This window comes from Eptesicus fuscus, chromosome 20, assembly GCF_027574615.1.
Source record: "Eptesicus fuscus isolate TK198812 chromosome 20, DD_ASM_mEF_20220401, whole genome shotgun sequence".
Lineage (NCBI taxonomy): Eukaryota > Metazoa > Chordata > Mammalia > Chiroptera > Vespertilionidae > Eptesicus > Eptesicus fuscus.
The window spans coordinates 205,507-274,291 of NC_072492.1; the positions used below are offsets into that span (position 1 = coordinate 205,507).

The following is a 68,785-nucleotide window of genomic DNA, read 5'->3' on the forward strand; positions in this document are numbered from 1 at the left end:
CTTTATCAATAAAGAAATTTTAAAAAAAGATTAAGTCAAAGTAGCCCACCTTTCCCGCGGGCGAAGCTTCCTCCCAGGCCCTGCAGGCGGGCAGGTGACAGCACCACCAAGCCGGGGAGCTCTGTGGCTGCGGCTCCCTGGTCCCTTCTCCTCCGGAACCAGGCCTCCGGGCTGCCTGCTCACGCGGTCCAGGATGAGTTACTGGAGTCAGAGGCCATCGCGGGGTGAAGGGTGGCACCCCGGGCGGCACATGATGACGGCTGAGTGGTAAGCAGCCATCAGAAGGGGATTATCGGGAGAACGCCTCAGGCTTAATGCTGTGACCCAGGCATGTCTGTGTGTCTGACATGATGCCAGTTTTGCAAACTTGTGAGAAATGAATGGGACTCGGTTATCAGCCTCATGTGACACCCATTAATATTTTAAATTAAAATGCCTAGACCCCTTCCAGGGAAATCTGGCTTTCTGGAAGCTTCCCTGGAAATCCTCCGGAGGCTGATGGTCCCCCAGGCCTCGGGCTGTCTGTCCTTCGCAACCGCCGCGGCCTCGCTGGCTCCGTGGCCCGGCCCTTCTCCTCCAGGTGGGACACCTCCGGGCCGGCCGGCGGCTGAGGGCCTCACTGGGCTGCGGACCGGAGGAGGCTGGGGTGTGTGGCCAGGGCCTCCCCCCTGCAGGCGGCTCCTCCGGGACCGGGGCCGGGACGGGACCCGGACGCCGCCCGCTCTCCCTCCGGCGCCTGCTTCTCCGGGGCCGCGGGGAGCCCGCCCGGCACCCCCAGCACAGCTTCTTCCACGAGGACCGTCCCGAAAGGAGGCTCCGCTCCGGCCGAAAGGAATGCCTGTCCCGCTGCTTCGGGGCCGGGTCCCTGTCCCCATCCTCAGCCCCGGCGGCGCCCGGCTGCTGCCCGCTCCCTCCCCGCAGGGGCGGCGGGAGGGGCGGGCGGGCTGCGGGACCTCGGGGGTCGGCGCTGGGGCAGCGGGTCCCCGCACTCGGGCCGGGCTCGCTGAGCGGCAGGGCGGGAGCGCCCGGACTCCGGGGAGCTGGGGCGGGAGGGCGGGGCGGCCGGGCCCTTTGCTGCGCCTCCCGGGGCCGGAGCCCGGCGCTCAGCCCTCCCGGCGGGTTCTCCGGGCGCCGCCTCCCGGGCTTCGCCGCCGGCGCGGGGAGAGGGTTGGACAGCGAGCGCTCCCGAGTCCCCGGGACCGCGGGGCGGGGCGGAGGCGAGAGACCGAGCGCCCGAGTGTGCTGTCCACGGGCGTCCCGGAGCCGGAGCCCGCCGCTGGGGAGCCCGCAGCCCGGCCGCGGGCCCGGGGACGCCCGGGGGGGGCGGGGGCGAGGGTCCGGGCGGCAGCGTCGGCCGCGGGCGGCGCCTCTACCCCCAGCGGCGGGCTCCGGGCCACAGGCCCCCCGCTCCTGGCCGCTCTCCTCCCGGCGAGTCTGAACCCGCACCCGCCAGCGCTTCGAGCCCGGAGTGCGTCCTTCCTGTCACCCTCGTCCGGATCGGGGTTTCCCGGGGCTGCCGAGCGCCTGGGCCACCTCGCTCCCAGCCGGGCCGGCGACCGCCGAACCACCGGCGACCCACCCGAACACCCCGGGAGGTGCGGCCGGAACCCTCGGCCGGGAGCGCGGGGCCGCCCGGCAGGAGGGGGCGCTCGGCAGGTGCCGCAGCCGAGGCCCCAGGCCCCTCGATTGGCAGCTCCCTCCCCGGAGCGTGGGTCTCACCCAGCGCAGGGCCCGCACCCAGCGCAGCAGAGACGCGAAGAGGAGCCGAGTGCACGGGCGGCCGTGGGGCCTGTGGGCGCAGAGCCCGGGACCGAACCTCCTAGGAAAACGCCCCTCGGGCGGCAGCTCCCCCGCAGACAGCTCTGCACGGGGCCTGCGGGGCGCACCCGCAGGGGGTTGAGGGGCCCTCTGCTCTCTGGAACGGCTTTGGGCAGAGACTCAGGCAGGGACTACGGAACAGCCTCTCCGCCTCCAGACACAGTGCTCACCCCTCCCCGACCTGTGGGGCTGCCTGGTCGCCCCCTCCTGGGGGCTCAGAGGCTCAGAGGGATGGCAAGGGGCTGGGCTCAGAGAGGTTGGAGGCCGTGCAGGGCTAACTGGGGTTGGGGTGCAGGGAGGCTGGGAGCCTCGCCCAGCTGAGATCTTGGGACCGTGTCTCCCTAGGAGGCTGTCCAGGAGCCAGACGGGCGCATGCTGGGCTCTGGTGGCATTGCGAGAAGCGGGTCCATGCTCCCTGCGAGTTCAGAGTTCAGCCCGCGCCGCCCCCAGGCAGGAGAGGAAGTGCCCACCCCTCCTCCACAGGTTGCTGGCCCCACCCCCACCCAACCAAGGGTGCGCTGCAGAGCTGAACCCAAAGAACCACTGAAGCAGCACAACCAAAGGGGTCCCGGCGGCGCCAGGCACTGCTGGGAGCAAGCCCACTTTGGGGGGCAGCCCCTGCACAGCACCTCATACCTGGTGATCAAGGTTCACCCTAGAGTCACCGAGTCACCGCACCCACAAAAAGGCCAATGGCAATCAATCTCAACTACCACAGGGGGTGCATATAGCCCACAAGAGGCATTCCTGGAGCACGGAGCTCAGGTCCAGAGGTTGTGCATGGACCCAGCAAGACACCACGAGCTGCACCACACCAGCCTGCGTGCCGGGCCTGGGCTGAGCTCACGTCAGCCAGCAGGAGGGCCAATCACCCCACGGATGGGACCTCAATGATTCTCTCTCATCACGCATGTTTCTGTCTCTCTCCCTCTCCCTTTCTCTCTGAAATTAATAAAAATATTTTTTAAAAATAGCTGGGATAGCAAAATAGACTTCAAAACAAAGGCCATAAAAGAGACAAAGAAGGCCACTACATAACACTAAAAGGAACCATCCAACAAGAAGATATAACCCTTGTAAGCATATATACACCCAACATAGAAGTACCTGGATATATAAAAATATATAAAGTACCTGGATATATAAAAATACCTCTTGAAGGACTTTAAGGGAGAGATCAATGGCCATACAGTCATAGTAGGGGACTGTAACACCCCACTGTCATCATTGGATAGATCTCCACCCCCCCCCCCCCCCCGCAAAAAAAAAAATCAACAAGGAAATAGAGACCTTAAAAGACACACTAGGTCAGATTGATTTAACTGATATTTACAGAACATTTCATCCCAAAGCAGCAGATATACATTTTTTTCAAGTGCATATAGAACATTCTCAAAGATAGAGCACATGTCAGGACATGAAATAACTCTTAACTAATTCAAGATTAAAATCATATCAAGCATCTTCTTGGATAATGATAGATCCTACCTTCCCCCAACTGATGGACGGAATATGATGTAAACTCCACCTGCAGCCAGACATTCCTGAACACCTTATATGGACTGTACATTGAACCACCAATCAGCACCTGCCAAATACCCTAAGCCCCTGATTCCTAAGTCCCTAGGTGCCTAATCAAGTGACTTACATGAAACCACCAATCAGCGTGTGCTGAGTGCCCTAAGCCCCGTCCCCTCCTTTCCTCCCCTCAAAAGGCACTTACACCCTGGCACGCCCTCTCTCTTTCCCCTCTGGAAGGCGGCCGGCAGGGTCTTCTCTCCAATAAAGCCTGTATCCTGGTATCGCATGGTCTCCGGCCCTCTGTTTCATCTTTCATATTGGTGCCGACCCTGGGTGAGCTTGGACTATCCTTGAACCTAACTCCGAGCTTCTGACTCCTGCTCTGGCTCTGCTCGGTGGCATGGTTCTGAGTTGATTGGCCTGCTCAGAACACTCCTCAAACCCTGCCGTACCAGGACACCTGGGAATCTTGTCGCTTCCTTCTAACCAGTAGGCTTCAGGGACCTTCCCGACCCCCCGGACCCCTGGTTCTCTTGACCTGGAAGGGCCTCAGAGTTTTCCCGACTACTCGGCTACATGTTCTACATTCTACGAAAGCCCAGGTACCTGGCCGGGAAAACTCTGTTCTACTCCACGGAAAGGTCTCAGGGTGACGACCTTGCAACCTTCTCCTGTCCTTTTTTCTACAGGTTGGCAGAGGGAAAAGAAGGACGCTTCTTATTCCTTCCCCAACTTCTCGGTGGCCCTTTCCATCCAGTCAAGGGAACCCCTCAATCCAAACCCTCTCCTAACCTCAAAGAAGCTCTACCTGGCCACAATATAAACTCGACAATGTCTCTCTGTGGCCTGAAAATTCCAATACCCTCTGAGATCTAGATAATTTTGCCACCGGATTGGGAAGCATTCGAGATTCCTATGAACAGGCTTCCCGCCCCCCCCCCCCCCCTGCCCTCCCTCTCCCGCTCTTGCCCCTCGCCACTCAACTCATCAGATCCTCCGCACAAAGTCCTATTTGCCCTCTCAAACCCATTTCTCTGTCTTCTGACTGCTCTTTTGACCCAGCGGATCATTCCTCTCCACGTGTCTCACTCCCACCACCTCCTTACAACCCTGAACCTGTCCCTCCCTAACTAAACACTCTTTTCCCCAGGTCAACGCTGGAGAGCAGGATGACTCTCCTTTCACAGCCCTTGGCAGGACTCCGGGAGTAGCTTTAACAGTTTAACCATTTTTTTTTCTCCTTCACACACACTGGCCCCGCCCACTGACCGGCGGTGGGCGGCGGCCCCTGCACCTGCGTGCTTTCCCCCAAATCTCCACCCCCGTGACTGCCAGATGAAAACGCCCCAGTGGAAGCACCTCCTTCGCCACCTGAGACCCGCGCCATACTCCCTGCCTCTGCGCAGCCGGTGTCCATCGCCTCCAGGGGTTGTTTTGAGTAGCTGGAGGTGATGAGGAGAGAAATTCCCTTGTGACCCTCTGCGCCCCAATGAGATCCAAGAACCCCCAGTGACTCCTTGGACACTTTTCACTGTGTTCTGTTATGGGGGCTTAAAGGCATGTTCTGTTAGGGAGCTTAAAGGCGCAGCTAGAAATTCCCCCATTCCCCTTTTCAGGCTTATCGGAGACTGAGATCTTTATCTCTTAGAAAGAATGTGGCATTTTGAATTTCAAGCGGCTGGAGGCCTGGGAACAGGGTGCTAGGCCTGCTCCCTCCTCCCTCTGCCTTTTCTAAATATTTTAAAATAAATCACTTTCTGATCTTACTGAGAGCCCAAATCCTGAGAACCTGAGCTCTAAAACAGCCTTTCCATCTAACACTCATTCTCAGGCCCAAAGACTGCCTTCCTTAACAGCTTCTTCTATTCTCGTGTCCATTCTACCCCTGAGGGAGGCAGCAGGAACTGAGGGCATAGTCTATGTAGCCATAGAGGTTTCTTTTTCCACTGACCTGACCACCTTTACTCCCCGACATACGCCGCAACTTCAGGTCCACAAACCCCTCAAAAAGACCTCGTTAACCTGACCTTTAAGGTCTTTAATAATAAAGACAAGGAGACCCAAATCCAAAATCAAGCTAGATCAGGCCAAGGCTGAGGCCCAGTAGGGAGTCTTCCAGCTCCTAGCCACCGCTTTCAAACCCCAAACACAGTGCCAGTCCTCCAACCGTAGGTAAGTCAAGGGCTAAGCCTACTCCGGCCCATGCTTCAAATGCAGCAAGGAAGGACACTGAGCCAAGTCCTGCTCAAACCCGAGACCCCCACCTGGGCCCTGCCCAAGGTGCTGAAGGGAAGGCCACTGGAACTCAGACTGTAGTCTGGCTCCTCCGGGTCTGGCCTCAGCCAGTCCAGCATGGCCGCCCTCTGGATCCGGTTTGAAGCTCCCAGACCTCCTGGGACTGGCCACTGAAGAAGCTGCCCAGACCCTGACAGGGCCCCACAGACTTCCATCACCAGGACAGAGCCTCGGGGAATGACTGTGGTGGCAGGTAAGCCGATCTCCTTTTTAATTGACACTGGGGCCACTTATTCTGCCCTCTCTGAATTCGCTGGGACCCTTGTCCCCTCCTCAGTCTCTATTATGGGGGTTGACAGATCAGTCTCACAGCCATTAGCCACCTCACGTCTACACTGCATCTTACTAAATTCCCCATTCACTCTTTTCTCATTCTACCTTGGTGCCCGGCCAGGGCTACCATGCATCCCCTCATAAAACCCAGTTGTCCCAAACCACAGTCACCTACCTCAGTTTCACTCTCTTACCCCACAAGGCCGAGCCATTCCTGGGACTGTAAACGCCTTATCTCCTTATCTCCTCTATGATCATTATCTGTAGGAAGAATGTGGCCATTTGGGATTCAAGCCGATAGAGGCCTGGCTAGCCTGGGAACTGGCTGCAGAGCCTGCTCCCTCCCCCGCCCCCTGCCTTTTAGAAATACTTAATAGAAGGTCTGAGGCATGGTTATGCATTTTTGAAGGACATAAAAAGAAGGTTTGAAGGCTAATTTGAAATTGTGAAGGTTTTTGTGAACGTTGTGCATGTGATGAGATGGAACAGAGAAAGAAAGAAAGAAAAAGAAGAAAGAAAAAGAAAGAAAGAAAGAAAGAAAGAAAGAAAGAAAGAAAGAAAGAAAGGAAGGAAGGAAGGAAGGAAGGAAGGAGAAGGAAGGAAAGAAGGAAGGAAGGGAAAGAAAGAAAGAAAGAAAGAAAGAAAGAAAGAAAGAAAGAAAGAAAGAAAGAAGAGAGAGAGAAAGAAAGAGAGAGAGAGAGAGAAAGAAAGAAAGAAGAAAGAAAGAAAGGAAGAAAGAAAGAAAGAAAGAAAGAAAGAAAGAAAGAAAGGGAAAAGAAGTTACTCTGATTAAGAAAGTGAGGCTTCAGTCTCCAAGCCTGGCAGGACAAGGTTGCTGGATTCTTCTTAAGCTAAACCAGAATATTCAGTGTCTAACCTCTTATCCAACCATCCGGGTCCCTGGCTTCCACTACTCCTTTCCTTCCCTTTCCCTCCCACTTTCACTGAAATACAATCTCAATCACTCATCTATCACCACTTATTGGTAGCTCCATGGTGACCACCCTCTCAGCTTGGAGTGTGGAACTAGAAAAAGGAATCTCATACTCTTTAGCCCACCTCTTCTCCCTACACCTTTCAGCTTGTCTCCATGATCAGGGATTTTTCTTCCTCTGTGGGGAAAACACATACATCTGTCTCCCCATCAGCTGGACAGGAACCTGTACTCTCATCTGTCTCTCACCCAATGTAGATGCAGCCCCAATAATCAGTCTTTACCTGTCCCGTAACCCATCATATCTGACACAAAAGGGCAGTCCAGATCATCCCTCTCCTCCTAACCTCAGCATCACAGCAGGAGTCGGAACTGCCACAGGGAGCTTAACCACTGCTCATCCTATTTTGAAACCCTGTCTCAGGACCTACAGGAAACATGTGGATGCCCAGCAAGGGGCAAAACTGGGAAAGCAAGAACCTCACCCCCAGGATAACCTACTCTTTTCCCCCCTAAAAATAACATCTAGGTCTCAGCTGTCTTTCAGCTCCAGGCCCAGAAAAGCGGCAAAACCAGACAAGTGACGCTGTGGCAGCCTCAGGACCAGCTTTTACCTCCCAAGTGACTCAACAAGACTTCGCTCTCAAGACTTCACCAACCAGTCTCTTGGGGAAATCAAGCGGCTGCACTCCTCGTCCAGCCTCCCATCATTAGGCCAACTGGTGTCTATTCCTTTAATTTTGCTCTTTAGCCCCCTTTCTCATGCGCTGTTTTCTAGTCTTTTGCAGAACAGAATGCAGGCGTTCGCCAACCAGAAGGTGGGAGAGATCTATCTGGCACTGAATTCAGAACCTAACACCAGAATCCTTGAGACCCCGGGTAGACGCCCCTAACGACGCCCCCTCTCAGCTGGAAGCAGTTATGGAAGATAGACAGACCTTCACCCCCTGACCTTGCCCGGACTCTCAATTTTTTTTAATATTAACAAAAGCCTGGAATGATAGATCCTCCCTTCCCCCAACTGATGGACGGAGTATGACGTAAACTCCACCTGCAGCCGGACATTCCTGAGCACCTTATATGGACTGTACATTGAACCACCAATCAGCACCTGCCAAATACCCTAAGCCCCTGATTCCTAAGTCCCTAGGTGCCTAATCAAGTGCCTTACATGAAACCACCAATCAGCGTGTGCTGAGTGCCCTAAGCCCCGTCCCCTCCCTTCCTCCCCTCAAAAGGCACTCTCACCCAGGCACGCCCTCTCTTTCCCCTCTGGAAGGCGGCCGGCAGGGTGATCTCCAATAAAGCCTGTGTCCTGGTATCCCATGGTCTCCGGCCCTCTGTTTCATCTTTCAGATAAAAATGGCATGAAACTATAAATTAAAGACAATTAAAAAGTCAAGCCCTGGCCAGTATGGTTTAGTGGTTAGAACAATGGCCCATAAACTGCAGGTTCAATTCCCAGTCAAGGGCACATACCTGGGTTGCAGGTTCAGTCCCTGGTCCTCGTCAGGGCACATGCGAAAGGCAACCAATCATTGTGTCAGATGCCCAGGCCCCCTCCTCCCCCACCTCCACCCTCCTCAGAGCCCGAACGTTCTGTCCACGTGCTGGGCCCTGAGATTGAGCCGGGAAACCTTTCACTTCTGTTGCTTGCGACCAAGAATTCTGAGGGAATTCCTAGCAGAAAGGCCAGAATGAACACGAGATTGTGAAGAACATAAATGGAAGCACTGCGAAATGGAGGGGAGCTGCCAGGCAGAGGAGCGGCCTGCCCCCCGGTGCTCAGACCTCGGAAGGTGAAGCACGCAGCAGACCCTTCTTTGGACTGACTGGGCCCAAGAACCTTGTTTCCCCAAACTGGGAAGACAACAGGAAAGCAGCTCTGACTACTGGGCTGATGACTGCCCGACTGGCTTCACGTGCCGGGTGATCTGCACGGGCAGCCGCCTTCCTCCGTGGGGCAGCCCCCCTCTTACCAACACCTGCCTTGCGTCCTCCTCAGAGCGTACCGGGGCTTCCTCCTAACCAGAGCCTCCCCAGAAGCTGTTCTGATCTCAAACAAGTGCTTGTCGCCTCTCACTTTGAACAAATGCCCTTTATTTTCACGTTTGCAAGGTGGAAGGGAGGGCTGTCCCGGTGACCCTGGCCCTGGTCCCTCCCCCCTCACCCAAGTTGTTCTCCTGAAGACTCACTGGGGTGAGTCTCAGAGGTGGCCTGGGGGCTGGGAGGCCGGGGGCCTGGGGGCCTGGTGTGCCATTTCACAGCCAACAGGACTGGGGCCTGGAAGAAACAGGGACTTACTCAAGGTCCCGATGACAGAGGGGCCTCATGGGTCCAGCAGAGGGCCGGAGGGCTCTGCTCCTGGCACCACCTGCACAGCCGCAGGGGCACGTCGGCCCAGGAAGACACCGACGCCAGGGCTTCTGAGGCCCCGGGGAGTGAGGTTTTGGCTTCAAGGCACCTGAGTGAGGAAGAAAGCACTCGGAGCCTGGCGCCCACCCTGCTCCCTGCGCTGGGCCCTGAGCAGGTGCCGGAGGACAGGGGCCGGAGAGGTGGGTTCACCAGCTGCGCACCCGCTGTGTGCTGGGCCTGCGATGGGCCTTGGTGCCCGGGTTTGACTGGAACCACCTGTTACCCTGTAAGGTCCGAGGTAGCGCCTTCGATTTGCAGATGAGGAAACGGCCTCGGAGACGTGCTGGGACACTGTCACGGGGGACAGAGTCCAGTCCAGGCTGTCGGACTCCCGAGCCGGAGGGCAGTGGGGCGGCAGGCGGGGCTCTCATGGAGAGGCCGGGAGGGTCCTGCTGTTATTGTTTTATCAGGTCGCATCTCTCCCGGTTTCAATCCCTCCAGTGACTCCCTTGTGCGCTGAAGAGAAAGTCTAGACTCTAGAGCAGGCGTCCTCAAACTACGGCCCGCGGGCCACATGCGGGTGTTTTTGCCATTTTGTTTTTTAACTTCAAAATAAGATATGTGCAGTGTGCATAGGAATTTGTTCATCGTTTTTTTTAAACTATAGTCCGGCCCTCCAACGGTCTGAGGGACAGGGAACTGGCCCCTGTTTAAAAAGTTTGAGGACCCCTGCTCTAGAGGCTTCGCCCCGACCTGCAGCCCGTGTGGCCTGCCCCCCAGTAGCACCAAGCCCCCCACGCTCTGAGAGGCTGTCCCCCTGCTCTCTCCTCTCCTCCGCCCCGCCCCGTCCTCTGAAGCTGCGGCCTCTCCAGCGGGGCCAGGCCCAGGGGGGTCCCACGCTGCCGCCCTTTCCTGGACGCCAAGCAGCGCCCATCTGCCAGAAGGAGAGGCTCCTGGAGGAGAGCGCGTTCCTCCGCAGTGTGCTGCTCATAAGGAGGAATTAAATGTAAATCATTATAATCAAGTTCAAGGAGTGTGAAATTGAATTGACTTATTTAATCCGGTGTTTCTCCTGGGGGAGCTGCAGTTTAAACAGTAGGACCTGCCCAGGCCGGTCTCAGTCCCGCAGCAGCTCCAGCTCTAGAATGCGTGGGCACAGGCCGGCGCCAAATCACCTCCAGGGCCGAGCCTGCGGGGCGACCGACACGGCTCTGCTGTGGGCCGCTCGGGTCCCCGCCCCCGGGCCTGGGAGGCTCTGCAGCCGGAGGGCGGAGCTGCCGGCGCCTCCCCCCCAGAGGGGCGTGGCCAGCGGCAGGGGGCGGGCAGGACTCCTGGGGTTCTGGGCGCCCCGGCTCTGCCTCACGGTCTGGGGCCTCGGGTAGGGCTGGAGCCTGGTTGAGCCTTTGCAACCGCTACAGGACACTGCCGTCCGCAGCCTGGCACTGCGGGGCCAACTCAGAGACAGGGCTGGATCCCTCAGAGCGGTTACCCCAATCCTGCCGCAGCCTGGGGAGCGGGCGGTCTCCCCGGGAGTCCTGCTCGGACCCCCCCCCCAGCTGGCTGGTAACATAGGGAAGAGGGAAGATGGCTACGTAGGGTCTGAGGTCGGCCTTCAGGGGCTCAGTCCCCTCAAGGGGGCTCATCTGTGATGTGACAGCTCAGCCGCGCCGGGCGGAGAATGGGCAGCGGCCCTGAGAGACGCTCCGGAGGGGGTCAGGGTCTGGCACAGCCCCCACGTCCAAGCGTGCCTGCCCTTGGTCTGCTCTCAACATGCACTTCCTTCCCGAGTCCTGGACCCAGCGAGGCCTCTCCTCCGAGCCAGCCTTCCCCCACCAGGGCCTGGTCTGTGGGACCCTCTCTCTGCAGTGCGGGGGGGCGGGGGGGGCATCACGACGCGCGGCCCTGCTCCCGCCCGGCCTTCCCCTCGCGCTCTGAGGGCACAGGTGGAGCAGAAGTCAGGCGGCCGTTGTGTGTGGGGAAAATAACACAGGAATCTAATCTAATAATAGACAAATATGCAAATTGACCGCACCTTCACTACACCTAAGCCATGCCCACCAGCCAAGCCACACCCACCAACCAATCAGGACGAGTATGCAAATTACCCCAACAAAGATGGCGGCTAATTTGCATATCAAGACAGCATCGAAAGAAGCCAAGAGCTGCAGAAGGGAGTAAAGCTTCGAAGAAGCAAGCAATCCGGGGCGGGGAGGAGAAGGGAGGAGCGAAGTCAGGGCCGGGGGCGAAGGGAAAAGCAGGTGGGCTGGTGGAGAAGGCGGGGTGGGTGACAAGGGCGGAGCAGAGGCGGGGCCGGAGAGAAGGGAAAAGCCGGCGGGCTGTCGGAGAAGGCAGGGCGGGCGACAAGGGAGGATCGGAGGCGGGGTAGAGTGCAGCAGGAAATCCTATTGCAGGATTTTTCCTGCAACGGGAACACTAGTTAATAAATAACAGCACACGGATACCCTTGGCCCCGCCCTGTTAGACCCTCCCACCGGAGCTAGTCCCCCGCCTCACAGCGGCTGAACCCTGACAGGGTCCCCGGTCAATGGGAAGGAGCGCCCGCCCCAGAGAGGTGCAAGCGGAGGACAGGACATGGCCGGCGGGCGGGAAGGGAGTCCTGCTAGACGGAGGCTTAGCGGGTGCGCCCCGTCAATGCTGGGGAGGAGCTGACACAGGGCCGCCCAGTCCCCTCCCCGACGGAGACCAGGTGGTGGCTCCCCCCCACACACACACACACCACCAGGTACCAGACAGGCTTATCTCAGCTCCCGGACTTGGAGTCAGAGCAGCGGGAGCCCTGCCCGCGGCCGGGAGCCCCGTGCCTGGACTGTGGGTCAGGCCCCAGAACCGGGCTGCTGGCTGTGCTGCCCTCCGCCCAGTCAGTCAGCGCGGCTTTGCCCTGCTCCTGGGTGCCCTCCCGCCTGGCACCCCTGACCTGGTTCTGGGCTCCACATTGGGGCCCGAGGGCACCTCCCCTGCGCTGGCCCTTCGTGCCAGACGGAGCAAGACAGATTCATCCAGCCCCAGGAGAGCCCCAATCCCAGACGAGGGGGAGCTGGCCAGCAGACAGGAACCTAAAATAACAAGCCGGTCAGAGTGGGAAGCAGCATTTATTGGGATCAATGAGAAGAGCTGTTGGAGGTCTGATTCAGGCTGAATCCGTGACGTTCTGGTGAGGGCAGAGGCGGGATGAGGGCGGGCACTGCCCACGGGAGGAAGGCGTCAGTCGGTGCAGACCACACAGCACACTGATGCCAAGTCTAAACCATGTTCTCACTTTCAGTCGGGCAGTCATCAGCCCAGTAGTCAGAACTGCTTTCTTATTATCTTTGCAGTTTTTTAAAATAATACACTTTTATTGATTTCAGAGGGCAAGGGAGGAGAGATAGAAACATCAATGAGAATCACTGGCTGCCTCCTGCTCCCCACACGGGATCGAGCCCGCCACCCAGCATGTGCCTGACCAGAACCGAACCGCGACCTCCTGGTTCCTAGGTCGATGCTCAGCCCTGAGCCGCGGCGGCCGGGCTTCTTTGCAGTCCTTTGGGAAACAACGTAGGTTAGGCCCAGCCCAAAGGTTATTCTGTGGTTCTGAACCCCTGAGGCCCTCTGGCCTGGCAGCTCCGCCCCCTGCACAGCGGCTATTAACACGATTGCTTACCAAGTGAGTGTGACGAACACACAGCAAGGCGAGGGAACCGAGCGAGGGGTGAGCGGGCTCAGGGGCCTCGTGCAGAGGCAGCACCTGAGCAGGACATCTCAGGGGGAGCATCCTGGGCACCAAGGACAGGAGTGCAAAGGCCCTGGGGCAGGCCGGGCTGGCGGAGCCTGAGCACCGAGGCCGAGGCTCAGGGCGAGTGGAGTGTGGTGGGCGGGGTGGTCGCTGAGGCCCAGCTGGAATGAGCATTTTGGGGGACCCTCAGACTGGTGGGGGGGTAGCCACAGAGGGTCTGCGAGAGGAGAGGCTGAGCTGCCTTTTAACCAGGCTGCAAGGCTGCCTTCCTAGGGGCGCCGCTGCTCTGAACCAGGCCTGTGGGGCGTTGTGACCACGAGGCTCTCCCAGCAGAGATCCCAGTTCTCCGTCCTGTCAGTCCCGAGACCCCCGAGCCCAGGCCTGGGACAGGCAGCATCCAGCCCCTGCTGTCTGAGGAGGCGGAGAGCCCGGGACCAGGCGCAGGTCCCGTGCAGCCCTGTGCCTGTGCCCTCAGTCTCGGACGGGGAGGAGGCCCCGCCACGTGGGCGAGCCAGGGCGGGCAGCCGTGACGAGGTCATTGGTTGTATACACTGTCACGGGCCTGCGGCCTGAGGCCTGGGCAGGTGCCCTGTGAATGTCACATCAGCCTGCACCCTGGCTTCCCGCCTTGTTAGAGCTGCAGGGTCCAGTCGGTACTCACTGAGCCTGTTAACAACCAGCTCTTAACACTGAGGGGAGGGCCCTGCCCCTCCAGTGCCTTCTGTCTGGCCAGTGCTTGGCCAGGAGCTACTTGGGAAATGGTCAAGTGCCTTTTAATCCTGTAGAGGGCATTGCAAACTGTAAGTTACTTTGTAAACTGTTTTGTAAACAGCCTTGAGCTTTGCAAACCACGAAGTTGTTTGAAACGGTATGGCGCTCTGTAGACAGCAGTGACCTGCCGCCAGGAGTGTCTGTGGGGAGCCAGACCCCCCACCTGTCCCCCTGCATCAGCCGAGCTCCCAGTGGGGCCTGTGCACCGAGTGGGGGAGGGGCTGCCAGGACAGGACCCGCACAGGCGGCCAGGGCTGAGGTGCAAGGGCAAAGCCCCAGGCAGGGCCCCGGCCCATCCCAAAACTCTGCCCTGGTCCCCACCAGGACCCTGGGAAGGTGGTGGCGGGAGGGGCGGGGAGGCAAGAGTTGGCCCCGGGGTGTTCAGAGGCCTTGCGGGCAGGGCTCTGGGGACACGGGTCCAGGTTGGTGTCCGGTGTCCTCTGGTGGCTGCCGGAGCGACCGGGACGCCCCCTGGGATCCTGGCTGCCCGGGGTGTGCGGTGGGACTCACTCATTCCTCCTGCTTTGCTGTGTTTTCATTCATTAACAAAGGCTGAGTGAGCGCAGTGGCAGTCCGATCTGCTCAGACGAAGCCTGGCTGGACCAGGGGAGAGATAGGCCTGGGGGAAGGGGTCCCAGGCAGGGGGTACAGTCTGTGTGAGAAGGCTAAAAAGGGCTGATTCCACTGGAACCCTGATATTTGGGGCCAGTGATCTGAATCCAAGCCAGCAAGCTCAGTGTCCATTCGATAACCTGTAATGAAGTCCCTCTCTCCTTCCCAGATCCTGGTCCTGCAGAACCTGTGACTGTGGACAGTGCACTGCCCGGAGGGAGGGTTATTAACGCTGGCGCCAGGCCGGACCCTCAGATACGGCCTGGAGACCCCCAGCACCCGGGGGCCTTCTTACAAGGCCCGTGAAAAGGACCGGAAGCATGATCCATGTTTGTGGGACAAGGACCGCAGGGAGGTATAAGGGAGGGCCCCCTGCGTGTTCCTTCACTCGGATTTGGAAGGCTGCTCCCTGAGCCCGCCGGCGTATTGAAGTGTCCCTCCTCTTCTTTGAGGCGTGCTTGGCTCTCATTGGTCTTCTGCAGCACGGGGTGAAGACCCCGAGGTGCGAGCAGCCTTCATCGTGGAGGGAGGCTGGCAGGGAGGGCGGAGTGCCCTCAGGGAAGGCTTAGTGGGCAGAGGGCTGTCCCAGACTGGAGGCTCTTTGGCACCAGGCTGTGCTGAGGACGGGCGAGGGGCGGGGATGGGGGCGCTGAGGTAGAGGAGAGAGGACCCCAGAGCAGATGCCGAGTTCCCCTGGGGGACAGGGAGGCGCATTCTCAACCCTGAGATGTGGGCGGGATCGTCCTCCTGGCTCGTGACTGGAGGAGGCAGGGGAGGGGGCCCTGCCCAACAAGCCAGACTTGGGCTGCAGCTGGAGTCCGGGCCCCTCTGCTAACGGGGAGGAGCCCTTGGGTCCCGCCTTGTCCCCACAGGGGTGTGGACAGAGAGAAAGCAGCTAAGGCGGACACGGCTCTACAGGGACCACCCGCTCGGCCCGACGGCCTGAGCCGCACAGTGTGCTCACGTAGCAAGTACCCTCCTGCTGCTGAGGAGGGTGAGGCCGCGTCCCCCAGCCCAGACCTCAAGGGTCACAGGCCAAACTGGACCTGGGCAACGAGGCCTTCCTCGAGCTGCCCGCCCCTGAGGACACGGCCTGGCTCCAAGCCTGCTTCTCAACAGACAGGCTGGGTGGCTTCGGGCACGTTACCTCAGTTCTCTGGGCCTGTTTCTCATCAACGGGGACAACAGAGCAGCCCAAGACAATAACATCCCCCCTCCATGAGGGCACAGCCGCCAGGGGAGGGCCCCGCTCGGTCCGTCACCTGGGCATCGGGCAGAGCGCTCTCCCACGGCCAGGGGTCAGGCCCACCAGAGGTCAGGCCTGTGCCTGCTGCTCCGCCCAGCACCCAGCACAGGACTGGCCCCTCAGCACAGCCCCGGGGGCCCCGGTGCAGCCCCTCCCCCCAGACCACACTGCCCGGCCCCATCCCAGGGGCAGGGGTCCTTCCCGGGGCCACAGGCACTCCCGAAGCGTGGGCTCGCCACGGTGACAGTCTCACTCCGCCTTCAGACCCACTTTTTTTTTTTTTTAATTAAAACAGCAAACAGGTAACTGCCCCAACCCATCAGGGACAGGACCCAGGACAGGTAGTCCTTTCTTAAAAAAAAAAAAAAAAGCATATATGTATATGTGTGTGTAGACACACACACACACACACACACACACACACACACACACTAAGCAAATCTACAGCCTGCCAGGCCAGCCTGAGGAGTGTCTGAGCAGGGACTGGAGGCCAACCACCTAGACGCACCTGAGCAGAGTGAGTCTCGGCTGCTGGCCCGGGCGGCTCCACACCATGCAACATCAGCAACAACAACAGCAACAAAAACCCAGCCAAACCCACAAAGCAGAAGGAAAAAGAGGATACATTAAAAAAAAAAAAAAAAAAAAGTGAGCCGACGCCCCTAGTAGATGTGATAGGAGGGGCTGGGCCACCGGGTCCCGTGGAGGCCTGCGTGCCCGCCCGGCGAGGGCTCCGGCAGCTGGGTCTCCCTCAGGGGCTCACCCCATCCGCACCGCCCACACCACCAGCACGAAGTCCTGAGTCAAAGTGTGCAAAGTCCATTCAGTCAAGAAGTAAAAAAATATACAACTTGATGGCATCCGGGCAGGGCCAGGCAGTGCACAGGTGCCGGCTGCCTTCTCTGTGAGGGGCGGCAGCATCTGGGGGCATCCAGGACCCCCCAAGTCCAGGGTCTCGGGGGCTGAAGACTTGGGGTCCTTGAAGCAGCAAGACAGAGAACTGGTAGGCCCATGGGAGCCGCGAGGAGCCCCAACAGTCTGGTTCCTGGGCACTTGGGACCAGGATGCCCACGGCCAGTGGCAGTAGCTTAGGGGTGTGGGCAAGCATCGCCCCGCGAGGGCTCTGGGCCGTGGGTCCCCTACGAGTCCTCTCCCAGGATCTCCGTCACAAAGGCAGCGATGTCCGTCTCCTTGGCTTTGTGTAAGGTGAAGAAAGGGTGCGCCTGGGGGGCCGGACAGAGCGTGAGGGGGGCTCCCGCCGCCCCCCGCGCCCCCCCCCCCCCGGTCTGGGCCAGTGTGCCCACCGGGCAGACCCCACAGCCTCCTAGGACTCCGCCCAGAAGGCCTCCGTTAGGACAGCAGTCGGCTGCCTCCTGGGCCCTCCACGAGGCATCCACTGGCCACAGCACCTTCAACGTGGAATGCCCGCTCCATCGTAGGTAAGTCCTTATTCATCCTTCCAGGCCCACTCCAAATGCCACCTCCTCCAAGAAGCCTTCCCTGATGCCTTCAGATAAAACAGCCCACCTGCCTCCCCACCCCGCCCGCTGTGGCCCTGCCTGTGTGCCCTCTGCAGGGCTCCTCGTGGGGCTGATGCCTGAATGACTGACTGCAGGGCCAGCCCGAGGAGCGGCCTGCCTGTGCATGGGGACGCAGCCCTCCCCCGAGAGCCGCCCAGCGCTGCCCCCCACTCACCATCAGCTCCAGGTAGCTCATGCGCTCCGCGGGGTTCTTCCTCAGGCTAGGAGAGAGAGGGCAGGCCGGGGTCAGGCCGGCCTGGAGGAGGGGTCCAGCCCCTCAGGCCAGACACATGCTCCGGGCTTGGGGAGGAAGGAGCGGGCTGTTCTGGGAGCTCCTGAGGAGGGAGGGGCCCAAGGGGCTCTGCCTCTGGGGTTAGCTTTCTCATCTCTATAGCAACCCAGGAGATTCCCAGGGAACCTCACATTGAAATGGTACCACATGCTGCCCTCAGCGCTCAGACCCTTGGTCGGGAAGGGCATTCCCATCACAGGTCCCAGGGGAGGGAGCCGAGTGGAAGGCGCCGAGGGGACGTGACGGGGCCCCTCTGTCTTCAGTCTGTTTATTTTCTGACTGTGTCTCTGCTCATCGCACACATACTGACATGCCATTTTCTCTCTCACTTCTGAACAGCTTGTAATTTCCTTTTTCAAAACTCTTTCATAAGACAAGAGCACGTCAGAATTCACTCGAACCTCCACGCAGCTTTCCCACGTTTTATCTCCACGTGGGCGACCACGGCCACAGCGCTGCCTTCGCCTCTCCCCTGCCCGTTCCTCACGCACTGCTTCATACGGCTCCTGTGGGCACCCCAGCTCGGGAGAGTCCCAAACACCAATAAAGCGCCTTTCTTCCTGCTGTGCCAGCCCCCTAAAGCGCTCTGCGTTCTCTCCGCCTCCCCGGATCTGTCCGTGTCAGGGAGACGGTATGGAAACCCCGAGGACCAATGTCAGACTGCCCTGGGGCTCCGCGCTGCCTCGGGGCTGGACGTGAGGTTGCGGGGCTCTGTGCTAGGGGAGAAGGTGCCGGGCAGGGCAGCCGCTGTCCAGCCAGGGCGCTGCACTCACCACTGGGCAGTGAAGTCCACAAACTCCGGAGAGAAGCGGTCAGCCGGGAGCTGAGGGGACGGCTCTTCCACCACCTGCTTCAGCTGCTGGAAGGGGGTCCCCCAGGACTCGTAGGGGAACCGCAGGATGGCCATCTCAATCTGCAGGGAGGACGGGGTGCCGTCACACTCTGCATCGGCAGCAGGGCAGGTGGCCGGGGCCGCGAGGCCGGTCAGGGCTGACACGTGACACCGGGTCAAAGGTGAAAGCCAGGTAGACCCAGCAGCTGCGGCTCCGACCACCCAGCAGCAAGGACGGCTCCTGGAGCAGGGCCTGCCCTGGGTGTGACTCTGACCACCCTCAGATGTTCAAACAACCTGAATTCAGACGATTCCACATACACCCAGGTTCCGGCTAATCTAGAAAAACCCACGGAGCTGCAGCCGAGTCACCTGTCCGAGGCAGCAGCTCGCTGTTCACAGGCCACTGGCCCCCAAGCATCTCCTCACTGCTCCCTAATGTCCCCTAACCCCTCCACCTCTGCCGTCGATCTGAGCAGCGGCTGCTCCAGAGGCGGCAGGTGGAAGGAAAGACACTTACCCTTCTCCCCAAGGGTGGAGGGGAGGGCGGACCCAGGCCCACATCAGTCGCCGCTTCCCAGCAGCACCGCTCCAGGCTATCAGATGTGGAGTCTGAGCCCCGCCTCCTCCATCGTCCCCCACGGACCCCCACCGCCCCCACCCTGCAAGGCCCATTCCCAGCCTCCTCCTCCAGAAACCTCCTCCCCCCACCACGGGTTCTCCCTGAGCCCCGGATGTGTGGCCGCCGCAGGTCTGTCCATCCCGCTGGGCGTGGACCTAGGCTCCCTGCACGTGGCATCGGGGCCCGCTCTGCGCCCAGGCCAGCCCCTCGCCCATGCCTCGCCTGCCTTAGCAGGAAGTCACTGTAGGACACACTGGCCGGCTTATGACCAACTCTGCGTTCAGTTTTCCCCGCCGAAGTGAAAACACCAAATCAGGTCAACACAGGCCCCGCCTGAAACAGCACAGACGTCCCAGCGGCGGGCGTGATGCACAGCAGAGACCGCACCTCAAACACACGCTCACGCCGGCAGCCGGCACCGAACAGCTCGCCGACTGCTCTGCTAAGAGCCTTCCCATGAGGCTGACAGCCCCTTTCCAGCCGAGACACACGTACCCCAGAGAGGAGGCTGTGCACCGCGCAATGGGCGTGTGCGTGTGCGTGTGCGTGTGTGTGTGTGTGTGTGTGTGCGTTTTGCATTAAGGAAAATTGAAGGTGTCACCAGTTCCTCCACTTTGTCTGACAAAATGACTTTGATTCTCAGTCACTGTGAACAGACACAGGTTGTAAAATTACAATGAGGAGGAGGATTATGGCAACTGCAGCATCACTGAAATCTAAGACACCTCCAATGACCCTGACCTCTCTAGCCTCCCCCACCCCTGGCCCCGGCTCACCCAGGCACACCGGGCCCGGCTCCCACCGGGCACACCGGGCCCCGGCTCCCACCGGGCACACCGGGCCCGGGCTCCCACCGGGCACACCAGGCCCGGCTCCCACCGGGCACACCGGGCCCCGGCTCCCACCGGGCACACCGGGCCCCGGCTCCCACCGGGCACACCGGGCCCCGGCTCCCACCGGGCACACCGGGCCCCGGCTCCCACCGGGCACACCGGGCCCGGGCTCCCACGGGGCACACCGGGCCCCGGCTCCCACCGGGCACACCGGGCCCGGCTCCCACCGGGCACACCGGGCCCCGGCTCCCACCGGGCACACCGGGCCCGGCTCCCACCGGGCACACCGGGCCCGGCTCCCAGCAGAGACTTTGCTGCTCTGCTCCTGCCGCCCAGCCACGCCCCAACCCGCTGACCTCTCCTCCACGCCCGGGCACCTCTATCTGACTATGGACTGCACTCTGCCCCCAACACCAGGAACTGAGGGACTGAGGCAGAGAGGGTGCTCCTCCCAGCACTCGGGCCAGCAAGTCACCAGGGCTGACTCCTGCAGGCGAGGCCCCGAGCACGCGGGTCTCCGCACACGTCACCCCAGCGGCATGCTAGACTTCCTCCGTGTCCTCAGCTCGTGGCCACAGCGGGCTTCCCAAGAATAATTAACTAACCCGTGGCCCACCCAAGTAGGGGCCAGGGCTCGACTGGATGGTTCTTAAAAACGAGAGTCTCAGGGGCCAGCCCCTCACCTGGACCTCCGGGGCAGCCTCCAGCTCAGCCAAGGGCTGGGCACCGCCCCCAAGCCCGGCCCCACCAGCTCAGGATGGAGAGCCCGCCTGCCCCACCCTGCACCCCATGGACGCGCACCAGGACCCCAAGGGCAACACGCTTCTCGCTGTGAAGACATTTTAGGGCACTTGACAATTTTGCTTTTAAGATTATTTGAGTGGCAGGCGCTCACTTAGTTTGGAATTGGCTGTGATTTCTCACAAGCGACACAAGTCTGGAGTCAACTGGGCACCGCTGTCCAGAGCTTCTGCGCAGGCCCCTCACCGCCAGGGAGGGTCAATACCACCGCGGCCACTCCCTTCATTATACTGTCACTTGGGGCACGTTTCAGAGTGAAGCCAACACTTTCTCCCGGGGCCTGAACTATCTGACAGCCCCCCAAATGCTCCCCAACCGAACGTGCCCCCCGCCAGCCCGCAGGCCCAGCCGGGTACCATGGTGATGCCGAGGCTCCAGACGTCGGACTTCACGTTGTAGCCCTTCTGGTTCAGCTCCGGGTTGATCCTCTCGGGCTGAGAAAGACCAGGGAGGCATAAACACCCTCCACGGGGAGGGGCCGCACAGGGGAGCCTGAGCCCCCGGCCCCAAACTGAGGAGTCAGTCTCCCCCGTCTCCCGGGGACAGATGAGGAAACTGAGGCCAGGGAAGGTCAGGGTCTCGTGGTGGAAGCCTAACCCTTGCCTCAGAGGTGCCCCCGACGGGGGCTGAGAAGAGCACCTTCAGGACCCTGGAGGGGGGGCCTGCAGAGACCCCCCGAGCTACCTCCGTGTGGGGTCCATAAAACCTGTCCTCCCAACGGGTGCTTCAGAGCAGGACTGCGAACCGGGGGGAGGCCCTGGGCGGCGGGGTGGCCCGGGGCGGGGGAGGGCTGCTCACGGCCATGTAGGGCTTGCAGCCGGCGTCCATGGTCTTGGCCACAGAATCCACCAAGTAGCCGCTGATCCCGAAGTCACACATCTTCACGTGGCCCTCCTTGTTGATGAGGACGTTCGAAGGCTTTACATCTGCAGGAACCGAAGGGCCGTTCAGCCAGGGCCCCGGCCGGAGGGCTGCAGGCGCCCCCCCCTCCCCAGCCGCTTGGGCAGACACGGCAGGACCAGGGCGCGCTGAGGGACCGAGGCTCGGGGAGGCTCTGCCACGCCCCGGGCATCAGCCGGGACGACCGTGGAGGACGCGCTCCAGCCACTGGCCCCGCGTGAAAGAAAGCCAGGGCTTCGCCGCCGTCCCCAATGGCGTCCAGTGCCGTCCTCAGCCTGTGGACGAGGATCCTCCTGGCTATGCAGCCACACCCTTCCAGCACAGCCTCCAGCTCTGGGGTCTTCACAGGCTGGAGGTGGCAGTCACCGCTGAGGGGGAGAGCCACAAACCACCCGAGTGTCCCTGCCCAGAGCCAGCAGGTTCCCAGGAAGCTCAGGGCAGCTCACACCACGGGCGAGTCTGAGGCGGACACGGAGCCCACCCCAGTCCGGAGCAGGCCTCACAGCGGGGAGTCTTCAGCAACCCCCTCCCCCATGTGCTGCCTACGGGACTGGGTGGAAGAGAAACGCACAGAGAAAGGACTGGCAGGCTCCGTGCTGACCTGCCAGCAGGGGTGAGCCGGGTGGGGAAGGCCAGAGCGGCCAAGGGGCTCAGTCTAGTGAACTCTGTAAAAACCAGCCAGCCTGGAAGAAGCCACCAGAGTCACAGCAGGAGGAACACAGCACACACAGCCTGGGGAGCTCAGGAACATGAGGCCAAGGGAAAGAGGCTAGACAGAGGCACGGGTGTGGAGGCAACTGATATGAAGTTCAAGAACAAGACAAACCAATCTATGTGTGTGTGTGGCGGGGCGGGGCGGGGGGGGGGCGGTCAGACGAGGAGCATTGGGGGACATGGGGGGCAAGCACCAGCCAGAAAGGGCCAAGGGAACTTTCCAGGATTGGGGCGGGGGCAGACGAAGCCAGTCCCGCCGGCAGCTGGCAACAGCCCGCCTAGTCCTTGCTCGAAGCCCCAGCAAACCTGGGGGCAGGGGGAGGCGGTCACCCAAAGGGCCGGTACTGGCTCTGGGGGGGTCCGAGGAAAATGGCTGGACACGTGCAGCGGCCTCGCTGGGAAGAGCCTCACCACTGATGCAGCAGCACATCCCGCCTCTCCCTCCCTGAGCTCAGCAGGCTCCTCTGGGGGAGGGAGAGGCCGCCCTCGCAGGACAGGCTGAGACCACGCACGGGGGGTGGCCTGGGGCCCTCCCTGGTGGCCCGGTGGGCACTGACCTCTGTGAATGACGGACAGCTTGCTGTGCAGGTGCTCCAGGGCCCTCACCACCTGTGCGCAGGACAGAGAACAGAGCGGATGCGGCTTGCGGTGCACCAGCCAGGACAGCGCAGTAACCCCGCCCGCCCGTGCCCACCTGTCGCCCTTACTCACACACCCAGCCCCCACCAACCCAGGCTCCTGCCCACATCCCGACCTTTGCCCTAGACACCTGGCGTCTTTGGGACAGGCGCCTGCCTCCTGCCTTTCTCCCACCCAGGCAGGTGGGCAGAGCCTCGGCCCACACATTCCCAGGAAATGATGTGCTGGAAACCACTGCACAGTCCTGGGCCTGTGACCCCTACAGGGCATGGCCACCCCTGCCAGGCTCTTGGGTGAAACCCAGCCTGGGCAGCCTCCCGCTCCTCCCCGCGGCCCGGCCCCCTCTCCCCCCCAAGACCCGGTCCCCTCAGCACCCGGCTGGGTATGTTCTCAATAGTCCCAGATGCAGCCAGAAGGAAACAGCACAGCCAGACCCATTTCCTTGTCTGCTCTGCTGCCAGGACGCTCGAGCCCAGTGCTGCTACCTCCTCGAGCAATGCTCACCCTCAAAAGGTGGGGGCTGGGTAAGAGGGTGAGGGATGAAGCAAGAAAGAAAAGACTCAGAGACAGAGCCAACACGTGGTGGCTGCCAGAGGGCGGGGGTGGGGAGGTGGAGGAGGGTGGAGGAGGAATACATGGTGATGAAGGAGACTTGACTCGGGGTGGTGAGCACAACACAATACACAGACGATGGGCTGCAGAACTATGCACCTGAAAGCTGTAGAACTTCACTAACTGTCACCCTAATAGACTCAATACAAATAATAAATAATAAATGGGGGGAGGGCAAACTTTTGGATGCAACCCTTTCTCCCCCTTTCCCCAGCTTAGCGCCCCTCCCTGAGCTGCCTCGGGCCCTGTCAGCTGAGGAAGCTGTGCATACTAAGTCCTTTCAAAATGGTCCGGGAGCCTGGGCATTGCACACAAGGGCCTAGAGGCCCTGGAGCTGCCAGATCTGTGTGTCTCTGGGAGCCCAAGGCCCAGGGTCTCCTCAGCAAAGGCTCTGGCCCAGAGTGGAGGTGCTGGGGCCCTGCGGGCAGTCGCCCAGGTTCAGGGCCACACTGGGGCGCAGCTCAGCCCAAGAACCACCAGGAGACTGGGCTTTGTGCCTGCCGGGCCAGGCCAGGGCTCTGGCTATGGACCTGGAACTCCCAGCCCCCTGCCCCAGCCCTGAAGCCACTTACAGACACAGCAATCTCCCCCAGAATGTCCTCGGGAATCTCCATGCCTTTTTCAAGCACCTTCCGGTAGAACTTGTCCAGGGACGTGTCCATGAGCTCCATGCAGATCCACACGTCTCCCTGGGGCAGGAGGGGGGCGTCTAGAGGTCACCTCAGGCCCAGGGCTGCCCTGAGCCAGGCCTCTGGCTGATACACCTGCCTCTCCCCCAGCTCCTCCCAGTCTGCCTCCCAAAGCTTCCTGACCCGCACCCTCCTCCGCCTTCTGGCTGCACAAGAGCCTCCCCCGTCACCTCTGGGCTCCCCTATCTGATCTCTAAAGAACACGGTGATTTCCAGGAAGAAGTGACTAAAACACTGGGTCCCTCCAACAGCCACTTCTGGAATCTGGCCATGACCCAGGCCCACAAAGCCTCCGGCTTCAGCCCTGGTGGCCCTACCACACGGGGCACCCCAGCTTGAACCCTGACAGACAGGTCCCTCCTCCCCCGCGATGCCTGCCTCCCCCGCCTCTGCACCTTTCAGGACAGCCTTCTTGGGAAGACGGGGTGCAGCACTCCTCGGGGTTCCCACAGGCCCCTGGGCCCCTGCCAGCTCTGACCCAGCACCCGGGGAGGCTCTGAGTGGCACGGGGATGGAGCCTGGCCTGGCACACAATGGGTCTGGACACTCAACAAGCTCAGGGACCCACTCGGTGCTCAGAGAGTGAGGCTGGGCCAGGAGCCCGACCTCCCCTGAACCAGGCGGCAACCGCCACGGTGAACAAGAGCACCCAACCTGGGCTCCTGGCTCCGTCCACACCCCATGGGCGACGCCCCAGCAGGAGCCCATGCTCCCAGCTCCAAGGCCACACCCTGCTTCACCCAGTCTCTGCCCACACCCACCCCCACACACCCTCACAGCCGCCCCGCCCGGAGCCCACCCTACGGCCAGGATGCTGCTCAGGCAGGTGGTCACACCACCTGGTGGCACACGCACTGAACGCCAGGCCCCAGGCCACACCATTGCATCATGACAACCTCGAGAGGTGAGTATAGTTACTGGTCTCATTTCATAGACAGGGAAACTGAGGAAGGAAGCAAAGAAGACAGGCGTCTGGCTCCGAGGCCTGCACTCTCCAGAGCCCTGCTCTGCTGTCCCACAGGGAGGCAGGACCCGTGCACTCCTGTGCCCAGCACCCTGCAACAGGGGCCCTCAGCAAGTGTCTGCTGGGGCCCAGAATGACCCAAAGTGGGCTTCATTCAGGCTGGGGGGCTGGGGTAAGCGTGCCATGGAGGGAAGGCAGGGTGTCGGAGCTGCTAGCCCCTAGCCTGGCACCCCGCCCTCACTCCTGCAAGGCCCACCTCTCGGAAGAGGGCCCCGTAGAAGGTGACGGTGTAGAAGCAGTCGACTGTGCGCATGTTCACATCCAAGTCCATGAGCAGGCGCTTCTGCTCCTGGGAGTTCACGGTGGCCCGGATCCGCTGCCAGCGAGAGGGCCGTAGGTCAGGGGCCATGCGGCAGGAGGCCGGCCCCCACCATCCTCAGCCCCCAGGTGTCCTGTGGCCGTGCTCCCCGGCAGGCGGGACCCCGCTGACCTTCACAGCCATGATGGTGCCACTCTGGGCGTGCCGCACCTTCTCCACCACGCCGTAGGCTCCACGCCCGAGCTCCGAGATGGTCACCAGGTCATCGGCCTCCACCTCAAAGTTCTTGGGGAACAGAAGAGAGAAGGTTGGCGGTCAAAAGCCAGGAGCTGGCCCTGCCTGCTTCAGTGGAGACGGCTGGGCAGCGGGAAGGGAAGACAGCGGCAGGTCAGACCTGGATCCAAGTCTGCACCAGCCCCTCCTGCAGTGCGGCCGGGACAAGGCCTTCCCTCTGAGCACCACACCCCCATCCACAGGGCAGGCGCAGCACCAATGCCCCGGGACAGTCTGTGAAGTGCCCCCACGGGCACAGGGGACTCGAGGGAGGCCCCTTCCCTCTCGCTCCCCATCCCACTCAGAAGGGTAGACTAAATTATTCAATTTGCTGAGTGCCTACTACGTGCAAGTCCCTTTTAGGCACTGGAGACACAGAGAGAAAAAAAGCCTTGCCCTCACAGTAAGCGGCGTGGCCGTGGGCCATCTATTCTCTCGAGCTCGCCTTCTTGCGGGAGGCAGACCCAAAAGAAAGAAGCAAGTAGATGAACTGGACATCAGACAGTGACGGGTCAGGCAGGAGAGACAAGCCTGAAAGGAGCTGTCCGCAGGGAGAGGCCTCATAGTGAGGTCGCTGCCTGGAGCCCCCTGTGTCTCATGGGTCCAGCGGGGTCCCTGAGCCAGGACCTGCAGTCCCTGCCCGGCCGTCGGTGCCTGTGGGACTCAGGTTCCAGGCTGCACCCAAGAGTCGGGCAGGGGTCTGCATGCCCCACACAGTCCCCAGGTGATGTGGGGACAGACTCGGAGGGAAGGAAGCTCAGCAGGACCCCAGGAGGCAGGACTGTGCCCTTCCAAAGGGACCATCAGAGTGAGGGCTGGGAGCTGGGCTCTGCTGGAGCCCACACACCGCTCCTGGCCCTACGGGGTCAGCTCGGGCCCCTTTGAGGAAAAGACTGAGCTCAGGCTTCAGCCAGCACCTACCCTGTCTCCAATGGTGATGAAGGTCCGGGAGTCCAGGTTCCTAGGGGGCCTTTAGGAAGAACACAGACCCCATGAGACTCTGAGAACCACACCCTTCCCAGCAGAGAAGGCGCCAACCCGGGGCCAGAGGCGCGTCCATCCCCAGGAGGCAGCACTCCTCAAGGCCCCTCCTCTCAGGTGCCAGGTGCCCCCTCCTCTGAGGCGGGAGATGAGCACAGCCGGGACCCAGATGCCACGAGCCCCAGGCCCCGACCAGGCAGAGGGCTCCGCGGGGCTCCGCCGGGCCCACGACCCCTACTTGCCCCGTCCACTGGGGCCCCTCCAGGAGGACCCCAGGCTGAGCCCGGGGAGACGGAGGCAGACTCACGTGGGGCTGGGCGCGGGTGGCTTGGACACACAGGCTATCCGCAAGTCCTTCTTCCTCTTGGCCTTTCCTGAAAGGGAGAAGCGAGGCAGCTGAGACAGTGTCCGAGGCGACCGAGCCGTGGGAACTGGCCCTCCCCGGCTGCTGACCAGACGGCATCCATCGGGCAGAGCTGTCAGCTCCCAGCTGCGCTGCCCGCCCCTCCCTGAGCCTCAGTTTCCGCATCTGTCATGTCAGAGGTGGGGGACGTGGAGCAGATGCACGCTGGGGAGTCCCTGGCTGCACCAGTGCCCTTTCCTCCTGCCCCTCAGGTTTGCCTCTGCTGCCCCTCGAAGGGACGCCCCGGAAGCCCAGTCTCCTTATCGGGGTGCCAGACAGGCCTGAGCCCTGAGGCAACGCCTTTCTCACTCTCACCCCGAGAACAGGCCAGGGCTTGGCCTCCTGCGCCCGCCCACAGGGCTGACGTCCATGCCTCTCAGAACAGCTGAGTGTGGCCAGGTCCTGGGCAGGCGGTCATGTGATGCTCGGAGAGACTCCTCCATGGAGCACTGCCGGGGTGGGGGGCTGGCACGGCAGAGGGCACTTCCTTAGGCCCCCTTTTAAGAAGGCGCAGGAAACAAGGCGGAGACCTCAGGGAGCCCGTAGGTGAGGAGCGAGGCGGCCTGGGGCCAGCCCTTGCTCCCAGGCACCCAGATCGGGGCTACGTTTCCCAGAGAAGGGAAGGGGCTTGCCCAGGTCACTGAGCGCCTGGGTGGCCAAGCTGGGACTGGACCATGACTTCCCGAAACCCCCACCGCAGAATCGGTGGCACTACGTGCCTGCTCCCGCACAGCCCTGCACAGCCCTGCACAGCCCCGCACAGCCCTGCACAGCCACCTCTGACACTGGCCCGGGGACCTTGGAACCGCCTGGCCCTGCGCCACCTGCCGCAGGTGTGTGGAGCACCAGGCAACCTCCACCCAAGCCCCTGAGCCAGGTCCACCTCCGCCACGCCTCACAGGTGGCCTCAGCACCTCCCAAGACCCCAGCACGGGCTCCGTGCTCAGGCCCCGCAGCCAGGCCCCCGGCCCCCGGCCCCCCGGCCCCCTGGCCCCCCGGCCCCCCGGCCCCCCGGCCAGGGATGGGATGGGGCTGTTACTGCTGCTGGAAGACGAGGCAGCCCAGCTGTCCTCAGAGCTTGAGTCCAGGACACAGAGCGGCCCTGTGGGGATGGGCCGGGTCTGTACTGCTGTCCGTGGGCAGACACAGCAGTCTCCACAGAAGCCACCTCAGGGACCCCCGATGCCAGGCCCAGAGCATGGGCTCTCTCTGCCCCAAGTTCAGATCCCACCTTGGCTCCCGCAGGCCTCTGAGCCACGGCCCCGCCAGCTGGCCCAGCGGCCTCGGGCACACGTTTCCACAAACAGCACTGGCGGCGGCGGCTGTGCTCACGGCGCTGCCAGCTGCCCCCCGGCCCTGGGTGCACAGGCACCTGGGCACGACCTCACACCTGAGCTGCCTTCACCCCGTTTTACAGAGCGGCCATGTGGATGGGGGGCGGGCTGAGTGGGTCTCCAGTCACGTGTATGGCCCCACCGCCCCGAGGGAGGAAGTCTTAGCCCCACTTTATTTGGGGAAACTGAGGCTCCAAGGCGAAGTCACTGTACAGTGAGCTGGGGTCTGTCTAGGAGGCGCTCCTGGATGTGCTGACTCAGACACACAGCCCAGCCCGCGGCTCCCGGCCTCCTCGAGGGGCTTCCCGCTGCCCGGCCGCCCGCTCCCCAACAGGACTCAACGGGCACCTCCTGCCGACCCGGAGCCCAGCTCCTCCCCACTGCCCGGCCCGCACGTCCCGCACAGCTACAGGGAGCCAAGAGCTGGGCTGCAGGACGGGCAGTTCAGCTCGGCCCCCAGGCACTCAGATCTGACAAAGTCGCCACTGGCCTTGGGGGGAGGGAAAGGGCCCGGGCTGAAGGGGGAGGGAGGGGGCTCAGCTGACACATACGGAGGATCCGCCAGGCCAGCATCGCCAGCGTGGCCTTTGGGGTGTGGCAGCCCGAGGCTGAGGCCGCGCGGGTCCCCCTCTCTGCACCTCCAGGTCTGAATTTGCAGAGAGGACCCCAGAGACATGCCCAGCGCCCAGCACGGTGGGTCTCCAATGTGGCCTGGGCACTGGGTGTGGCACACACACGGGTCCTGTCAGACAGACGCGGTCACCGGGGTTCGTACTCAGTAATGAGGATCAGTGAAGCCTTGTGTTCTGGACGTGAGGCTTTTGTAATTAGCAAGTAAGACATTTTATGTTTCAAGTTAACCAGCGCGGGCCTGCTGGGCCTGCCCACCGCCTCCCGCACGGGCCTGCTCTCGCCCCACTCGCACCTTCCTCCGCTCCAGCCTGCACGCCACCGCCGCCCCAGGACGACAATGTCCTAAGATGCGCGCCCCTCACCAAGCCTCGGTTTCCCTATGTTTCCAGGGAGCTTCCACCCCGGCCAGGCCAGGGGCGTGAGGGGCGCGTGGAGGCACAGGGCACCGGCGAAGGGGCCTCACGTCTGCTCCCCTCCGGCCCTGGGGGGACAGCGGTGCTGTGAGCACAGGGACTGGGCGGAGGGGAGGGCGGGGGGGGGGGGGGGGACAGCGGTGCTGTGAGCACAGGGACTGGGCGGAGGGGAGGGCACGGGGGGGGGGGGGGGGACAGCGGTGCTGTGAGCACAGGGACTGGGCGGAGGGGAGGGCACGGGGGGGGGGGGGGGACAGCGGTGCTGTGAGCACAGGGACTGGGCGGAGGGGAGGGCACGGGGGGGGGGGGACAGAGGTGCTGTGAGCACACAGACTGGGCGGAGGGGAGGGCACGGGGGGGGGGGGGGGACAGCGGTGCTGTGAGCACAGGGACTGGGCGGAGGGGAGGGCACGGGGGGGGGGGGGACAGCGGTGCTGTGAGCACAGGGACTGGGCGGAGGGGAGGGCACGGGGGGGGGGGGGGACAGCGGTGCTGTGAGCACAGGGACTGGGCGGAGGGGAGGGCACGGGGGGGGGGACAGAGGTGCTGTGAGCACACGGACTGGGTGGAGGGGAGGGCACGGGGGGGGGACAGAGGTGCTGTGAGCACACGGACTGGGCGGAGGGGAGGGCACGGGGGGGGGGGGGACAGCGGTGCTGTGAGCACACGGACTGGGTGGAGGGGAGGGCACGGGGGGGGGGGACAGCGGTGCTGTGAGCACACGGACTGGGCGGAGGGGAGGGCACGGGGGGGGGGGACAGCGGTGCTGTGAGCACAGGGACTGGGCGGAGGGGAGGGCACGGGGGGGGGGGACAGAGGTGCTGTGAGCACAGGGACTGGGCGGAGGGGAGGGCACGGGGGAGGAGGGGGACAGAGGTGCTGTGAGCACAGGGACTGGGTGGAGGGGAGGGCACGGGGGGGGTGGGGGACAGAGGTGCTGTGAGCACAGGGACTGGGCGGAGGGGAGGGCACGGGGGAGGAGGGGGACAGAGGTGCTGTGAGCACACGGACTGGGTGGAGGGGAGGGCACGGGGGGGGCGGGGGACAGAGGTGCTGTGAGCACAGGGACTGGGCAGAGGGGAGGGCACGGGGGAGGGGAGGGCACGGGGGAGGAGGGGGACAGCGGTGCTGTGAGCACACGGACTGGGCAGAGGGGAGGCCCTCCTGCCATCGGGGTCACCAGGCTGCATCTGGAGGGACGTCTCCCTGGGGCTCGGCCAGCTGGGGGGACGGCCCAGGACCAGGCCCTGGGCACCCGCTGCTGCCACTCTTCGCCATGGACGTCAGCACCGGGCCCAGATGGCCGGGCCGCCCGGGCCGCCCAGGGCGAGGCTATGGCAACCGTCGCCACCACAAACAGTGTCACAGGCCACCACAAACAGCCAGCCTCGGGGGCACAGCGCCAGGCATCCATGTCCTCGGCCTGCACCGCCTCCCAGCAGGCCCACAGGCAGGGGACCAGAACTCGGCCCCAGCCGTAGAGAGAGGCGCCCTGGACTCAGACACAGCTCCGCCGGTCTGCCCACCCTGCCGTCATCTCCTCCCACCTTCTCTCCCAGCTCAGGGCCTTTGCACGTTCTGTTCCCTCCGCCTAGAATGTTCTCCTCGATCCTCACCTGCACCTGCTCAGAGAGGCTCTTCTCGTGGCTCCCGCTAGGCCCTGACTGATGGCTCCCTGGCGTCCAGCTGGCCTCTCCCCCGTCACTTCCCACCTGTCTCCTGCAGCCGCTATCTGAGCCCTGCAGCCGCGCCCCGCAAGTGGCTTCATCGGGTGACAGACCAGCCTCCCAGGGCTGAGTGTGTCCAATGCGGCTATCAGTGCCACGCCTCAGCAGCGCCGGCCGCGTGGCAGATCAGATGGAACCATCTGGAAACCCACAGTACCCAAGGTAACGCCAGGCCCCAGCCCCAGAAGGTCACGCTCGTAACACTCGCCGCGGCAGCCCCACCGCCAGTGTTTCCTGCGTCTGACGGACGGTCCAGAGCGGAGGTGGATGGACCACGTCTCAGAGGGAGGGCCGTCGGAGCGGACGGGAAGGCGGGTCTGCTGGCTTCAATGACCAAACATCAACCGAGAGCCTGAGCGGGGCCGTCCTGCCCGCCAGCCCCGTCCCCAGGCCTGGGGGTTCTACGTAAGCAGATCTGCGCCTCTCTCCAGGGTGCATCCTGGGAGCAGAGGGTGGGCAACCCTCACCATGAGCCCTGCCAGGGCTCCGCTCACAAAGGGCGCCCACCACCTCCCATTCCGTCCCATCCCAGTTCCCAATGACGAAGGCAATGCTCCCATCAGGTAAGGAACCCCATGCCGCCAGGGAGGGGGAGACCCGATGTCCAGAGCTCCCCACGCTCCTTCCCAGCCCGTCTCGTGCAGCTGGTCCTCTCTCCGGTCGGGGACCCGGCGAGATCGACGAGGCCAACGCACTCGGCTGCACCGGGGACGTGCGGCCCCGGGCCGGCGTTCGGGGGCTCCCTGGATGGCTCACCGGATGGCTCGTGCTCACAAGCCAGGGCCCACGCCCAGCATCTGACGTTCACCCCCACTCACTGCCGGCATCACACCAGCTCCCGGCTGAGGTGCTCAGAGCCCCCGGGGCGTGGGGAGGGGGACACGGAGGCTGGAGCCCTCCATGGCATCCCTCCCTCACCGAAGCCCTGGGAGCCTCGGGGTCACCCCAGTCAGGCTCTGGCAGGCGGCAAGGACAGGCCTGTCACTCAGGCAGCGGCCAGGGTGTCCCCAGTGCTGCAGGCCCTTACCCTGAGGCCTGGGAGGATGGAAGGCTCTCTCATCACTCATCTACACATGCCAGGCCTGGCACCTGCCAGTCACCAGCTGTACCCCAGCAACAGGGGAGCAGCGGGCGAGACTGTGGAGAATGCTCAACCCCAGGTCCTGGCCTCCCAGGCCCCTGGTCCCCCCTCATCCCTCCACTTTCTCATCTGCAAAGCGCCTGATGAGGATTCTCTCTCTGCCCGCCTCCCGGCAGCCGTTTGCTCTACGATGAGCAGACAGGGGCCTCGATGCCCAGGCTGTGCTTCAATCACGGGCACGCATCAGTGTCTGAGGACGTTCTGAGAGTCACAGCGTGGGGGTGCTATTAGCATCCGGTGGGTAGAGGCCAAAGATGCTGTTTCACAACCCACAACGCACACCCAGGCCCCACCACCGAAAATAAATCCAGCCCCCAAAACAACCGACCACACCCTGGCCATGTGCTCAGTGCTTAGCGCATCTGTCTGAGCCCAGAAGGGTTGTGGGTTCGATTCCCAGTCAAGGGCACAGGTTGCAGGTTCGATCCCCGGCCCAGTCAGGGCACATGCAGGAGGCAGCCAACCAATGTGTCTCTCTCACACTGATGTTTCTCTCTCTCTCTCCCTCCCACTCTCTCCAGAGATCAATGGAAAAGAGATCCTCGGATGAGGATTAAAAGAAAACAAACAGCTGACCACAGAAGAAGGGACTGACAAGTGAAGTCAGTTTATGTAACGTTCCCACAGAATTCCAAACACGCTGTGTGCTCTGAAGAGGAAGAAGTGGGCCCAGGGATCTCGGGGGACTCTTGGAGGTGAGATTTGAGCCGCGGCTGACTTGGGGAGAAGACAGCTGTGGGAAGCTCCAACCTTCCTGATGCCGCGGCCCTTTAATACAGCTCCTCATGCTGTGGTGACCCCCAACCATAACATTATTTTCGTTGCTACTTCATAACTGTAATGTTGCTACTGTTATGAATCGTAATGTAAATATCTGTGTTTTCCGGTGGTCTTAGGCGACCCTGCTAGCGGGTCTCAGCCTGTGGGTCGCGGCACTAAAAAGGTTGAGAACCGCTGCTCTAGAGCAACAGGGGTCTGAGCACAGGGGGCAAGTGCACAGGGGCTGGGCAGGGAGGAGGGGGGCAAGAGGAAGAGGCTGCGCCCGCCTGTGGAGCCCAGCGGGGAGCCTGAGGCCGCCCCAGGGTGCCGGTGGGTCTGAGGGCTCACAGGTCACCACTCGAGGGAGCTCAGCACCATCCAAAGTTCCACGGACCCAGAAACCCCACTCCAAGGAACCCATCCCTAGGTCACAACTCTCACAGATAGAAAGAATCAAGAGCCACCAGCATTTGGTGAGCACCTACTGTGCGCCGGGCCTGTGCTGAGCATGGAATCACATCCCACCCAATCCCTGCAGCAGCCCCAGAGGCAGGGCACCTGAGCTCTCCATTCCACAGATGAGGGTACGGAGGCCCCGGTTTACAACATCCAGAGACCGGCAGGGTCTGTGGGCCCCTCAGCAGAACAGCAGGCAGCACCCTCCCTGCGTGGTGGGGAGTGGGAGCAGGAGGAGGAGAGCGGGTGGGTGAAAGGGAGAAGGCGCTGGTCTCCGCATAGAGGGGTCCAGGAACAGCAAAAAGCTGTCTTTTTGTGCCCTTGAGATTCCTAACCACATGCAGTCCCAGCTACTAAAACGTAATTTAGATAAAATAACAAGAAAACAAGAAACCCTGTCTACCCCACGTCTTGGGCTGCTGCAGGCCTGGGACTCGTGCCTGCCGCTGGCAGTCGGACCTCCTGGTGTCCCTCTCGGGCTCCAGCAGCAGGGCCTGCTCAGAGCTGGACGGTGCCGCAGACGATGTCCAGGGCAGACACGGGAGAGGCCAGGGTCACCCCCAAGGCCTGGAACACAGGTCCCGGCTCCTGGGGCCGTCAGACCCCGGCTCCCTGAACGGCAGCTGTGGCCACTCCGGCCGAGGCGGACAGAAAGTGAGTGAGGCAGGGTGGGCTTTGGCGTCAGGGAGTCTGAGCTGTGGCATGACCTTGGGCAAGCCAGACCCCTCCCTGAGCCTCAGCCCCCGCCCTGGACATCACAGTGAGTGCAATGGCCTTGACCCCCAGGAGAGAACGAGCCTAAGTCAGGGCAGCGAAGACAAAGCCAAGCTCCGAAGTCAGACTGATGTCACTTCAAGTAAGTCACTCCCCACTTTAGGCCTGTGTACTCGTAAAACTCAGTGATATTGCTCTGGCCAGTGTAGCTCAGTGGCTAGCACACCAAAGGGTCTCAGGTTCGATTGCTGGCCAGGGGCATGTACCTGGATTACAGGTTCGATCCCCAGCCCTGGTCAGGGCGTGTGTGGGAGGCAACCAATCTATGTGTCTGCCACAGCAATGTTTCTCTTTCTCTGTCCTCCCCCTCCCTCCCCTCTACTCTCTCTAAAAATCAATTAAAAAAATATCCTCAGGTGAGGGTTAACCAAAACTAAAAAATAACGAACTCAGTGATGCCCGGGGGAAGCACACCCACGCTGCTGGGTGACCACGAGGCTGGGTGAGACCCTGCAGGTGAACTGCCTGGCACCCACCTGGCCTTGGCCCAAAGGCCTCTGGTTATGAAGGTGAACCCTCAGACCACAGTGTGGGCCCCCCGCGGACAAGGTGGGCCTCCACACTTGAGCCCCAATTCCAGGCTTCAAGAGGCTGTGGCTGGAGAGGGATGTTCCCTGAGTGACACCCAACCTTCCGAGAGCCTCAGGAAAGCGGCCTCCCAGTGCCCACAGGTCCCCGCGGGGCCGGTGTGAGGTCATCCTAGCTGCCAGCCACCTGGGCATGCTGGGCAAAGGGTCCAAGTGCCTCTCTTAGCTGGCACAGTCGTTCTTGGTTTTATTACCGTCAGGATCAGCACAAAACCTTCCCCACAGGGCGACGGAGAAACAGCCGGGAAGGTGTCCTGGTGGTAAAGCACGACCTGCAGCTGAGGGCAGACGGCGCCCCTGGCCTGGCAGGTCTCCGCCCTCTCACCTTCCACAGCAGCCGCAGATGGGCGTTTCATTGCCATCGGTCACATGAGAACAGCGAGGCTGCTCGGGGGTCCCAGGGGAGCCGGGACACGGCTGGATCGAGAACCAGCCCCCCCCAGGAGTCCCCCCAGACTCACCTATCAAGGGTCCAACCACATCACCACAGGGCCTGCCCCTGGCGACCTCGGACGGACGCAAGCTGAGGCAGTGGCCGGAGGGCATGGTGACCAGGTCAGGTCACGACAAGCAGAAGACGGAGAGGCAGGAAACAGCCTCCGACCCACACCCGGGACCGTCATGGCGGAGTCCTGTCCAGGACGCGGCAGCACGGCCACCGACACCCACACAGCACTGCTTCCTGTACCGCCATCTCCCCGCTCCCCCGCTGCTTCCCAAGAGCGCCCACACCCGCCCTGCGCCAGGCCCCGGCTCGCACTCCACCCCTGGCTAAGGCGGCCCCTGCGCCTGAGCCGGTGCCTCACGGGACGCACGGGCGGGCCCCCGGGAGCCGGGAGTTTCAGATTCACTTAAAGCAGCAAGATCAGCTGCAAACACTCAATTCGTGCCCTCGGAGCGGTGTCGGTCCTGCTGTCCTCCCCGGAGGCAGGGAGGACAGTGAGGCCACCGGGCTCCTGAGGAAGAGGCAGACCGGAGCCCACCACCACCTACCAGGGCGCCGGGCGGGTGGGCGCGAGCCCGGGATCCTGCAGAGCGTGGCCGAAACCTGCCCGCGCAGGCGAGCGCGCCGTCTGCAGTAACGGCAGCGAGCATCTGCCATCTGGCCCCCGCACCCGTGGCCAGTTTGGCTCAAATAGTCTCTCGTGAAATTTCTCTGGCGGTGCGGCCGCTCCTCACACTGACATTCACTTGGCAGAGGGGCCGGGGCTGGAAGCGGCCGCCCGGGCCCACCCTGCAGCCCAGGCCCTGGTGGGTACAGGCAAGCGCCCTGGGCACCGCCGCTCCCCGCTCCCGGCTCCCGGCTCCACACCAGGTGCACGTGGCGAGCCTCTGTCAGAAGCCCGGCCTCCTTGCTGGAAGCAGCAGGGCATGGCTTTATCTGAGCTGTTCTTAGAAAATCCTCGAGAGAGATGAGGGCTGAGATAACCCAGGGGAAGGGGAAATGGGCGGCTGCTTTAAATGGAGGCTTTTTAACTAGAATGCTTACCCAGAGTGAGCGACATCTTTGCCGGTTCAACGAGAGACTGAGCTCCCTTTAGCTCCGAGAGAGAGGACCCTGGCTTCTCCGACCTGCACAGCCACTGTGGTGGTGACAGTGTTGGAACCCTGAACCTGGGGTGTGGCACTGGGCCAGGAGGTGTCCGAGCGGCCCCCGAGCAGCTGGGCGGAGCCGGGGGGAGGTCAGGGAGCCCTGGGATGGGGTCACGCGGAGGAGCCGGGCCTTGGAAAGCAGCGAGGCCCCACGGCGGCAGGCACGCTCCTGGCCCTGCCCGGCGTCCTCAGGTGACGGCGAATCTCTGTGGGCTCGTCTGGAGATGTGCAGGTCAGGGCTGGTTTTCCCGAGAAGTGTGTTTAGACTCTCCAGGTCTCAAACTTAACACAGAAGCCATGTGTCCCCGTGGGCAAGGCCCCGCCGGCGAGCCTCCCTTAGCACGGAGGTGGCTGAGCTGACGGTCCTTGATGCTTCTATGTTGCACGCACAACTAGAAAAAGTCAGCCATACATCAGACAGAATGAATGAAAAGAAACTATAAAGACTGTCTGACTTAAACAGACCTCTTTTAACCTAAACTGAAACTATATAAAAGGATTTACCAAAGAGAGGGGGGTAGCTAAAGTATTTAAATAAATGAATCAACCTATGTCTTTTAGGTATCGACCTAATTCTTAGAGGTATTAACAATGGCTGTTCTTACTTTAAATTTGGAACTGAACTTGTCAGATATAAATTGTAAGTTTCTCTGCCGAGTCCGTGTGCCTGCACACGTGCGCGGTGAGCACGAGAGCACTTCCTGCCTCTGGATGGCACTGGGGAGTGAGGGTAAAGGCGGTGCTTTAAGCCTTTAAGCCTGGGCACTCTACAACTCTCAGGAAAGATTCACGAACTCAAATGCTTGTCAGGTTCATGCGAGCCGAGATTAATCCTTAGGAAATAAAGCTGGCGTCAGTCTGTTGGTTTAAGTAAAAGACACGTCTCTCTGAGTCCATGCTCATAACTGACTTTGGTGTCTGTGAAATACGCTTCTCAAGGTCCAGTGATAAAACAGCAACGAGTGCCAGGACCGGGGAAACCCGGGCGCCGCTCGGTGCTGCCCGCTGCCCGGCTCCCCTTCTCCGACGTTCGCGCCCTCCACGCACTCGGGTGGGACTGAAAGCAGGGAAGGACGATGGCCGACACTCCGGCGAGGAGACCTGCACACTGCCCAGGTGTGACAGAGGCACTTCCAGAAATGCCACGAAGTAACTGCCTGGTCTGAGCGAGCTCACAGGACAGAAAGACTGAACCCAGGCCTGCCGCCTGCTGGCTCCGGCACCTCCCCACGACGGGCATCGGACACTCGCCTCCGCCAGCCAGACGTCAGGCTCCTCGCAGACAAGACGCCGCGGACATCACAGGTGGACACCTGCGGCTCCGCACGGCCTTCCCCACCTGTGTGCTGATTAGATGATCCTTGATGCTTGTCCTTTGGGCCTCGCTCATGACAACTGCACATGTGTCCATGTGCCACCGGGTGCCAAATCCAGGAAGAGGAGACGGAAGGTAGGAATGGGGTCATGATCTTCCGGAGAGAAAGGACCAGGGTGGTGCCGGGTTCTTGTTCTGGGTTTGTTGGTACGGTTTTTGCGATAAGGCCCTAAGGCTCGAGGCGCCTTCAGCCCAACTCAGATCCCACGGCTCGGTGCTGCCCCCCCACCGTGGTCAACAAGGCGGGACTTCCAGGGGAGCTCCAGCCTGCGCGGCGCCCGGTGGGGTCCTCCTGCGGCCCCAGCGCTCTTCCTCTGCGGCCAGCCTGGCCCTGCGCCCCTCAGGCCGCCGGCACCCTGGCCTTGGTCTGGCTCTCGGAACTACTATTCCCAGGACCGCCTTCTGTTCCCGGGCAGAGAGAGCTCTGGAAGAGTCGAGGCTCCTCGCTCACTCAGTATTCCCTCAGCGGGCACTGTGCCTGGCACCAGTGATGTTCTACCAACTGCGAGGCCGGCCACGGAGGCTCCTGTCCTCCTGAGCCCCCTCCACCTCCCCTTCCTGCTCCGGGAGAGGCAGACCTATGCACCCAGTGCTCTCTGCTCCCGGGGCCCTGCCCAAGAAGACCCAGGCGGCAACGGGAGCCCAGCACCAGCGTGGGGACCGGAGCGCAAGAGCCTGGTACGCGCTGGCTGGCACTGCAGGACCCTGCCCCCTGACCACCCCCAGGTCCAGGCTCCCAAGCCCATCATCAGAAGCCGGGCCTGTGTATGCGCCCACCACCGAGCACCTGCAATAACGAAACCACAACAGACGCCCTTCCGGTGACGGGCGATGTGGGTCTTTATCGCCACCCTGCGAGGGAGGCGCTTACCCCACTTTACAGAGAGGAGACTGAGGGGCAGAGAGGCCCCGTGAGGAAGGCAGGAAGCAATGGAACCATCAGAAATGGAAGCACAGGCTCATTCTTACCCCCTAAGCTCGGCTCTGCCCGATGTCCAGGCTCTTTGCGGGGAGGGGACAGTCTGGCTGTGCCCCGTGCTTGACACTCAGCGAGAGGAAAGTGAATGTCTGCAGCCATCTGTGTGGCTGCCAGCAGGACAGGCAGGCGGGGTCCCCATTCCCATTCTGCAGGGGCGGAAACTGAGGCCTCTCCTCACAGGGGTGGGCCACGCCAGGGGACTGAAGCCACTGCAGAGTGCAGTGAGTGCACCGGACACTCCGTCCCACGCCCCGCAGTGCGGGGGGCTGAGCCGAGCTCCGGCTGCGCAGTCTTCACCTCTCCACCCCTGTCTCCCGGCTCAGGCCGACCCGCACGCCGGGCTCCTCAGCTCCCAGGCCCACAGCAGTGCGTCTGGCCTGAGAGCGCCCGGGCCGATGGCAGCGAAGAGCCGCCGCCGCCTGCCCTGCTCCCTGAGCAAGAGGAAGCAGGGCGCTTGCCTAACAGGAGATTCCCGGGCGGGGCTGGCACAGGGCCAGGAGCCTGAGGTCCGAGAAGGGAGCCACCCCCCTGCCCAGCTCAGACCAGGGGCTGACCTGCAAGGCTGGGCTCACAGTCTCCTTTTACCCACCAGACGGCAGCAACCAGCAGGACGGCATGCCCGGCAGGTGAGTCAGTGCCCAGCACCCGCTGACTCACCCACCGGAAGCCTTGGTGGCCCTGGCTCTGTCCCCACAGGCAGCGAGAACTGTGCTCCCTTCGGGCCGGGCCGGCCGCGGAGCGCTTCCTGTGCGTCACACCGGGCGGAGCAAGTCCCCAAGGTGCCGCCCCGCCTCCCCATCGCCGGAAAGGGGCGCTGCGGGGCGGAGGCCCGCACTCAGCAGGACACAGACGCGCTCCGCACCCGCAGTGCGCCGGGCAGCAGGCGGGCACGGGGGTCAACCACGGGGTGCCTGGCGGGGGCCCTCTCGGCGCGGAGGGGGAGGGGCAGGACAGGACTGTGTGGCGCACCAAGGACACGTGTCACTGAGGCAGCAAAGCAGGACCACGCAGACCGAACGTGCTCCGGCCCCTGGCCCAGCGCCAGCTGCCTCTGGCTTCTGACTCCAGCCAAAGGCGGCCTGTGGGTGAGGAAGCCCGGGCAGGCCGCGGGCGGGGGAGGCAGGGCGCCCCGAGAGGCAGGCAGCTGGCTCAGAGGCAGAGCTCCCGCAAGGCCCAGTGCCAGCCACGCCCTGTCGCTCACACCCCTTTGAGGAGCCAGAGCACCACACTGGGGCCCTGTGCCCAGGGGAGGGAGGACGCAGCTCTGTGGACTCGGCCGAGCCACACCCCCGCTGACCTTGGTGTTGCCATCTGTCCAATGGGTGGGACGCAGTGAGTAGGAAACGTGCCGACCGGAAAGGGCTGTGCACAGAAGAGGCATCACCTCAGGCTCAGCCGCCGCCAGGTGGGCACGGCCTGCAGGAGACACCGCGGGGCCCAGGTATGACGGGGTGAGGGGAGTCCACCCAGCTCAGCTCAAGCACCCAGCACAGGAGGAGAGGGCCCTGGGGGCTCTGGAGAAGGAGAGCCCCAGCTCCACGTGTCACACCTGACCGCGGGCCAGGCCTGAGCCTGTCTCCTCGCCTGTCCCTGGCACCTGACGGGAGCTCGGGGTGGGAGCCGTGGGCATGCTTGAGGGGCACGTAGCTTCCCCTCCACATCCTTTCACAGACCCCAAAGGGCTGGCAGGGCCCTGGCCTGGGGAAGGCCTTCCCTCTCCCCCACCCAACATCCTCTGTTACCTGAACTCACAAACTGAACCCTCTCCACAGGCTCCGGAGGGCAATGGCAGGGCTGAGTCGCACAGCACAGGGACCCAGCACGGCCTCCTCACGGGTTTGCCCTTCACAGCCTGCAGCGCCCACTGCTATCTGATGACGCGTTCCCGCCGCGCAGGTCTGCAAGGGCCTCCGACAAACACGGCTCCCAACCTCTTCCTGCGCCCCCAAACACTGTCAGTGAGACGGGCACTGTCTGAGTCCCCGTTCCGACCACGCCAGACCTGGCCCGCGCTGGAGAGAACTGTCTCCTGTCCCAGCTCTCCGGGGGCTTCTGACTTCCTGGATCCCAATTCCACACGGTCTGCAGCCAAGTCCCGCCCCAGCCACCACCCCCTCGAGTGCCGCCGGAGTTACTCACGGAGGTTGGGCAATGGTCAGGGATCCGACTCCCGTTTACGTAAGAGGCAACTGCCCTGCCCACCTTCGGCTGGGCCCTGGCTCCCAGCCACCACAGCCCCTCCCCGGACTCTGCATACCCTCCCGCTGCCTGGACCCTCTTTCACCAGGGGCAAAGAGGTGAGAGCAACCCCTCCAGTGCCAGTGGCTCCCTGTCTTCCCCACCTGCAACTCTGCAGCTCAACCCAAGCAGAGGCAAGGCCTCGCCCCCAGGCTGAGCCCTTTCTAGAAAAAAAAAGGTCACAATGGTAATAGGACAGCACAGCAACCATCCCTTCCTAAGCACCTACTGTGGCCAGACACCACGCTGTGGTCTCATCACCCACTCGTGCTTAAAACGTGTTAGTCGTCACTAGGTAACAGGATACTCCAGAGTCCAGAGAACGGAGGTGTGATTACGCCTTTTTACAGATAAGGAAACTGAGCCTAGTGACACCCCTGCTGCTGGAGGGAGGCAGCCCACTCGTTACAGCTACTTCCAGTTTGGAAATCTCCCACACAACCCAGCCTGCTGAGACACCCACATGCCAAAAACAGACTTTCCTCTTCCTGCAAAAAAATCCCCCTTCCACCCTCCAGCTCACCACCCGCCCCCCCCACCCCCACCCCACACACACATGACAAATCCTGCAGCGGCAGTCACCACCTCCCAAAACTTTCCAGGAAGCCGGCTCCTTGGAGAAGACAAGAGCAAGCCCACTGCAGCCAGCACTCTGGGCTGGCAGCTGCCCAGCATCCCCAGACGGCAGGGGCTAGCCTGGCAGCAGCCAGCTCTGGAGATCCTGGGACCTGGGGGTGAAGGGGAGCTCCCCATGCAGAGAGAAGCATGCAGCCACGAGGAGGAGGTGGTTGTGGTCAGGGAGGATGGGGAGCCAGGAGTTTCCCAGGACGCAAGATGGCCAGAGTGGGGCAGAGGACTGGGGGTTCTGGCTGGAGTATGGCCAGGGCAGCACTGGGGGGGGGGGGGGGGGGGGTTGGGGAGGGGTGCAACAGTACAGCGAGACCCCCAGCAGGGAACCCCGCTGGGGCCCGAGGGACATCAGTCGGATCAGCCTGGACACAGCCCTGGACCCAGGCGTGGACCGGGCTGGCGCAGGAGCTGGGGCACCCAGGCTGGGCAGTTCCGCCTAAAGAAGGTCGGAGTGACGTTCCCGATCGGGGGGGGGGGGGGGGGGGGAGAAGGGGATTAAGAGGCGATCCTGCCGGAGCTTGGGCCTGGGTGCAGAACCGAGGCCTGAATCGGTTTCAGAGAGGCCCGAGGCCGGAGTCGGGCCGGGCGGGCTGGTGGGATCGCGGACGCTCGGGACTCGCGCCCGGGCCGCACTGGGCGGAAGGAAGCCGCGGGCCGGTGGCGCCTACCTTTGGCGGGGGGCACGCCGGCAGGCGGGCTCGGGGCGGGCGACTCCATGGCGTGGCGGCCCGACTAGTCCAGAGGACAATGGACTCGCCGCGGGCGGAGCAGGCGCATGGCTGCGGCCGGGAGGCCGGGGCGGAGGAGGCGGCCGACGGAGCGAGGGAGCGGGGCGAAGACGCGCCGGTGGCAGGCGGCGCCGGAGCTGGACTGTGCGGCGCCCGGGGCCGGGTCGGAAGACCAGACGCAGGACCCGCCCCCTCACACCGACCGGCTCATCCGTCTCCGGGGCCGACCCCCGCCTATCAGACGCCGCCTGGCCCTGCCTGTCACGCACACACCTCGCCCTCCCGTGGCCCAGACCGGCTCCGCCCCCGGCAGCCCGCCAGTCACCTGGAAGCGCCGCCCCAGCAGGCTCCGCCCCCGGCAGCCCGCCAGTCACCTGGAAGCCCCGCCCAGCAGGCTCCGCCCCCCCGGGGCCGGCCGCGTCCCTGCCGCGCAGGCCGGACGTCAGTCAGCCGCTCCCCTGGGCATTGGGCCTGGCGCCCGCAGCTTCTCGGTCCGCCGCGCCCCGACAGTGCGCTTTGTGGACCCGCCCCGAGTGCGTAATCTGGAAAAAGTCCAGATCTTGGAGGGTGGCCCCGCCGGGGCGTTGGGAAGCGGGAAGGTAGGGTGCTGCGAGCGGGGAGGGGGTGGGGATGGGGTTAAAGTGCGCCCCGGAGTGCAGTCCCGACTCGGCTACTTCCTAGCTGGGGTGACCTTGGCCGGTCAGATAACCCCGGGCCCCAGGGTTCGCCTCCCTAAAACAGAGACCCTCCAAGCCCTGCCTCCTGGCGCTTCGGGTAAGAATGGCACTGGGCTTCCCAGGACGCTCAGCGAGTGTTTGAACATTGAAAAGGGCTGGGCACAAGCCCGGCACGCGCCTCCATTCCTGCTCCAGCAAACACCCCCAGGACCTGCTCCGCATCGGCGCCGGGCGCAGCGGGGTGCAGCGTGAGCTTGGTGGGGCCTAGAAAGAAGCCGATAGGTGGGTCTTGTTTAATGGCTGCGACGCCGCTGTCCCGCCTTCTACACATGGGGAAGCTGAGTCTGAGTCAGATGGCATGTCAGTGTATTTTACTCCACTCGGCAAGCCTTGGAAAGGGTCTCGTCCTGGCTGTCTCCTGGGCCTTTGGTTCTCTCCTCTCCTCTTGGGGCTTCAGTCCGCTCATCTGTGTAATGGCCAGACGGCCAGTCCTCTCCACTGATCAATCTGGTGCTGGGATCAGGTGGCGAGGTTGAAAGCTACAGGCTGGTGAGGGCAGGAAGCACCTGGCAAAGGTCAAGAGGCCAGCCCTTGGCCTAGGGCAGGCTTGAGTGTGTGGCCTGCCAGGGACCTCACGTGACGGAAGCAGATTCCAATGCCGGCTGGGAACGTGGAGCAGGGGTGCTGACCTCTGCTTGCCCCTTTGTAAAACAGGGGTGATCCCTGCATGGCCCCACCCCACCCACACAGTGATGGGGAGGCCGGATAAGGTAAGGGGGAGACCTGTAATCATCCTCCTCTTCCTGTGTCCCTTGCTCACCCTTCCCAGCAGTGGGTGGAACCATGAGCTATGGATGCAGACAGGTGTGGGTCCCAGCGTCTCCTCTGCCACTCACCAGCAGCCACTGAGCGGCTCCGCGCCTGTCCACGGCACAGAGAGGCCTCTCTGAAATGGGCTCCTGAGCTCGGGCTTAGGAATTGCTGGCTCACAGCCTGGCCCTCACGAAGCGCCCAGAAAACGTTTGTAAACACACTGTGGGCCACCTCCTACAGGAAGCCATGCTGCCTTCCCCTCCCGGGTGTCTAGAGGGCCCAAAGCACTCTGTCCCGATGGGCTATGTGACCTTGGGCCTGTCACTTCCCTTCAGGACCTGCTGGTTAGCATCTGAGATGGGCACCAGGAGCAACTGCCCCGGCCAGGGCTGCCGCTGGGCCCGGCGGGCTTTCTGGGTTCAGGTGCCTGCCGGCCGGTCGGACTTCCACTCCTGCCATATCCCCTGCCCTTCTGCTCCCGGGCCTGCCTGCTGCCCCTTGAACATACCAATCCCCGTCCTGCTGCAGGGCCGCCCCCTGCCAGCTGTTCCCTCTGCTGGCACATCCTCCCCCACCCTCTCTCAGCATCACTCCTGGGGCTGGTTCCCTATCGTCCTGCAGACCTTCTCCTGAGGCCTGCCTAGTCGTCCTCCAGATCAGCTTTAACTCTCTGCACTGCACTCATGCCACCAGTGTCTCTCCCGCGACACTGTGGGCCCTCCTGGCAGGAATCGCCAACTCATTCTCTGCTGCATTCCTAATGCACAGCCCAGGCCGAGCACACAGAAGGCGTCTAATACATGTTTGAGGAATAAACAAAGGAAGGACGGAAGCATGCCACAGATATCGATGAAACGCCTCGAGGCCCGTGCTGACCTCCGAGGCACCCACATGACTCAGACAGGCCCTCCAGTTGCAGACGTTGACAAGGTTAGTCAGGGAGCCGGACAGACAGCCCAAGAATTACAAAACTCCACGAGGGGTGTTATAAATAGATGCATGAGCAAGAGTCCCAGGAAGATGCCAGACTCCACCTGGGTGAGGTCAGGGAAGACTCCTCAGAGGAGGTGACTGTAAGACTAGACCTTGAAGGATCTGTAGGAGCTTCTCAGGCAGAGAAGCAAGCGTCTCCCTAGAAAGGGTTGTAGGTACGAAAGGGGCCGCACAGGAGGACCAGTGGGGAGCGCCACAGGAGAGCTGTTTCTCAGCCGCTGCAGCAATATCTGCTGGCCGCCCTCTGCCTGAAGTAGCACAGTGAGGCTGTTCAGAAACCAGGAGGGGCAGTTGACAGGGTCGCAACAGCTGCCTCTTACCCTGACTCTGAGAAGAAAAGTTCCAAACACCCCTCTCTGCAGACTCAAGGGAACTGAGGCATGAAAGGAAAGGGAGGGATATAACCAAGCATTGATGTGGGTGTGAGCTGAGGTGGGCAGGACCTGGGGTGACAGAGGGCTGGAGAGAGGGTGGTCTGAACCAGAATCGGGAAAACGCATTCATTCATTCAACAACTATTTATTGAGCTCTTACTGTGTGCCTAGTACGAGGGCACAGCACTGAGCAAGATAGACACAACTCCCAGCCCTCCGGAGGTGACGGACTAGTGGGTGAACCCAGCCAAATGCCCAAGTGCAAGTACAGCCTGTCAGAGGATGGTAATTCCTATGGAGAAAGGGAGGGACAGGAATATGGATGGAGACAGGGACATGGATGGGGGCGGGGACTGTAACTGAGGAGGAAGGTCTAAAAAGCCTCACTGGGAGGTCACCTGAGCCTGGACCTGAGGAAGGAGCCCTGAGGATCTCTGGGGAGCACACGCCAGGCAGAGGGAACGGCACGGCACACGAGGGAGTGACGGTGTGGCTGCGGAGGGGGAGAAGCTGGGGCCGCTGCTCTCACCTCTGTGCACACACCTCGGCATAGTCCCAACCGCACCGGGCCCCTTTAAACCTACGTCCACACACCCCAAGTACACATGCACATACTCAGGAACAAATGAAATACACAGCCATGTACAGGCATGGGGAGTGGCCACACCTGCTCAGGTACATTGGCAGACACTGCTGTGCCCGCCCACCTTCCTGACACCGAGGTCTCCACGGCCTGCTGGCTCACAGCGCCCTCTGGTGGCCAGCTGTGGTGTGGTGCTGGCCACACTGTGGGAGCCCCGGGCAGCGTCAGGAACCTCCCTGCCTCTCCTCCTCCTCAGTGCTTCTTGGCCCGTCTCTCCACATGCGACCAGAGAGAGCCTTCTAAATCCAGGGCTGGCCAAACTCCAGAAACTTCCAAGGCTCCCTAAGTGGGGGGGGGGGGGGGGGGGGGGGGGTAACTGACCCAGACATCTCCCCAGCCCAGCCACTCCCTGGACCTTTCTTTGCAAAAGCTGTTCCTGCAGCTGGGAATGTCCTTCCTTGCATTCTCCACCTGACTGATTCCCACCCCCTTCATGAAGGACCAGCTTTGCCTGGTCGGTGTGGCTCAGATGATTGGCATGTCATCGCATATACCCAAAGGTCACAGGTTCAGTTCCCGGGTAGGACACATACCTAGGTTGCAGGTTCAATCCCTGGCCCTAGTCAGGGCATGTGCGGGAAGCAACTGATCTCTCTCTCTCTCTCTCTCTCTCTCTCATCCCCTCTCTCTAAAAGTCAATGAACATGTCCTTGAGTAGGGATTTTTTTTTTTTAAAGACCAGCTTTGAACCCAGGAAGGGAGACTCCGGGGAACACCCCCAGGCCCCACCCGGCCCCTCTCATCAGGAACCCCAGCTCAGCCAGTGGTCGCACCCCACCTGCCTCTCGGTCACACTTATGCTGCCCAAGCAGGTGGGGCTGGCTCCCTGTGGCCCAGCAGCAGGAGCTGGAGGCAGGAAGCCCTTGAAGAGTTGGAGGGAGGCAGGAGCCGCTGACTCAGGGTCAGGCTCTGAAGTTACAGCACAAAAAGGAGGAGACTGCGTACCCAAGGGGGACTCATGCAAGTTAGATGGCGACACAGCGAGCGCCATCTCCGGAGCCGGAGCCTCTGCTGCGTGCCAGTCCCGCGGAGCACGTCCGCTCCGCTCGCCGCGGCAGGCGCTCTGGGAGCGGCTGTGCGATGGAGGGAGGTGAGGGAGGATGGGAAACGGGCTCGGAGGCGCGGAGGCCACGGGGACGGCAGAGCTGTTGTTGAACTGTCAGATGGAGAGTTTTCCTTCCTTTTCCTACACAAGCTTGTCTCCTACTGAGCAAAACACGGCCGCTTTGGGAGAGATGCCAAGCTGTTGGATCTTAGAGCCCTGGGGTCTGCCCCGCCCCACGTCCTGCAGAGCTGCACCCCAAGAGCCTGGCTCCGGGGCTGCCTGCCCTGCTCTGGTCCTCAGGGGTGGCACTTCCTGCCCGGGGTGCTGCAGGCATTGACTGACACCTGTTGCCCTCGGAGCCTGAGACGTGACATGACCTGAGGAGGCTGGTGTGGTGATACCTTCATCTCAGACAAAACTGAGGCCCACGGCTTCTGACAGGCCCACCGCCAGGAGGGACGGGACGGCCGCTGCACTGCGGGATTGGACGGAGAGACGCACGCTTGCTCCCTAGGATTCAGGCCCTCCGAGCCGGTGGGGGAGAGTGCTATAAACTCAGAGACAAACAACTTTGTTTTGCCCAAGATCATCGACCCGGGAGAGAAGAGCGGAACTGCACGGGATCGGGACGCCGCGGCCTGGGTGCAGCCCAGGGTCAGCTGCTCAGGCTGCTTCCGGGCCTGAGGGGAGTCCTGGCTCTCCACGAAGGAGCCAAGTGACCTTGAGCCAGCACTGGTCTCAGCCACGCCTTGGAGTCATCACTTCCATCTTGATCAGTGTTTCTCTTACCTTTCTTTTCTTAAAAAATATTTTTTATTGATTTCAGAGAGGAAGGGAGAGAGAGACATCACTGATGAGAGAATCATTGATCAGCTGCCTCCTGCACGCCCCACACTGGGGATAGAGCCCGAAACCGGGGCACGTGCCCTGACCAGGAATTGAACTGTGATCTCCTGGTTCATAGGTCGACGTTCAACCACTGAGCCACGCCGCTGGGCTCTGTTCCTTTCAGCTGTCCCCAAGCCTGGGCTTACAGCCCTCCCATGATGAGGGTCTCACCCTCTCACTGACAGTGTCTTCCATTTTCAGGAAACTCTGACCATTACCAGCTTCTTCCTTAAATTCTGCTGAACTTTGTCTCTTAGAAATCCCAAGTTCAAATTCAATCCAGCCCTTCAACATAAACTCTTGAGCATGTATTTTGGCTTGACCCTGCGTTAAGTGCTAAGGGTCCCTGCCTTCATAGAGCAAGTCCTCTGGGAGAGATTGAGAAAAAGGCACATACGTCAGTGAAAGTAAATATGTGAAGTAATTTCATAGAGATCAGGGCTGGGAACAAAAGTCAAGCAGGGCGATGTGGCAGAGGCACTAGGATGGCTCCATCAGGCAGGGTGGTCACAGAGGCCTTCCTGGAGGAAGTGTCCTCTGAGCTCAGACGTGAGTGACAGGAGAAGCCATGTAGACCTGGGGGCAGGGCCTCACTTAAAACACCCCTGACACACAGGTCCTCAGGGAGGAGGTGCAGGGACTTCTGGTCGCCACCACCTGAGCAGGGACATTTGTCTCCCCTCCAAGTCCCCACTAAAATGACAGTAACATTTCAAAACAGGAAGGCAGTCTCTCAAGGGCAAAAAGAGTAGGAAAGTCAATGACAGGGACAGGAGGAATCTACATTTTTAAAGCTGGAAAATAAATAGAAAAATGTTACCAATGTAGCAGAGAAGAGGACGGTGAGCTCAGTGTGCAGGGAGGGGCTCGTCTGTAGCCCAACCCCAAACGATTGCACAGCCTGAGAGCACCGGGTCCAGGAGGGGCGGGCGCAGTGAGGACCAGGAGCCTGCAAAGGAAGAACGACCCTCCGTCTCCCAGAACCAAGGGCCGTCTCCAGGCTGAAGGACCCCAGCGGCCAGCTTGCTGCAAGAAGAAAACAAGACAATGATTAACTCCTAAAAACACACACAATAGAACAGGGAGCTCTAAGAGCTGCCTGGCTCCACTGGGAATGTTTACATAATCACAACATTGTAAACACTAAACACTGATGTATCCAAGAATGGTGGTGAGAGTGGGCCCTTGCGGGAAGAGAAGTGGGGGGTCCGGCCTGAGAGCATTAAATCACCCCTTGGTAGCAGGTCGCCACCGGACACGGTCTGACATGGACGAGAAAGAACAGAGGTGGAGTGTACGCACGTGACAGAAGCGGGGAAGGAAGAGCCGAAGGGGTGGAGGCAGGTGCACTGGGCGGTCAGCAGTGGGTGCAGGCAGCCGGCCCGTCGGGTCCGCGTCCCCAGGCCTGGAACAGCCTGGCAAACAGCGGATGTCCAGTCTCCGTGTGTCTGGGGGTGTCAGCGGGCAGCGGCCGTGCTTTCGCCGCTTTTGCACGCCTTGTAGGGCTGTGTGACCTGTACACAGTGTGCAAGTATTACTTCCATTAGAATGAAAGGTAAACGCTCGGGAAGTGCCGAGGCCGGCATGTCAAGCGTCTAGCGCAAGCAGGCGGGGGGCCGGAGAGGAAGGACACGAGGTTCGGAGGTCGCAGGCCCGAGTCGTGGAGGCCAAACACGGAACCTTTTTAGAGAACCCCGAGTCACGCGGGGACTCGCCGGTGGCCAGCCACACGCTCCAGAACCAAAGCCCGAGTCACTCCCGGCCCCCCCGAGCCGGCGCCGCCCCAGCCTGCGGTCCTGGGAACTGGGTGAGCTCGTGGCTGCCCGGAGCGGGGAGAGGGCCGCGGCCGGTGCCCTCCAGGGAGACGGGAGCGGGGAGGGGCCTCCGCCCACGCCTCTCTGCGGGGTCTGCAGGGAGCGGGGCCACGCAGCCCACACAGCAGAGCCGCACCCAGATGGACAGCACCTGGGACAAACACTTCTTAGCGAAACAATATCGACTTTTAAACCTTCTTTATTTTTCAATTACAGCCTACACTCACTATCTCACCACCGTTCTTGGATACATCAGTGTTTCGGTGTCCAGTATGGTGGTTAGACAATCATGTACTTTACAAAGTGTCCCCCCAATATTTCCAGTCCCCACCTGGCACCATACTTAGTAATTACAATAAAATTGACTATATTCCCTAGGCCAGTGGCCGGCAAACTCATTAGTCAACAGAGCCAAATACCAACAGTACGACGATAGAAATTTCTTTTGAGAGCCACATTTTTTAAACTTAAACTTCTTCTAACGCCACTTCTTCAAAATAGACTCGCCCAGGCCGTGGTATTTTGTGGAAGAGCCACACTCAAGGGGCCAAAGAGCCGCAGTTTGCCGACCACGGCCCTAGGCGGTACCTTACAACCCCGTGACTATTCTATAACTACCAACCTCCACATCTTAATCCCTTCACCCTCCCCCCGCCCCTCTGTCAACTACCAGTCTGTGTCTGTGAGTCTGTCTCTGTTGTTTGTTTATTCTGCTCTTTATGGGCCACAGACAAGTGAAGCCTGTGGCATCTCTCTGTCTGAGTTACTTCACTCAGCAAGACAGCCTGCAGGCCCCACACGCGGGGAGACCGCCGGCTCTCCGTGGGGAGGAGCTTCCCTTTCTTCGAGCTTTTCTGCCTGTAGACGGTGCTGTGTCCCTGGGACCCTCCGTCCAGGCGGGAGCCAGCGGTGAGATTTCCTCTTTGTTATCCATTTGTCTGCTGATGGGCACTTGGGCTGCTTCCAGGTGAACATAAGGGTGCATATATTTAGCACATATTTTTCAAATTAGTGTTTTGAGTTTCTGCTTATATATTCTCAGAAGTGGGATCATTGGGTCAAATGGCAGTTCCATATTTAATTGTTTGAGGAAACTCCATACTGTTCTCCACAGTGGCTGCACCAGTCTGCATTCCCACCAGCAGTGCACGAGGGTTCCTTTTCTCCGCATCCTCGCCAGCACTTGTCGTTTGCACCGAATCTTTCACTGTCTCCCACCTCCCCGCAGAGAAGCAGCTGTGACTCCTCAAAAGAAAACGCGGGACCACGGGGCAAGGCTCTGCCACCCGCCCGCCGCCCTCCCAGCTGTTCTGCTCCCAGACCCTCTGGGGTGCGGCAGAGGTTGCCCTTGGGAAACTGCAAATATTCTGGGGTGGGAAGAAGAGCGTGTCCCCCCAGGGGAAGGCAGGTGGTGGGGGGCCCTGGAGGCCACCAGGGAAGGCTTCATCCCCCCCCCCCCCGCACCCAGCCTGATAACGGCGGGGACGGACCGGCTCGCACAGACATGTGGCCTGCCTTGCTGTCCTCAGCCTTGATTCCCAGTCACATCAAAGAGATGGAGCCAGAGCTGCAGGCCAGAGAGTGCCTCGCATGACTTGGGCCTCGCCCTTGGAAGGTGAACGCAGGGCAAGGTCACCTCTGGACGGAGCCAGGGAAACATGAGTCCCAGAGAACTGTTTGCAAAGATCAGGAGAAAGCGGTTAGGGTGACCAAAGCCTCGGTGAGCGTGAACCCCGCTGTGGTCTGCCTGCCCGTCAGAAACGCCCTCCGGCCCAGCGCCCACCCCCCTGTCCCGTCAACACCCCCCTTTGCTCCCTCAGGCCGCGGTGGAGGCCCTGCCTGGTCAGAGCCTCCCCAGCAGCTGTGCTTGTTCATCTCCAGAGACGGCGCCGCCTCTGGCGGGAAAGGCCTGCTGGTGGTGCGTTAGCAGAGGCCGCGGCTGGTGCAAGAGACGGCGGGAAGGCTGCTCGGCCCTGCGCCCTCAGAGCGCAGCCCGCAGGCTGCTGGGCCGGACTCCGCGCTGGGCCGCGCCGGGGAGGCCGCGGCGATCAGTCCTCGGGCAGCGCAGGGACCGGCAGGGCTGCGCCTGGTGGGAACACTGCTTCCTGCCGCCGGAAGTCTGCCGAGAGCCCGCTTGGTCCGAGCTGCAGAGTAGACGTGGAGGAGGTGCTCCCATCGGGTCAGCAATACGCTTTCTGGGCGCTGATATCACAAGAAATGCTTTTTCTGTCAAACATTTCTGCAAGACCCATGTGTTGTTTTTAATATATATTAAATATATATGTTAATGTTAATAAAGTCCATTAATATAGTTAATGTAATATTTTAATATAAACAAATTCCATGGTTATTTTTTATTGACTTTTTTTGGGGGGGGAGAGAGAGGGAGGAAGGGAGAGGGAGAAGGGGGGGCGGGCATCAATTCTCTGTGCCACTTATTTATGCACCCACTGTGCTCTGACCAGGGACCCGGCCCACAGCTGGGCACCCGGACCACTGAGCTGCCCGCCAAGGTTATTTTTAGCGCTGCCGGTTCTTCAGGCCCAGGCCCCTCTGCCCTGCGCCTCCCTCTCACCCAGACTGAGACCCGCAGGGGACCCAGGGCTCCCGGCTCCAGGAGTTGGTTTGGAGGAAGCGCAGGATCACAGCCGGTCGCTCTGGTTCTAACCCCCACCCACCCCCCCCCGCCCCCCGCTTCACCTGAGAGAGGGGAGCGGTGACCCTAGGATTTGACCCTGGGCCCAGCTCCACGCCGCCCCACAGGCTGCAGCAGGTCCGCTCACAGCAGGGGAATGCCCGTCTGCCCGTCTCCTGCTGCGGCGCCACCTTCTCCCGACCCCGTGGCGGACGCAGGTGTGTGAGATGCTCAGCACCGCTGGGCGCTGTCCGGGCCTCCGCGGGATTCTCTAGAGGCCCTCCCTTCCGGCCGGCCCGCGGGGGCCGGGGGCGGGGCCCGGGGCCTGGGGGCGGGGCCCGGGGGGCCGGGGGCGGGGCCCGGGGGGCTGGGGGCGGGGCCCGGGGGGCTGGGGGCGGGGCCCGGGGGACTGGGGGCGGGGCCCGGGGGGCCGGGGGCGGGGCCCGGGGGGCCGGGGGCGGGGCCCGGGGGGCCGGGGGCGGGGCCCGGGGGCTGGGGGCGGGGCCCGGGGGCTGGGGGCGGGGCCCGGGGGCCGGGGGCGGGGCCCGGGGGGGCCGGGGGCGGGGCCCGGGGGGCCGGGGGCGGGGCCCGGGGGCTGGGGGCGGGGCCCGGGGGCCGGGGGCGGGGCCCGGGGGGCTGGGGGCGGGGCCCGGGGGGCTGGGGGCGGGGCCCGGGGACTGGGGGCGGGGCCCGCGGGGGCTGGGGGCCGGGGCTGGGGGCCGGGGGCGGGGCCCGGGCCCGCGGGGGCTGGGGGCCGGGGCCCGCGGGGGCTGGGGGCGGGGCCCGCGGGGCTGGGGGCGGGGCCCGCGGGGCTGGGGGCGGGGCCCGAGGGGCTGGGGGCGGGTCTGCCTGTGGCCAGGGCCCCCTCCCCTGCAGCTGGCGGCCTTTCTGACAGGAAGGCGGTCACACCGGTCACGCTGGCTGAAGCCGCCGGCTGTGTCAGGGGGGCGCCATGGGGAAAGCAGCAGTTGTTCGGGCCTTCGCCCCTTCCGCACTCTGTGGACAGGGACCGTTCGCCGTCACCGGCCCCTCCCAGTGGGTCCGCCGGTCCCGGGAGGCAAATGGGCTCAGGAAAGATCTAAGTTGATCTTCGTCAGGGAAAATATCGGCCTAGGAATGACTGCCCACTATAACCTGTTTGTAGTTAAATATTTAATTTTCAGACCATCTTTTGTGGTTATTTTAGGTCTCTGCGTTTTCAACACTGCCACGCAGGCCTCCCCTGAGCTTGTCAGGTTAGCAGGTGGCTTCTTTCGTTCACACAGCCTTTCCCACCCGCCCAAGTGTCTCTGAGGAAGGCAGGCCCAGAGGGAGCTGCTGGGCTGAGGGCACTGTCACCAAAACAGGCCGCCCTGCCCCCCGCGGGAGCCCCAGCAGCCGAGCCAGCCCGTTCCCATCGGGGCGCCAGGGGTGGGAGTGGCCCCTCAAGTGGATGTGTGTTGTGGATAAGGTGCAGAGAGGGAGCACATTGATGTGAAGGGAGAGGGACGGGGTGAAGCGGGCTGCTGTGATGGTCAGTGAGGGCGTGCCGGTGCCGTGCCCGGGGGGCCAGGACTGCTGGCCACACGGGCCGGGCAGCATCACGGAAGGGCAGGGACTCTGAGCTGAGCTCACAGTCGAATGCTCAGGCCGAGAGCACAGTGTGCCTGGGTTTAAATCCTGCTCTGCCACTAATTTATTGACTGAGGCACTTGACCTCTCTAAGGCTCAGTTTCCTCATCTGTAAAATGGGTCATAAGAGCGTGAGATACTTCACCCAGAGCCCGTGCTTGGCACCTACGAGGTGCTCACTAAACAGCCCCCGGTTGTCTGCTGCTCAGCCTGACAATAGGCACGAACCGGGCGAATGTCTGCTGCCTGCGGGTGTGAGCAAAGGACAATGTCAGTGCCAGGAAATCGGTGCCGCCCTGGGCTGTGGGCTCGGAGTGGCCACAGCGCCTCTTCAAACCTCCGCTGTCTCATCTGACAAGCGGGAATCTGACCCGGCGTGTGTGGTGACGCTTGAACAAGGGACCATGCCTGTGCGCACCAGCCTTGGGAGCCGGGCTGGCCAGGAGAGGGGTGCGGCCCCGGGGCGGGGCGGGCCGCACCTCCACAGCCTCCTCTGGGCCAGCCGAGCAGCCGGCCGGTTGTGATAAGTGACAGTTATAAACAACCGACCACAGAGACGGCCCGGGCTCCGCGGAGGCTGCGTCTCCTCGGAGAACCCAGCAGGGGACTGAGGGGCCTCCTGGCAGGTGCCAGCGGGAGCCCTGGTAGAGGGACACGAGGCCTTTTCTAGCCACATGACAGGACAGCCACAAGGTCATGCAGGAGTCACAAGGTCATGATGAGAAGCCCACCCACTGAGTGTGCATGATGCCATCTAACCCTCAAAACAGCCCGGGGAGAAAATATTTGCAAAACACGTCTCTGTAAAGGGCGTACGTATACCAGGAATACAAAGGCCCCTAAGGAAACCAATAACCCAACTTAGACAATGTGCACAAGACCTTAGATCCCTCGCCGGAGAAGACACCGGATGGCCAATGAGCCTACATCCTTAGCATCAGGGGGATGCAGACTGGAACCACAATGAGAGGCCACTCGCACCATCAGAAGGAGCGAACACGTAAAAGACTGACAGGGCCGGATGTGGGACAGGCGATGCCACAGCTGGAACCCTCACACACGGCTGGTGGGAGTGCAAAACAGCGCGACCCTGGCGAGCAGCTTGGCAGTCTCCGATAAAATTAAATATACACCCACCTGCAGCCCGGCCCCTCCACTCCCAAGAGAAATAGAAACCACACACAAAAACCCGTATGCAAATATGTATAGACTTGTTCAAAGTAAAACAAAGAACATAAAAGTCCATGAATTTTGAGAATGGAAAAACCAGTTATGGAAGATTGGCCAATGGAATACTACTCAGCAATGAAAAAGGAATGAACTGTCCTAACTAACCGGTGTGGCTCAGTGGATAGAGCGTTGGCCTGTCGACTGAAGGGTCCCAGGTTTGATTCCAGTCAAGGGCATGTGCCTTGGTTGTGGGCACATCCCAGTGGGGGGTGTGCAGGAGGCAGCTGATGGGTGTTTCTCTCTCATCGATGTTTCTAACTCTCTATCCCTCTCCCTTCCTCTCTGTAAAAATCAGTAAAAAAAATATATATATATATATATATATATATATTTTTATATATATTATATTTTTTTTTTTTTTTTAAAGAAAAAGGAATGAACTACAGGCACAGGCAACAATGTGGGTGAGTCTCCAGGGCATGAGGCCAAGTCCAAGAAGCCAGGCTGAAAAGGCGACACTCCATCTGATTCCTGGTGAGCCACTCTGGCAAAGGCCCCGCTGCCATGACCCACACAGGCCGGCGGTTGCCACCAGGGGAGGGGGTACCTGCAAAGGGGCAGGAAGGCGATGTGAAAGTAAAACGAAAGCTCTGTATGGTTTCTGTGGTGGTCATTGCAAAACTGTATGTATCCGTCACACAGCATCAAGCTTACACTGACTGGGTGGAGTTTACTGCATGTAAATGACTCCTTCCTGAAGCCAGAGGAGGACGAGAGAAGCCTGTTTGGTTAGGAAAAGAAGCCCAAAACAGCTGGGGCCATCGCTGCTGTCACAGAGGGGAAACAGAGGCTCAGCAGGATGGCGCAATGGCTCCAAGGCTGCAGCAAACCCGGCAGGAGTTGCGGCGTGGTGGGGGAACCGAGGCACGGTGGGGCTGGGCTGCAAGAGAGGAGCTGGAGGCTGGGCCATGCCCGCGGGGCAGCCTGGGTGGAACAGTGGCCAGAGAGGCTGAGATTTCAGGGATTGCAGGGCAGAGGCAGGTGAGGGCACTGACTGTGCTTCTCACGGTCACCTCACTAACTGCCCCAAGCTGTGGCCCCAAGACGCAGGCGAGTCCCCAGTTCACACAGCAGAGCTGAGCCTTGGACTCCAGAGCCACGTTCTTGTTCTGGGGACAGAAGGGCAGAGGGGAGGCTGCCGAGAACCAAGATCAACAGTAATTAATATAAATTCGAGAAGTCGGTCAGAAGGCTGAATGGGGCTCTTTGATATTCACACGGTGAATATCTGCATTTTATTGCCTGCTGCTGACTCAATGGCCTAAAGCAAACTCCCCCGACCTGATCATCTTACTGCTTACCAAACACCACCTTTGATATGTGTTTGCATTCCTGAAAGGCAGCTGTGTCTTCTGGTAAATAAACGCCGACGGGAACGGAGACTCAGTGGAGCTTGGTCCCTTGTAACAAGACCACAACTGGCTCCCCCCATAATTTCCAAATGTGTATTTCTTGTCTTGTGCATTAATGTGCATGTCAGCCCTTTCTCCAGGTCTTTGAACCCGAGGCCACGCAGGCCGTGGCTTCACAGGAGGCCCCGAGGACCAGGTCACTCCCGAACTCCCACTTCAGTCCCCCATTTCTCCTCTCTGGGCCTCAGTCTCCACCTCAGTAAAGTGGAGCTACAATAGCACCGCCCTTGGAGCCCCAGGAGGAGAGAGGGGAGCCCGAGGGCGGGAAAGTGCTGCCTGTGGCCTCTCCCACCAGCCCAGACACGGCCTCACGCCGGGAGGGGAATGGCTTAGGAAGTACCCGTGGGGAAGGGACCCTTTCCTTTGGGCCTCAGCTTTCCTCGCTTGCAGGGGAGCGGGCTGGGCCAAATGACAGCTGGCAAACTGGGGGCCATTCCAGCCCCACAGACATTTTGTTTTATTCCCAGGGTTGCTTCCTCCCTACCCTTTCCCCCAATATTTTTGGTTTATTTTGTTGTTGTTGTTGTTGTTGTTAATCCTCACCCGAGGATATTTTTCCATTGATTTTTAGAGAATGGAAGAGACAGGGAAAGACAGAGAGAGACATCGATGTGAGAGCAACACATCGCTTGGTTGCCTCCTGCTGGAGCCCGGCCAGGGCCCAGGCCGGGGAGGAGCCTGTAACCAAGGTACATGCCCTTGACCGGAATCGAACCGGGGACCCTCTATCCACTGAGCCAAACAGGCCAGGGCCCCCCAATTTTTATTATGAGAAATTTCAAGCACATAAGTTGGAGGCGGGGATGGCCGCTGCTCACACTTGGCCTCGGGCTCCTCCTCTGCTCCTCTCTCCCATGCAGACACGAGCGGTTGAAGGGCAGCTCAGTGCCACCATCATCTTTTGCTCCTAACCCTCAGCAGGCAGCGCCTGAGAACAAAGACGTCCTGCGAGTAAGCACAATGGGGTTACCCGGCGCGAGAACCAGCGGCACCCCAGACACCTAACACGTGGGCCGGGTCCAAGGACCCAGCCAGCCCCACGTGCCCTCCGTGCTTCAGTCGTTCTGGACCAGTCTCTAACCAAGAGTCAAATACTCCACTTGGTTTGATCTCCTTCTCCCTCCATTTTTTACTTTGAAAAAAATATGACACCTCCAGAAAAATGCGTGAATATGCGTCTGGACACACCGACTGTTGGAACTTTGTCTCTGTGCCCTGACGGTTGAAGAGTTGGTGGCAGACACACATAATTGTGCTCTTTCCTCCGTTGCCATCACTGGCACATCAGGAGAGCTCACTCTAGCCTTTGATTTCCAGTTCCCACTGAAAACCCGGAGGCCGAGTGGTCTCCAACACAGAGCGGGCAGCTGGAGTGAGCGGCAGCCGCCCCTCTGGCGGGGCAGTGGGTCTCCGCTCTGCCACTCACACGGCCCTCTTTTGTCTGACACCTCCCCTGCCTCTCTCAGCCACGCAGGTTCAACCTCCCTCCACTCCGGCGCTCTCTGGAAGCCCCAGGTCTCCTGGGGAGGATGCCTTCTCCCCCCAGGGGGCTCCTGGCCCATCGTGGGGCGGGCCCCCACCAGGTGTCAGACTCGGAGCTTAGCCTCACAGTGGAGTCCCAGCTCCACTCCCACCACCGGGGAGCGCGCTGACAGTTCTCAGCCTCCCAAGCCCAACCCTGCCTCCCAGGACGGAGTGAGGATCAGCCAGGCCTGCACCACAGCACGCCACACAGCACCTGGCCTTCAGGGAGCACCAGTGGGTGTGGCTGCTGGTGTAAGCCTCCTCAGAAGATAGGCATACAGGTGGGCAAACATACCTGTATGAACAGAATCCCATGAGGTGAAAAATGCTCAACGATAGGGAGCTAGCGGATTAGATAATGATTGCACCCTGAAGATGCAAGAGTCGGCAGCTGAGACAGAGATGCTACATTTATAAATGACCCAAAAGAATACACACAAAAAGACAATTTTAAAAAGTTTTAAAGAAGAAATGACCCAAGTAGCCATCAATAAAAGACCGTGTCAAAGGGAATGGTTAAGTCTAGCCCTCTGCTATGACGTCGTAGGTTTATATGTGGAAAACTAGAAAAATTCTTAAGAAATAAGTAAAAAGGCATCCTCTCTGTGTGGAGGAAGATTGTTCCTAGTTGCAAATACACACACACACACACACACACATATATACTTATTTATGCTTATTTTATTTTTCTGGGGTGTTTTGTATGTGTGTGTATGTGTGTTTTAGTTTAGAGAGAGAGGGAGAGAGAGAAACATCAATTGGTTGCCACACACACATACCAACTGGGGTTCAAACCCCCAACCTGGGCATGTGCCCTGGCTGGGAATTGAACCCACGACCGTTTGGTGCTCCCACCAATTGAGTAACACTGGCCATGACTGTCTCTCTCTCTATATTTTTGGTTTTGAAACATGTGACTATATTACCTAGCCAAAAATTGAATTAAAAGTATCATTAAAGAGCCCTGACCTGTGGTGTTCAGTGGTTAGAGCATCGGCCCACGCAAAGAAAGGTATCGGGTTCAATTCACTGTCAAGGGCATTTGCAGGTTCATTCCTGGCCCAGTGGGAGTGCATTCGGGAGGCAACCAATCCATGTGTCTCTCACATCGATGTTTCTCTCTCTGTCTCTCCCCCTCCCTTCCACTCTCTCTAAAAGTCAATGGAAAAAAATCCTCAGGTGAGGATTAACCAAAAAACAAACAAACAAAACAACCCAAATGCCCATCAAGGGTGGACAAACTGTGGTAAATGTAAGGTGACCAGACGTCCGCTTTGGGCGGGACAGTCCCGATTTTTAACAATTTGTCCCGCGTCCCGCGGCGTTTTAAAAAAGTCCTGGTTTTTGGAAAGAATGCACGACACGCTAGGGAACGGCGGGAGAACGGGAAGGGAATATACAGTTTTCGGCGGCCATGTGGCTATTCAGCCAGGATATGAGTTTCATATTATTTTTGTTAATTTTATAATGTTAAACTTTAATAATAACAAATAATTGTTGAGAACTGATTATTGAGAACTGCTTATCAAAGTTCGCATTGTTGATCAGTTGTAGAATTCGACCACCATTGTTTGGACTTAATGAACAATGGCATTTTTTGGGATTGGCAACGACAAAAACATTTTGTAACTGTCTCTCAGACGATACACATCGTACTGCGTGCTAGTGAGCTAGTTAAACAAGTGATGTCATTACAAACCAGCTATTCAGATAATTTAGGTAAGTAATTTATTTATTTATTTCATAAATACACAAATTTTCTTGAATTTAGCAGACAGTACTCATATTATTTATATTTTATAGTGGCGGCAAAAAGTCTAGCGCCGGCCTTGAAAGTGACACGACTTACGTTACAGCAAATTCATGACCTTTTAAACAACGACAGCAATCTACTAAAAAAAATTCACTCAAATGAGAAATATGCCAAAGAATAAAATAATACTATACATAATTTTTTATTTATCATATTTGTAAATTGTACTTATGTTGAAATTTAAAAAATATATTACAATACTATTTTTGCGTTCTATGAAAATTTTTGTTGCTCCATATAGACCAAATTTTTAATCAAGAATTCCCCCCCCTTCGGTAAATGCCCACAATGGAATACTACTCAGTGATGAAAAAGGTACCCTCATCAACATAGATGAATCCCACAGATAAGATGAATAAAAGAAACTGTACACTAAACAGTATGCACTACGTGATTTCATTGATGCGAAGTTCTGGGAAAAGCAAATTGGTGCATCACGCTAGAAGTCAAGGTAGTCGTGACTTCCAGGGTGGGACACGGATCAGGGGGCAATGGAAACCCTGGTATTATTCATCTTGACTGGGTGGTGGTCACCTGGGAGTGGACAGCAAGTTTACACTTTAATTAGCAAACTAGTAAAAAGTAACCTGGAGTCCCGGGACTCGGTGCTGCAGCCCCGGGTGGCAGCGAACAGGGCTTCAGCTGTGAGCCGGGTCAGGGGCAGCAGGGCCTGGACCCCGAGAGGCCTGTCCTCTCCAAGCAAGTCCCTGGTCTTGTTGGGACTCACTTTCCCCATCTTTGGCTTGAATCCAGGGATCTCCCAGGCCTCTGCCTGCGGTTCTGCCCCTTTCGAGGGGAGGTGGCCTGGCGCTCTTATCTCAATCCAACAGCCGGTCACATGGGTGGGGCCGCAGCACGACCCTCCCCGGCTCCGCTGTGCGCCCTCCCCAGGTCTCGCACGCCCTGGGGTGTCCATTCCTCGTCGGTAAATAGTCTCCGCACCTATTTCTCAGCCGAGCTCACTGAGTCCTACGGAACCGCCCTGGAGCTCACCAGGGTTTTGCTAAGCACAGGCCACGCACACAGCAAGTGCTGAGTAAATGGTGGCTGCGAGGGAATCCTTGGAATTTCCCTGCAGATCATTATATCTCTTCGAGAAGGGGTCCGTGTGGGGCCCCAAAGTTGCCAGTGAATCAAATGCAAGAGGGAAAGGGGGCCTCTGGCGGACGCGGCGCGCGCGGTGTTTGGAGCGCCCAGCGGCGCGCAGGGGGCGGGCCTGGCCCTTTAAGAGCGGACGGAATGTATCAAAACAAACCGGCCGGCACCCACTGGCCGCGCGCGGCACGTGACCCCCAGCTGGTCCCCGCCCCCTTTTGTCGGCCGCGTCTGAGTGTCAGTGTCGGCGCCGCCGCCGCGGTCTCCGGTGCGGTCCCGGCCTCTCCGCGCCGCCGCCCGCGCCCCCGCCGCCCGCGCCCCCGCCCCTCGGCCCGCGCACTTGCCCGCGCGCCCGGCCTCGGAGCCGCGCTGCCCGGGGCCAGCGGCCTCGTCCCGCCACGGATGGCGCACTCGCCGGCCGCCGCGCCGGGCGCGCAGGAGCCGGGCTGCCCCATCCGCGTAGAGCACGACCGTCGGCGCCGCCAGTTCACCGTCCGGCTCAACGGTAACGCGTGCCCGGCCGTCCCGCCCTTTGTCTGCGAGGGACGGACCCGCGGAAGCCACCCTCCCCAGCGCGGGCCCGGCCCACGGCCCGGGGTCGGTGTCGCGAGCGCGCGCCGCGGGGCGACCTCGGGGGCGGAGGTTCCGCCCGGCGCTCCGGACGCCGCCGGGGCTGCGGCTCCGGGCCGGGTGGGGGCGTGGCCGACCCCGGGCGGGGCGGGGCGGGCTGTGGGGAGAGGCGCGTCCCCGCGGGACAGCCCCGCCGGGCGCGCGGCGAGCCCCCGGGAAGGCGGAAGCCCGAGCGGGCAGCCCGGCCGCCAGCCCCTGCCTCGGCCCTGGAACGCGCACCTGCTCGGGCCGGGCTGCTTCCCGGTGTTGCCCGCGGCTGCTGTCTGAGACCTGGGAGCGGGTCGGGGTGACCTCCCGCTCCCCGGGGTTAGTGGTTCCGGGAGCCTTCGCTTTGCTGCACCGAGGGGGTTGGAAGGATCCTCTGGGCAGACTGAGGGCTGCTTCCCCCCAGGAAGGCGGGGGCGGTGTGGGGTCCCTCTCAGAGCCCAGCGCCTCGGGGACTCTGGCCTCGCTGCCTCCTCTGCGTGCCCCGTGTCTCCATCCTCCCACGGGAGTCACAGCGCACACCTGGCCGGCGTGAGGGCGAAGGGCTGTGAGGAGAGTCAAGGCGCAGGCGGCACCTGCGGCGCACAGTAATGCACATGGCTGGTCCTTACTTTTGAAACCAGAAAACACCGGCAAGCCCTTCCTGTCCGGTGCAGAAAGGTTCCTCCACTGACTGGCCCACAGCCTCCTCCTGAGAGTTCTGGGGATAAAAAACAGGATTGTGACATGAAGGACCCTAACCCCCGCCTCCATCCCCTTTGCTTTTATAACTTTTCCTCCTTCCCAGCTGGGCCCCTGTGGCAAGGTCCAAGCCAAAAGGGCCTTCAGAGGCCACTGTGCCCATTCCTGAGAAGGGAAGGCAGAGGCCCAGGAAAGGGAGGGGCTGCCTGAGTCAGGCAGTGAATTGGGGCCGAACCCAGTGTGAGTCCTGGAACTGGACACCTCCAACCTGCACTTGGACGCGTCAGGAGGGGCTGGGCGCTGGGGCAGGGACATTGCCGAGACACCCTCTCCTCCCCTTGGGGCAGTGCTGGGCATTGAGCCAGGCCCTAGCACATCCGTGGAATGTGGGCATCAGCACCCTGTTATTGCTGGGGTAGCCTCACCTGCAGCTGGTGGCAGGGGAGCTCTTGGGGTGCTGCAGGAACAAGAACTTCCTGAGGCCCCCGGAGGATGAGGTGTGGAGGAAAGCTTTATTGGTGAGGTGACAGTAAAGGACCTCCCCCGTCAGGGTCCCACCTCCCCTGTCCCGCCATGGGAAAAGTCCCATCTCGTCTTCGGCAGAGCTAGGATGAAAGCCACTGCCCAGGTGTCCGCTCCACATTGCAGCCCAGTCCGGTCCCGCATCTGCCCGCTTAGCTTGTGTGCCAGCTGCAGTCCATGGCATGTGGGGCCCACAGGGCCATGGTCCATGCAGCTTCTAGGGCCACCTGGCAGGTGAGTGTGAGACATGGAACAAGAAAGAAATAGGAGCATAAGTGGCAAGAGAGAGAAAGTGTCTTTTTCTGGGGATTTTAACCTAAGATTTCTCAAGCTCCGTGGGCTCCACCCTCCCAGCCAATCCATGGCTCCCCAGGCTAGACTGACAGGCAAGCATCTTCCCTACCTCACCTTGACTTTACTGCACATGCGTCCGTGTCTCTCTTTGCTTTCTTCCTATCTATATACTAGAGGCCCAATGCACGAAGATTCGTGCAAGAATGGGCCTTCCTTCCCCTGCCATCTTTGTTGGGCTAATTTGCATACTCCCTCCTGATTGGCTGGTGGTGTCTCGAAGGTATGGTCAATTTGCATCTTTCTCTTTTATTAGTGTAGATATAAAAGCCTAAGCAACCTTTCAACTGTTGGACTGTTCAACTGTTAGCTATGGTGTGCACTGACCACCAGGGGGCAGGCACTCCAACCAGTAGATTAGCTTGCTACTGGGGTCTGGCTGATCAGAACTGGGAGAGTTGGGCTGGACATGCCCTGGAGCCCTCCCACGGTCCCTCCCCAGCCGGCCAGCCCGATCAGGGTCCCTCCGCCTGGCCTGCGATCTGGGACCCCTTGAGGGATGTCAGAGAGCTGCAGGCCAGGCCAAGGAACCCCACCGCACCGGGCCTCTAGTTATTAATATGAACTAGCTAGTCACAATGGTAACAATTTCATATTATGGATGAGCAAACTGGGGCTTAGACCACAGGGCAGGAGAGACTTTCCCAGCATCACAAAGTGCCAGAGCCAGAACTCAAACGCTGTTCTTTGCACGTGGAACCCAGTCCTCCGCTGCTGTGGTGCCGTGGCCAGGGCCCTTGTGCTCTCGGGAAGCGGTGACCGAACTCAAGGGAGGGCTTCCCGCGGGGGTGGCCCGTTCTTGCAGGTGGTTTATTCGCTTTCAGCAGGTAGAGAGAGGTTGTATCCAGAGCTCTGCCTCTGCTTCGTACACGATCGGTCACTGACACGTTGATTTCCTCTTTGCAGTTGGCTGCTTTTATGTTTTTGAAGTTGAGTTCCTAAAAAACGTTTACAGCTTGCCTGCAAACTACTGTGCTACATGTTAACATGCAGCAAGACTAGAACTCAGTAAGAATGGCCCAGACCTTGAGATCCTTGTCCTAAAGAGGGGCCTCTGGCTTTTCAAATCCTCTTTTCTAAGGTTCCAAGGAGGCCTCTGGGTCCCTTGGGTGCTCAGGCGGTGCTGCATGCTCACAGAGACAAAGGAAGAAAGGATGTACAGGTTTCCCTTCTTCCTGAGTCCAGCCAAAGGAGAGCCCGCCCCCGCTCCCTCACCCCCCCAGCTACTCCCCCATCCTCCCTCCCCGCTCCCTCACCCCCCCAGCTACTCCCCCTCCCCACTCCCTCACCCCCCCAGCTACTCCCTCCTCCTCCCTCCCCGCTCCCTCACCCCTCCAGCTACTCCCTCCTCCTCCCTCCCCGCTCCCTCACCCCCCAGCTACTCCCTCCTCCTCCCTCCCCGCTCCCTCATCCCCCCAGCTACTCCCTCCTCCTCCCTCCCCGCTCCCTCACCCCCCAGCTACTCCCCCCTCCCCGCTCCCTCACCCCCCAGCTACTCCCTCCTCCTCCCTCCCCGCTCCCTCACCCCTCCAGCTACTCCCTCCTCCTCCCTCCCCGCTCCCTCACCCCTCCAGCTACTCCGCCCTCCTCCCTCCCCGCTCCCTCACCCCCCAGCTACTCCCCCATCCTCCCTCCCTGCTCCCTCACCCCTCCAGCTACTCCCCCCTCCTCCCTCCCCGCTCCCTCACCCCTCCAGCTACTCCCCCCTCCTCCCTCCCCGCTCCCTCACCCCTCCAGCTACTCCCCCCTCCTCCCTCCCCGCTCCCTCACCCCTCCAGCTACTCCGCCCTCCTCCCTCCCCGCTCCCTCACCCCCCCAGCGACTCCCCCCGCCCACTCCCCCAGAGCTGGCTGTGGGCACAGCTAGACGTGCCCAGCCATGTTTCTAAACGTGCCCACCTCTGGAACCTGCTGCCCCGACAGCTAACTGTGAAGTGTTCCAGGGACCCCAGCCACTCCAGGGTGCAGTGTGAGACTGTCTGTCCCCTTCTGCCTGCACACCAGGCTCCCGGCCCGGTCCGCCTGGCAGTGGATGTGGGGGGCGGGGCCGCCCTGCCTCAGCGGGGAGGCTCAGCAAAGCCCCCCTGAGCCAGCTGCTTGTCCTGTAGAGAGACCTGCACACAGGCCGAGAGGCTGAGTGCCCTGGCTCCCAGGCCGGGGAGGGGGCCTCTGGAGCACTGGCTGCTGAGCTTCCTGCCCGGTGGCGAGGGAAGGGGCTGAGCAGCTGTGCCCCAGGCGCCCCTTGCAGGGAGAGGAGTTCGGGTCCGGCCCTTCCTGAGGGCTGGAGTGTGCCAGGCCCTGTGCTAGTGTCGGGGACACGTGGGATTGGCCGTCTGGAGGACGGCAGCAGCACCCCGGGGAGCTGCCCTAGGAACCAGGCCCGTGAGGAAGGAGGAGGGTGGGAGGAGGGGCGGGGAAGGGCTGTTTGAACCGGGGTTCAGCAGGCCTCCCCGGGAAGGTGGCGTTGAAGTCAAGAGGAGCAGGAGCGAGGAGGGATTCGAGTGAAAGGAGCAGCCGGGCGAGGCCTGTGGCGCCTGCCGGCCTTGGGGCAGCGGGGGTCAGTACATGTCGTCGGGAGGTCCTGGGCAGCGGGTGAGGCCCTGGAGGCGGCGAGAGGCCTTGGCTGTGACTCTGAGTGAGGTGGACGCCCAGGGGGGTCTTGAGCGGAGAGTGGACGCGGTTGCAGGCCCGCCGGGCTGGTGTGCGGAGGGCAGGCTGCGGGAGGTCCGCCGTGGAGCGGAGCGCGGGAGTGGCCTGCAGGCCGTTCTGAAGGGCCCGGCCGGGGGAGAGCGCTCGACTCGGCTCACCAGACCTCACGTCCAGGCTCAGAAACACTAGCTGGTGTGTCACCACTTCATCGGTGGGGAAGCAGGGCGCCCAGCGTGGCAGCTGACCGGAGTCGGGCCCACCCTGGACGCCCTTTCTCTGGCCTTCCCGCTCCCCTCTCCACCAGGGCCGAGCGCCCCACTTGCCTCAGGAAGAAGGGTCTGGTGCTGCTGTTCCCAGTCTGTGGCAGCGGCAGAGTCCGCCCCAGCGCTGACCGGGGACGGGCGGGAGGGTGCCCCGTCAGGGCAGCACCGCAGGCCGAGCGCCTGCTGAAGCTGCAGGCAGACAGGCTGCTGGCCCTTCCTGAGGCGTGTGCACCGGCCACCCTCCTGGGGTCCCGGGGTTTACGCCCTCAAAGCGGGCGGACGTACACAGCAGCGTCTTGAGAATCAGAGCTGCGTGTGACACCCACCGGCCAAGTTCCGGGCCCTGCAGTCTCCTGGGGGCGGAGGAGGAAGTGCATGGAGCAGAGCGGCCCCAAGCAGGGACCACGCCGGTGCAGACGTGGCTGAGGAGGCCTCCGCTTCATCAGTCCCATCAGAGCATCTGCCACGGGGACAGGCAAGAAGCACCCACCGTGTCCGCTTCGAGGCCGCCACAGCCTGCGAGAGGCCCCGGGGGTGCCCGGCTGGACCACAGCAGGTCCTCGAGGCAGCGCTGTGTGCGCACCCACCAGGCCGGCTTCTGGAAGCTGCTCTCCAAGGGCAGGGCGGGTGGAGGAGGACTCCTGGTGCCCGGAGAAGGTTGTCTCTTCCCGGTCAGCGGCACAGCCACCCCTGACGTCACCCATGGGATGTGCATCGAGATGAACGCCCAGCTCAGCTACGAGGCGGAGGGGTGCCCAGGAGCAGGCACACCCGGGCGCTCGCAGACACACAAACCCGAACCCTTGTGAATCGGGCTGCGGCCCCCAGAGTCTGGCGGAAGGCTGCAGGGGCCAGCCCTGGGTTTCTGTCCTTCCCGGCCTGTCCTGAGGGGGCCGTCCATAACCGTCCTGTTCGGAATCACCTTTGGACTTCACAGCAGCACAGGCGGCCCTGCCTCCACTTGTGGTGAAAGGCAGTCGGGCCGCGTCTACGTCACGTCCTGGGCTTTTGGTTTTCCCACACGGAGCACAGCTCAGGGAGCGGGCCGTACCCCTCGCTTTAAAAATACGTGTGTCCTTCTAACGATGTTTTGGGTATTTTAAGGACCGTGAGGAGTATGATTTGAAATTATACAAGATCCCTATTGTGGGGGTTTTTAAAAAAAACAAAAAACTGTGTGTTCTCCTGTGATTGCCCAGCCCAGCCTCATGTCTGTCATTATAGACCGGCTTTTTCCTACTGCCTTTTTTCAGACGGTACTTTTTAAAGATATATACATTTAAAAATTTTTATTTTTAGTGACAGAGGAAGGGAGAAGAGAGAAAGAGAAACATCGACGTGAGAGTGGAACATCGATCGGCTGCTCCGGTACCCGAGAAGGAGCCGCCCCAGGCACGTGCCCCACTGGGGATCAGGCTAGGGCAGCGCTTTTTTTCTAATCCTCACCTGAGGATGTGTTTTTATTGACTTCAGAGAGAGAGGAAGGGAGAGGGAGAGAGAGAAAAACATGGATAGGAGAGAGAAACATCGATCGGTTGCCTCCCGTCCACACCCTGACGGTAAATGGAACCCGCAGCCTATTGATGTCCAGGGTGGTGCTCCAACCACTGAGCCTCCCAGCCAGGCCCAGACAGTTCTCTTAAAGCAGAAAACAAGCAGCAAGTCTTGGCGGCCGCCACCCAGGGACTTGACGTGAAAGCCGCCGGGCGCCGATCACTGCCCGAGGTGACCGACTGGCCCCTTCCGCACCGTTACTTCTTCAGGGGCAGCTGGTGCAGCCTCACCCCTTGCTGACTGGTCACAGTGTACGCGTGTCTCCGTGTCCGAACGTTGCTGTCGGGTCACGAGTTAAATCTTGTCTTTTTCTTAACTCGTCAGTCAGTGTTTCAGAGATGGGACGAGAGTCCATCTAATCCTTCCGTCGTCTTTCATTTTGGAAAAGGTTTCAGAAAGTTGCGTCCCGGGAGAGGACGTGTGAGCGAGCTACGTGCAGACCCGTGTCCGGCCGGCGGTGACGTGTCTCAGCCGAAGGCAGTGCTGCCGGGAGGCGGCGGAGAGGACGGCGGGCACCGACAGGCCGTGACGGGGGTGGGCAGGAGACCCCGCCAGCCTTGGAGGTTGTCCAGGCGTTTCCCACAAAGTTTAGGTGAAGTGACCAGTTTACTTTCTGATAAAGATTTCTTTGATCTATTACTTCTCTCACCAATTTACACCATCGCCAAGTGGGGAATGCCACCAAACCTGCTGGCACGTCACGGTGGACAGACGATGCGGAGGTTTCTCCGTGTAAGTGTGTCGAAGGGACTAAGGAAGAAGCCGGAGGGAGAGAGGACTGGTCAGCCGCTCCTTTGCTTGAATCACCCCTATTCCCACAGACCATGACTGGGAGGAGGGTGGAGCAGACACTGACATTCTCTCATCCGAACGATGATGGACAACATGTAACATGGACCGTCCTCACCAAGGCGGGCCCCTGGGACCCGACAGCCGTCCCCCGGAGGGAGCAGGGGGCCCTCGCAGAGGGGTGCAATCTGGCAAAGCAGGGCGGCGGGGTTCCAGTAAGGACCCCGGTGAACGGGAGTGGCTCTGCTTGCAGACTCGAGATCTCTGCGGGCGAAGGCAGAAGGCTACCACAGACTTCCCCGGCCCCGGCCCTCCTGGGCGCCGGCGTCCTGTTCACCCAGACAATCACTGCCACAGCGTGTGCAGCTGAGCGGCCACGGAGGCGCAGAGCACCGGCCTGTGGAGGAGAGCTGTGGGCGCCGCCACAGCGGACAGGAAAGCCGCCGGCCCCTGGGGCGCGTGCTGGCGTGACACCG

At 61.1% G+C, this 68,785-nt stretch overlaps 2 protein-coding genes across 6 annotated transcripts in view; one reads left to right on the forward strand and one right to left on the reverse strand.

Annotated features, from left to right (window-relative positions):
* Positions 1-15,816: 15,816 nt before the first annotated feature.
* MAP2K3 (mitogen-activated protein kinase kinase 3) lies at positions 15,817-42,525 on the reverse strand. 3 transcript variants are annotated; one of them, XM_008160944.3, is made up of 12 exons: positions 42,260-42,525; positions 26,857-26,923; positions 26,490-26,538; positions 25,467-25,580; positions 25,233-25,352; positions 23,896-24,012; positions 22,630-22,681; positions 21,257-21,384; positions 20,815-20,892; positions 18,144-18,283; positions 17,254-17,299; positions 15,817-16,781 (listed from the first exon to the last, which is right to left on the reverse strand). In XM_008160944.3, exons 1-12 carry the CDS (start codon positions 42,306-42,308, stop codon positions 16,698-16,700), a joined length of 1,044 nt encoding a protein of 347 aa, XP_008159166.1. In that variant the 5' UTR covers positions 42,309-42,525; the 3' UTR covers positions 15,817-16,697. The 3 variants fall into 3 exon arrangements, with proteins under 3 accessions (XP_008159166.1, XP_054565261.1, XP_054565260.1); XM_054709286.1 differs by lacking the exon at positions 42,260-42,525 and adding an exon at positions 39,313-39,355; XM_054709285.1 differs by lacking the exon at positions 42,260-42,525 and adding an exon at positions 38,714-38,886.
* Positions 42,526-61,107: 18,582 nt separating this feature from the next.
* Positions 61,108-68,785, forward strand: part of NATD1 (N-acetyltransferase domain containing 1) — a 22,830-nt gene continuing 15,152 nt past the window's right edge. For 2 of the 3 annotated variants that reach the window (XM_054709159.1, XM_054709158.1), the window contains exon 1: positions 61,108-61,391. In XM_054709159.1, coding sequence (XP_054565134.1) covers positions 61,289-61,391 — 103 coding nt within the window. In that variant the 5' untranslated portion in view covers positions 61,108-61,288. Of the gene's footprint in view, positions 61,392-67,908; positions 68,113-68,341 lie in introns of all 3 variants that reach the window. The other variant, XM_054709157.1, reaches the window with a different exon arrangement.

Bases quoted from the DNA above. Each gene is read 5' to 3' on its own strand.
- MAP2K3 (XM_054709285.1), bottom strand. From the start codon at position 38,822: ATGGCTGCAGACATTCACTTTCCTCTCGCTGAGTGTCAAGCACGGGGC. The intron at 25,581-26,489 runs GTAGGTGCTGGC...CTGTTCCCCAAG, and splicing joins TCATCACCATTGGAGACAGG to AACTTTGAGGTGGAGGCCGA. The intron at 16,782-17,253 runs GTGAGTGGGGGG...CCGGCCCCCCAG, and splicing joins TGAGCTACCTGGAGCTGATG to GCGCACCCTTTCTTCACCTT.